The sequence below is a fragment of the Saccoglossus kowalevskii genome, chromosome 6 (genome assembly GCF_978046115.1).
Source record: "Saccoglossus kowalevskii chromosome 6, keSacKowa6.1, whole genome shotgun sequence".
Classification (NCBI taxonomy): Eukaryota; Metazoa; Hemichordata; class Enteropneusta; family Harrimaniidae; genus Saccoglossus; species Saccoglossus kowalevskii.
The window spans coordinates 31,188,080-31,249,027 of record NC_140646.1 but is presented as its reverse complement, the minus strand read 5'-3'; the positions used below and the strand labels follow the sequence as shown (position 1 = coordinate 31,249,027).

The window sequence follows — 60,948 nt, the reverse complement described above, 5'->3', positions numbered from 1 at the left end:
TTTACATATACTAAAATGCACGGCTGCTTACATTGTTTATATCTTCGTAATTCACCAGTTTATATCACTTACATATTACTTATTCTGATTATATAATTGATTGATCTATATATATAATTCAGTGATTTAACCATGTACTGTAAATGTATTTAAATACATTTGTAGTAGTATTCTGCTCATGAACTTATCACGATGCTAATTTTTGATTTAATAACTCTCACTTACAGTGGTCAACTAATATTTTGAACATTTGTATATTAAATGATAAGTAATATATTTGAAAAATATTTTAAAAAAATCATAGACTTCCCTGAAACTGTATTAAGCCACATTAATACCATGATCATTGACTAACTGTGAAAGCCTGACACAATACTTCGGATAATTTTAATTCAGTGCTACAACACTGCTAAAAATTAAAAGATGTTGCCATTCAAGGGTAAATAAATGTTGATGGAAGTTCAAATACAGTTCATAGTTAAAGCGGGAAGGTCATCACCTGCGCACGCGCAGGAATTGAGTCCCAAGCGACGATAACAACACACATTAAAAACGCAAAGGCTCATGGGTAGACGCTTGTTTGTGACACGGTATGACCATCTGACGCATGCGCAGGTGACGACTCCCCCGTTTTAAACAATATATGTCAAAATGTAGCAGAATCAGAAACGTATGATATGCACATATATTGTGAAATAGTTATATTTGTCAAAGGCTTGTAAAAAAATGACTCCTACAAAAATGCCTAATTAAAGCTTGGTAACGTTTCAGTTTGTACTCGTCATAGTCGCCATCTTTGTTTATATGAAAGAAACTCAAGTTATTAGTATTCTCCCTTTTTCAAATGATAATTCTGTATCACGGATTAGAAGGCTGTTCTGTAATATCGCGTTTTACTCTCATCAATTACAGGTGTGCCAAACCAAATATCCAATGTAGCCCAAGTTCGCCATTGATGGTGAATATTAGCAAAATTGCCGACTCAACTGCTGAAGGAGTTAAACAATTTATGACAGAAAGAAATATTAGATGTGTGTATGTTGCTTTCCCTCCATTCAGTTCAGTAAGTATCACATCACCATACAGTATCATATTTTTTTGTGTTTTTTTGTGAGCAGCTGTGATATCAGCGTGTTCAGCTCTCGAATGTGGTAGCAAACACATGAGGTAATTAGTTGACCTACTCTTCCATCTGTCACGCAATGTAGACTATAGAAAATTATGGCACACGACAGATAAAATCATCAGTGAGAGGCCTTCGGGGAGAGGCAATATATTTGACATTTCGCCAAGTGCACCTGGTAAGTTGTCATCTCATAACGTCACTCTTTAAGGTTCGCTTGACAAAATTAGATTTCATTAGATGTATGGCGCCCTCTGAAGTCATGACATGAAACTAAAATTAAAAATAACATGTTATTTTGTTAAATGTTATTTATGAAACACGCCTGCAATATAGTACAAACTGTTTAATTCAATCTTTGGCACAATGGAGCACACTGGTTAATCGGACTTCTTCAGGTTAACTGACATTTCGCCACACCACCAGTGTCACACGCAACGTAATATTACCGTAATTGGTATAGTACAGGTGTGATGGTTCAAATACCAAAATGGCAACAGTAACAGAAAGACTTCCCTGGTGGCGATGATAAAATACGAACAGATGAGGTTTCAACTGGTACTGGTATTATTATACTCTGCAAACATCAAGTACAATAACGCGGTAAAACTCCACTACTCCAATAACTAGATACTTAAACTCCAATACAATTCAACGAGATCTCCGATCTGAACTCGGTGCTGAAAAACTCCCCTATATATACCCACACTGTCTATAAATAGACCATTACATCAGCATACATAATGAGCCTGGAATTTACTATAAATTTCTAGAATGTTCCATTACCTTCTATTGCCTCCTACAGTGTTCTATTACCTATTCAACCAGTTTCTAAAAACAAAATCTAGAATATTCCACCCAGACGCAGTACGGTTCTAGAACATTCTCACTGACACGGAAGTGGTAAATAAGTCGTATGCGACAACCAGTGTGCCCTAACAAAGTTGCAAAGGTAAATAAATTAGTACTGATATATGACATTCACTCTCATAAGTATAAAGAACAATATAACAATGCAAACTTGTAACAATACGACTTGTAATATAAAAATGACTAAACTACATAGCTTTGGAAGTAATTTGAAATGCTGTCATGGTGATAGTATGTATGTACACTGTCTTTTCACCGTAACGTCAGTGTGGTGATAGTAGATAAAGAAAATACATGTCAAATGACGCCACTGATGGATAAAAGAACGATGGTGACTGGTTCACGTAAAATACATTGTATGAAATATACCTAACAAAACTGATACTGAGAACGCCTGAATAAATCATGAGTCAGTAAATGTAAAAATAAACTTGTGTGTCAATATTCAGTCCTGCAGTATGTGCTTAGCGTACATATATAATGCTATGCCATAATAACGATTACCTCTGACCTTCGTCGTTAAAGGGAATCGTATGTACTGGTTAACCTGTTACTGTCCACTATCAAAATAGTTATGTTCAGCTATGGAGACGCTCCGGGAGGGGTCCCAACTTAATACAACACAAAACCAAGGGCACTGTACATCCACCTGTAAAACTCCAATCGGCTCTGATCCACCAAGGTCAATCAGTATACTACTATTCAAAAAGAACTGAAAAACATAAACAAACTTAGATACATCACTGGTCAATCTACAATACATGAATCTATAAGCTAAGTTAGATTGGATACAAGCTGTAATCAACAATAAAAACATTATATACTACAAATTGAACAAAAATCAATATAAGCATGGTTATTGCATATAGAAAGAATTGGTGCATTAGTAGATGAAAAACGGCTCACTTGAAAAGAAATTAGAATATCTACCGAGTGTCCAGAAGAAGATGAATATGCAACAATTGTCAAAAGAATATTTTCAGCAATTAATTAGGAGACCATCATTAGCGTTCAAAACCACTTTCTCTTCTTCTTCTTCTTCTTCTTCTTCTTCTTCTTCTTCTTCTTCCTCCTTCAGTTTTGTCAAGATGATTCGTTTTTAGCATATATGTGTAAACAGCTTCAATCTGATGATTTGTCACATAGATTTACTTAATTACAGATATATCTATTCACACATGCACTGTTATTTTAAAGGTAGTTATTGAAATACAATTTAGAGCTTATATGGGATACTGCATAAAACAACAAACTAGATTTATATTAGGTTCATCCATCAAATGTGAATATTGCAGAACTTCAAACAATGTTTAGACAATTTGAAAGCAATCTTGCTCTTTCTGATATGTTACGGGCCAAAAAAAAACACAAGAAAGTGTTGAACTAAAGTTTATTCTATTATACTACATGTATACATGTATATGCATATTATAGTTTAAACTATAAAACAAATCTTCTGATCCGTGTTTTGGCTTTACAAGTGTAGCAAAAACATCAATAGTAAGAAATAAAATTTCTCTATTATGATAAAAATCAGAGAACAGTTGTAATATGTTGGCAAATATTAACTTTCATTCATAACTTTTCAAGCGTTTACACTATCTTGCATGTATTCATTCGTGTGAAATAACGTGTAAAACCAGTATATTACTAGTTGTACAGAGAGGAACTGAGTGAAATCAAGTCTGATTAGCTGATATATAGTTACTTGTTGTACAGAGACCGACTCGCAGCACTATTGCCATAGAGCTTTCTACTTGATGTAAAAAGGGAAACAGCCAGTTTCAAAAGCACAGAAAAAATGTAATGTAATTAAAGTAATGTACTACAGTAAAATAACAGTATTGGAGATACTGTTAATCATACAACGTCTATGAACAAACGTACTAGTATGTAATTATAAAAAAGCTCATAAGCTCAGCGAACAAATACAAATTAGTCAAGAAATACTCGCTAACGGTACTGCTCCACTAACAACACAAACTGGTCATGAGAGAGAAAGACTGCACTTTCACATCTAATTACAATACAAAGACACGTGCAAATGTGTTAAAGAGGTCAGGTGTTAACAAGCAGCTGTAGATGAGCTGTCACTGAACTCTGTAAAACAAAGGCCATTGCAAAGAATAATTACAATACAAAAAAAACATGCAAATGTGTTGAAGAGATCAGATGTCAACAAACTCCCAAGGATGTGTCATCGAGGAGACATTCACATCTTTAAAAAAAAAACAGGCCATTGCAAATTATATCCGAGTAGTCAAAATTAATAATTATTTTTATATGGGAGCCTCCTAACTTTGTACACTATTTTAAAGCATTTTATACTGTAACTGACATCCACATCTTATATGAAATAAAAACACACCATTGCATTGCATTACTTTTGTTGTCTCTTCACTTTAGTACTATGAATATAAAAAAAAACTATTCTGATGTTTCGAGCATTTTTTTTATTTATCATACTATGCACTCTTTGCAATATTATGAAAACATTGCCAATTGGGCTAAATCAGAATTAATAAAATACATTATAGAATATTATATATTAATGAGAGCGATATTTCTTAAATAGTAAACCGGAATCATAATACTCAAATACCTGCAAACCTATTTGATACTCACTTAACAATTTGCTTAGTTTATATATCGCAAATAGCTGTTCTTTCCACAATTCGGCTTGTTACTAATACCTTCATGCAATTCTCTACATCAACAAATACCTAACTGCAATATTTTCTGTTGTCAATGTTTTCTACCAAATATTTACCAGTTTGCAGTTTCTACAACGTTATAATGATGTTGTTGCATTTGAATTTCTCACCAAAACCATTTTCCCAACCATGGTTCATTGAACATCCCAATTATTGTGCAGGACAACCGCTATAATCATGTAACATGTCCGCATTTAACTACACTATCATTTGTTGACGACACAGGAAATTTTAAAGAAGTTAAAGAATGCGAATATCAAAAACGTTGTCTCGAGAGAAGATATAACCAGCAAATCTTATCCAGTGAAAATCAGAAATGAAATAAGATTAGATAACTACCATGTTGCACTTTTGGAGCAAGAAATCTGTAGTCGTAAGTAAAACAATTAATAATAATACTAATTAGTCCCCGATTCGCCCAAATTCAGGGTCCATCTGCTCGTCCGGACTCATATCTCAGACACTCATTGACCGATCTCATTCAAACTTTACACAAATACAATACATCATGGCCGAACAAAAATGGCCGACTAGTGTTCATTTTGGACACCAGTAGTTTATATTTTGTATTATTATTTTTTTTTATTTTCAAACATGTCAGCAGCTGTTTCTCAGACATGACCAGGATGATTTTGATCAAAGTTGGTGTGATGATCATACATATTGGATTTGTGCAAATTTCGCTCGCCGACTGGCGGCCATTTCGTCGTTTTACATATTTTCTACTATTATTAGAGATATGTGTTACAGATTTTGTTCGAAAGTTCGGTTCGAAAGGCAAGACATAATTGAAAACATATGCACATTCATTTGTTTCTCAATTTCATTACCTCTGAGGGTACATGGCATTTAGAGAGCAATTTTTCAAGTTGGAATTCTCAAGAATTGGATATTCAATATATTGGGTTGATGATGCACATCAGTTTGTTTCAAAATAAATGACACCTATTCCACCCATTCCACCTCAAATTAGTCCAGACTATCACCCATATATACAAATGATAGAATATATATATGAAATGAAAATACAAGTGTTAATAAAGTGTGTTGTTGTTATATTATTTCTTGTTTATTTTATGAATATTAAAAGCATATTTTAAAACATGTTTTTTCACTAAATAAATGAATAAATAAATGTTAATTGTATAATGACATCATCCTTTACCTCATACCTGGGCCGTTATCTGTTTCTGTGTCGTTTGTGAAGAAATATGTTTCAATGTGCATGCCGGGTCAAACACCAATACGGAATCGTCGGTAAATAGGAGCACTTGTACGCCATATTGATGTCTGAATTGATTGACCTCCACTTGCTACGCGATTGGGTTTATGGAAGCTTGAAGATTTCAACGATTTTCGGTAGGTTATATTATATATTTTTTGCTATATGTTTGTAAAGTTTTGTGATCGACGTTAATGTTGGTTCCGTATTTGAATAACTCAATTCTTTATCATATCGACTATACGGAGCTAGTACTCATGGAGTAATACGTTATTCCTGGATTGTTCATAATATAGCCCTTTGTTTACGAAATAATTACTGTTCGAGACATGATTATGGCCGTAATGTTTTATAAATTTGCTCCATTTACATGTGAATATTAATAAACGGGTCTGTGTTCGGTCTTGTGAAACAATGACGACCAACTGGCGCCTGGCAGGTATGTACGCATTCAGCTGGTGTAACCAATGTTTGAAGTTTTGGTCAGTAAATAATGTACAATACAGCTAAAATAAGGCATTTAGTAAGTTTCTGTGTAATATTTTGTTTGGATCCCGTGATGTGTTCATATTTGTAAAAAAATACACGTAATTAAAAGCGAACTGTGCGGTCGTGTTACAATCACGGTACTCAGAATCACAGGCACTTGAATCGATGAATTTGATTGTAAACGTAATATATGAAAATTATATACTCCGTTTAAAGACAAATGCATCCATTCAAATGCCTATGCTCGGTGTCCATTAATCGTTTCGGCCGACTATAGACGAACACATTTTCGAACACATGACACCTCTTCAGCATTTAGAAAATTATGCATACATATAGATTTGAAGTATATCATGGCTGCGATAAAAGTCTCCGTGTAGCGTCAAAATGTGCTCGATGAAGGGATCACTAATTTATAGGGTCTCCATTTTGTTTTGCTAACAGCGCCATCTTGTGCATTAGCTTGTATACTCGTTCGTTTTTATGGTGGCAAATCGAAATATTAGGTCTGTTGATGATACTTTCATCTAAAATACAGTACAAAATAGAATTAAATGGAGCATTATATTATTTCCAATAAATTCACCTTATTTTAGTGATTTAGCAATATTTTTGTTGATGTGTTGAAAACTCCCTGTGCCTGGCCATGGCGTGAATGCTTTGCATATCATACAGTTTGTTGTATGGTTTAGAATTTATATTTTTGCTATATTAATTGTTATGCATCACAAAGACTTATGTTAGGCCAAGAATAAAAAATATCTGTTTCTCATTTTGGGCTGCCAAAAATGTTTCTTTTTTCTTTTACTTTGGCTTTCAGATTTGTGTATATACACTAAATAATACCTTTGCGTACCTTTTTTTACCATATCATTTCCAAACTCTCATGGTATGAGAAAGAATGTGTTTTTTTCTCAGAATTAGAATAACTTTGTTTTTATAAATGCCTAAATTATTTTTTGATTTTTTTCTTTTCTTTCTAGGTTATTGGTGCTGGAATTTTTTTTTTTACTTTTTGTCCTTTTACAAGAGTATTTCTCCCAACAGTTTTTTTTTTCGGGACACTGGGCTGCATTTGGTTACACACACCAACTATTGTCCGGGCACACACGGCCAAACAATCTGGTATTCAATATCAGACATTTAATCACTAAAAATAAAACGTCCATAGTTAGCACATTTAACGTTACAGTTTTAGTATTTTTGTACTATACTACAACTGATCAAGCAGTAACAATTACAATCTAATACATTACATTACATTGCATTACATTACATTACATTACGTAAAACTCCTGCACAAATAGATCCGCACAGGTGGACAATTTTTTATGTAAATATGTAGATATTAGTTTCAGTTGTACTTAGCATTTGGCAGGGGGATCGTAACCTCTTGTGGTGAGAACCAGTGTGACTGGCCTGCCAACGGGGTGCTAAGGATTTCATTGGAAAAGTTATCAGTTACATCCGTTAATGTAATTTCGTTTTACATACCCGTAAATCAAAAATCACATTACATTACAGAAGAATATTTGTATTCACTAGAAGTGGTATATATAACCATAGCAACAACTATATCTTATACTTATCTGCATAATTGCATATTATTTAGATGACTCAGTATTAAATAATTACTGATTGAATAAAGAAATTGTACTTGTCAAGATAAATAAAATGAAAAAGTTTGCCCCCCCCCCCAATTCCAATGTAAGGTTCTGCAATAGTACATTTGTTTTTCATTTTGACCTTCGACAAACTGGTGGCCATGTTAGCTCCAAAAAAACATATGAGCATGTCAATAATTTCTCGCGTACTGTGGATTTTATTCATCTGTTTTATTGTATTACTGTACTCAGTAACACATTAACATGCTGAATACACCTGAAACATTTAAAGGGCGGTAGTCGTCGCGCCACGCATGCGGAGATATATGGGTCTCATAAAAACAAAGATGGCAACTTTGACTGGTGCGAAGATCAGCGAGTACAAACTGAGACGATTCCAAGCTTTAATTAGATACTTTTTACGTGCTTGGAAGATATCGAAGGAGTCACCGGCGATAATTAGTGACATTCGCGCCCAGATCAAACCTCATACTTGTGATTTCCATTAGAAGAGCACATTGGATTATGGGAAATCAATGTTTATCAACACAAATGTCGCACATGCGCAGCGCGACGACTACCGTGCTTTAATTATAATCTACATCTGTCAGTGTTTTCAATTTACACAGTAACTAACTGGACGGTGACTATGTCATTGGCAATGACTTGTTGTTAATTATATTGTACATATGATTACCGAATACCCCCTCCCCCGCCAACGGTATCAGATATGATGTCTTAACAATGATATCGGGTATGATGGCCTAACAATGATATCGGCTATGATGGTTTAACAAAACTATTAGCTTTTATGTCGAAAAACTCTGCATATTGCAATGTGATATTTATTGCAGACTTGGTCAACATCACTGTGATTAGTGCTTCAAAAATAAACATGGTCAATGGTATGAGGTTTGGCTTGTTCTTTTGCCTATTCAGTAACTTTCTAGGATTGAAAGCAAACGCATCTGAATGATGGCTGCATTACATTTACAGATATATTATGAACATTATACACAAATAACACAACAGATTCGACTGACGACCATGACGATGGGGTGTGTCATTGTAGCTGATGTTCATTTCACTACACTAGACTAACCGTGTAAGGTAGACGGACCCATATGAACATGCACAAGCAAAATCTCTGACGCCACATACAATTACATGAATATTAAACCGTATGACCTATGTTGTTAACATTGCCCTGGAGACAAATACATCGCCACCCAAAACAATTTGGCAAGTGTACCCTGAATGGGTTTCTGATCTCATGCACCTGATTTTAGTAAGATTTGTATAAGCTGCTTCGAAAAGTTGTAATAACAAACCCAACCTCAAACAAAAGCCGGATAGAAAAATTTACAAGTACAAGAACAGAAAACCTGACTCACAACAAGTGGCAAAACGATCCACAAGAACAAAACAAATCAACTGACAGGTAAACTACACTGCATAGTCAAGTCAGTAAAGATGTATGGATTCCATAGTATACATAAAGTAATGTGCAGTCATGATTTTGAAAAAGGAGAGCACATTCTGTTCCAGTCTGTATGAAACCCGAGGTCTACATCAGACAATAGACATTGATGCCATCAGTTTTATTGTATTCAACTTCAAGCTCATTATATCTTCCAAAATAACTTAATTAATTTGGGGGGCAATTGTTTTCTACAAAACACTTGGTTTAATAATTTTGATGGAAGATGACACATTCTGCTTCACATAATGGAGGAGTGATGTATGAATATGTATAAATAAATAGGTCAAATAAACAATTAATATGATTCTAACATATATCGATTTGTTTATATTATAGGCTCATCTGTATTCCTGTCCGCTAGTTCAACATTGTCATACATGGTGTTACAGCACTCGCGAGTTGAACACCCGCCATTGGAGACAGTACCGCTAAAGAGTATCGTCAAGTTGAAGGTACCCAGAATTTGGGTGAGAAAACGTTAGGGGATTCGGAAAATGAAGGCACTGGACATTGTACTAATTGGCCAATGTATAGCAATGCAAATATTAAATATGATTTGTATAATTAAAATGGCGCTGGTGTACTTATGACGGCCCATATTTGACTGTCACTTCAAAACTTGTAATGTCTGGATCGCCAATAATAAATACTTACATATCAGACCATAGCTACTAAACCCTGGACCACAACGTACGATGTATACCAGTCTAATATTTTGTTCTGCATGCGGTTGGAACTACAGGAAGCAGAATCTCACGTAATCATGCCAGCGAGAAGAGTGCGTTTAAACCAAAGAATGAAGACAGAATATTCATACTGTTTAACCATAACATATATATTCTTCGTACTTCTGTTTAATGAAAACCCCACCCCAAACTTTGAAACGAAGAACGAAAAACAAAGACCACACGTTGATATTTATATCCCTGATTTAAATTCCAAGGATTTTAGCACACGTAGCATTAACAAAGACGACAAAACAAATGCTATTTAAATTATAATTTATTTATTTGCCACTTTACAACGAACATTGTAATCTTTACTCACTCGTACGCGTTATTATACACATAAACAGGTTACGGGGCGATTGACAGACAATACTCTCATACAACATTTCTAATTCTGATTATATATAGTCATCCCGCGGTAATCCGCTACCCTTACAAAAATATGCTGTGTTTTACGTGCGCACACGGGACCGACAGTTTATCGTCCTCTCCGATATGACGCTATTCTTCCAACTAGATGTATACAAAGCGAAGATCGGAAATAGAAGATGGTGTACATTTCAAGAAAGGAATTCACAACTGTAAATCCATTTGAGTAGACATTACACACTTATAAATGCGCGATATTCAACTACGCCATGATAAACAATTAGCAAACACTGTAGTAATCGGAAATTCCGAGAACACGATCAGAAATGTTACCAATGAAAATGTTTAATATGAATTAAAGTTTGGGTGGGGTTTTCTTTAAACAGAAGAACGACGACTGCATATAAATGTATTTATTTGAATATTAATGTGTGGTGTTTTTTGTTTATAAATGTACTAATTGTATTTACTGATAGTTTCTGCAATATGACCTTTGAACTACTGCCTCAGTGTTGTGCCGTACTTTTTCTCAAAGAATTCACTAAATTCAAAAATGTTCTCGATTATTTTTCTTGCTTATGACACTCCTTTTCTCGACATATACTTTTGAAAGCTTTTTTCATCTTAACACATCAGTTTTTGAATGTTTGTACAAAAGTTTGTTTCATAAACAAAATAATACCACACTTTCATTGTTCAATTTATCGTTCTTGATTATAATAGATGACTGTAAATACGAGTTATTGGTAAATAAATATAAATGCTCGTACGAGTTAAAGCCACATGTGAATGCATAAAATTACGCTATATTAGTAAATATAATTGAAATCAGTAATTAAATCTGAATATATGTATAAAACTGCAAGAAGTCAGTCGATACGATATAAAACATGTGTGTGATCGAAACGATTTCCGGGGTGGCGAATAGTAGCCGACTACCGCCCGCCGTATAATACTTACATATTACAATCATCTTATTGAAATTATCTGTTGTTAGACGAGATTCTCTGAAATACTGATACCAAAGGTCATATTGCAGAAACTATCAGTAAATACAATTAGTACATTTATAAACAAAAAATACCAACCTAGCAATATAACATGGGGTTTTATGTGAACACAGTTTTTTTCTAAAATCGGCCGTTTGCATGATAGCTATTGTAGACAAAAGGTGCTGATGGCGTTCTGACAATCCATGACAATATGCTTTTTTACACCAGGTGATGATATTTTCCAACGAATTTTGCGTTAAATCCAAGACGACTGTACATAAACTATACCACGCAATTACACGGGTTTATCCTGTATTGAATATGATTATCTATGTGAAATAAACTGTCTGCGTTTAAATAAAGGATGTATGTAACATTGCCAATTCAGTGATTGGTATTTTTATATAGTGTACTTTGGCCACACTCGATTATACGGCGCCATCTACTGGCTAATTATAATATTGAAAAACGTGTATATTATGCTGAAAATTATGTGCCCCTCTCTGGGGAAAATTCCTATATCTACTCCTGTTTGCCGTAAGGTCATCGCTTGTTCAACCCTTGGCACAATTTTGCGGTAATTCTACACCGATTCTATTGCTATCTCACATTTCACGAGAGATCGGATTCTACCAGTGGTGTCTCATATTTCACGAAAGATCGCCAACGATGCAGTTAGAGGAACGAATTCTGTGCGTTAGTAAGATGAGGTTGGGAGAATCAGAAAATAGCGATGTCCAAAAATTCGACATTAAAACATTAGAATTTACCATATTTCACACATCTATTATCAAAATATAGTTTATAGTTTGCAAACGAGCCATGCTTTGGTCTCCTATGAGATTGTCAGCCAATGGCATCCTATTCTCAAATTGCATGCAAGGGTCAAACAAACTGTCATGTCTGCTGATACAGTTTTTCAAATCGTGTTCTGTATACCCACTCGCAAATCGAACAGATTGGGAATTGACCAAGGGGCGTGCTAGGATTTTCGCAGTTACGTGCCGAAACATTGTTTGGCAAGGATATGATATCAGATTACTGACAAAACCGAATATGCGACAATTTTTTTACAAACTGAGCAACGCATATATGCAACAGTAATTTCCCAAATTTACGACAGCATGATCATGATCATGTCATTGTTACGTCACATAAACCATTCGTTCGTCGTGTATGTGCCGCAATCATCACGTGGCTACAATTTAACTACTTAAGTACGGACATCATGGCACATCACGCGTCTATCGACGATTAATTTATGAAACAGGCGTTCTTTTAAAAAAGATAATCCAGGTTTTAATCCTAACCACATTCAGTGGACCACACAGCACACAGTCTATGCTTTATCGCTATTGGTAAGTACCGAGTCTAGTTTCACCTCAAATTCGTAAATAATGTTTTAGTGCGTGTAAAGTAGAACTATTTCATTTACACAAAAAGTCAAAATGCGCGAATTCCATTGGAAATAATATATAATTCACACTAACTCTACTCAGAGTTGCATAGCTACTATTCCGTTTCGTTGTACAGTTAACATGGATTGCGACGAGACAGTTATTCATGTTTTAGAAGGTACACATATGTCACTTGGAAACCCTTGTCTGACTGCTAATTGGTTTTATATTTGTTTCAGGTTATAAACCAGTGATAGTATTTGCCTAGTATATCACTGACTATTAATATATCGTACTTTAAAGTACCCAGAACAGTGATATATAATAGTAATATTAATGTGAATTTTAATTTATTTTGTGGAGGAATTCTTCCTCTAAAGAAAGACATTTGATTGAACTAAATTTGAAATAACTCAGTAGAAAATTCCCCATATGCGAGATCAAAATGTTTTATTGATTCCAAGTGATTCAAATTTCATTTTTCCAAAGGGTGCTCATACTTGTTTAGATACAAGTGTCACTCTTTTCTGTAAAATATTTATGGTCCCACCTTTCATATAATATGATATATTAGGTAAAAAGAGAGAACTGTAAATCCTCACTGAAATTGATAACAATGTGTCTAAATTTTGAATGTCCTTGATAATTCTAAATTCAAGTTTAAGTTATATAATCTACATGATCGAAGTACTGCAAGTTTTCAAATTATTTTAAAATAGTTAAAATTTCGGCATAACAATATCGAAAACAAATTGTCAACATAAATAGTGTGTTTGCCGTGTTTGTACCATTTTACATTTACTGTATATTGGGTTTTAGATATTTTTGTATTTTGAAAATTAGAAAAACAAAAGAAATATATATAATAATGCTGGCTATTCCAATTCTATATCCAAAATAAACAAGTCATTCGAAATGACACAGCTCTTGAAATTCTTTATTTTGATGAATTGTTAGCACTAAAATGGCCGCCATTCGGCCATCTTGAATTAGAGCATAAAACAAATGCACGTGCTTGTGTCTGATATAATTTGTGATCTGTAAAGTTTGAATGTGATTGGGCAAGGCATAGAACAGCAGCGGTCAGCGGTCGGTCGTGGAATAAACAAACGTTATAATAGAAAATATCAACTTTTAATGTAATGTAACACTAAAATGTAAAATGGCCGCAATTCGGCGATCGGTTAGGACAAGTCAGAGATATGGCTGTTCCATGCGTTAAAACAAAATGGCCTCCTTGTTTGTCTCACTACGTCCATTTGGAACATTTACTGTTTTAATAGTATTAAATAAATAATTAATCAATAAAGTGAAATATTGACTGGTTTAGGAACAAACGTAAAACAGAATTTATAGAAAATGCATTCACTTTAAGGGCTGTAGTCGTCGCGCCACGCATGCGTGAGATATTGTGGGTCTCATATAAACAAAGATGGCGACGTTGACTGTTGTGCAGATCAACGAGTGCTAACTGAGATGTTACTAAGCTTTAAGGTTTTTTAGGTGATTGGAAGGTATCGAAAGAGTCACTGCCGGTAATTAATGCGCTCAGGTCAAACCTCATATTCTGATTCCATTAGAAGAACGCATTGGATTGTGGGAAGATCAATGTTTATCAACACAAATTACGCACATGCGCAGCGCCACGACCACCGCCCTTTAATGATTCACTTACATCAGTGAAATTGAAATCACAATATCTTGCGTATATACACAAATTTCCATTATTGGTTCAGATAAACTTGACTGTTCAAAGAGTTGCTCGTTTGCTCGTTTTCGTGGGACAAACGCTTATTTGTTGGTGACTATGGCTTGCTGACGTAAATAAGTGCCTTGCATATACTCAAATTGACCCTAATTAACTCATGTGTACATTTCTGTAGGTGAAGCTGGCAAATATGCTGGGCCATGGTGCATTATTTTCGGAACAAGACTAAATAGGATCGAATTTTCAATATCATTTAGGTTGAAGTGATTTTTGGACTATTTGATGTGTATTTGTTGTATATATGACTTAAAAGATCTGTATTTTTCAGTTCAAATTCAGTAAGACATTGATTATTCTAATAGGGGAAGCTACTCCTACAAAACTGTATTTGTTTCCTATTTTATATCTAGTTTTGACATGTCCGACTTGAAAATAATCAAAACCTTTACCCAATTGTTAATAATACGACACATTCAAATGAACCAGATTTGTGTGATGTCAACGGCACTGTAAACCAATTTATAATAAATAGGCTATTTATCGGTATTTGTGTGGATTTACATGAAATATCTGTTCACATTCAAAGCTGTATGTGTACCCGTTTCATACCATAATCTACTAGTCGCTTCTTACTGGGTTGGTTGTTGGTTGGGAGAGGCGGTGTGCGCCATGGAAATGCCGGTAGCGGGTGTGATGGTACAGGAATGTCGGGAGAGGCGGTGTGCACCACAGACATGTCGGGGACGTGTGTAGGTGACAGGGTAACGTCGGGTGTAGGCAACAAACGATCGCAAATGCCAGGGATGTTGTAATGGGCCGTACAGGGTGGTTGAGAAAAGTGGTGCGCACCGTAGAAATGCCGGGAGCTGGTGTGGCGGAATAATTCGGAAATAATAACATTACAATTTATGCATTATTAAAATTTTAAACAAATATTTGTTTATTGGTGACATGTATCTTTATTTTTTTGAACCAGATGAAGAATTTTCACGGTCTTTTTTTTCGGAACATTTAATAATTGTTATACCGATCTCGCAAAATGAAAGCACTGAAGTATGTCTTTATCGTCGTGGTTTTCATCACTTTACTTTATGGTCTGTATATTCAATATACTAAACAACCACTAAAGTTTCTGATAAAAGAACACCTTGACACGCAAGAATCACAAGTATATGGCACACGAGGGGGAAAAGTTGTCAATAATGAAAAAGCATTGGAGAAGTTCGTGATTGGAGAAACAAAAAAGTCCGATGCCACAAGTGACAAGGTAGATATTTATTAAATTATCACCGATTTAATACGCCATGGTAAGAAGTATTATTAAAATGTTATTCCAAACCCAGAATATTGAATAAAAATTACAGAGATATTATGAACATATAAACACGCAAGACTCAATACCTAAACTCGCGCATTGCCAATATAAGTAGACGCACAATTCAGTAAGCCCCCCCCCCCCCTCTCCCGGAGCTGAATAATGTATAATGTACGCGCACTTACCGTTACGAGATGGATAAGCGCAAGCCGAATCTCTGACGTCACAGACATGCATAGAAGTGTTCATGATAAGTATAATTTATTCAGTTACGATTTAACGTAATTAATATTATAACTAGAATAAAGTATAGGATAGAGCTATGGGGACTATTTTACAATATGAAGTACGAATCGAGATAAATGTCGAGTAGGACGAATTATATCCCATAATAGTCCTAGTAGAAGGGCTTTGTCTGATGTTAAAGCCACTGTCCTGAATAATTTATATATTATTTATATAGATATATACTTTGCGCAAATTCTCATACTGGTGAAGATCTTCAGTGAGGTTTTCCGATTCATAATATCGTTGTAATATGATATGAATGCGCGAATACAGTACACGAATGGTTGACTTCTTATTTCAGTCTGTCAATAGTCACAATGAACTTGGCCAAACTGTAATTTCAACACGAGTGGGCAAAGTTAATGTCGAGTTTCTCGCTGACAATAGCTATAAGAGTTCGCTTGCAACAAAAGAGTCCGATGATAAAAATAATAAATGTAGGTGACCTGAAGCAGTGATTCTTAAAGCGTGATGGTCATCACCTGCACACGCGCGGGAATTGAGTGCAAACTATGATGACAACACACGCTAAAAAAGCAAAGGCTCATGGGTAGACGCATGTTTGTAAACAATAACACGCTATGGCCATCTGACGCATGCGTGGGTGACGACTCCCCCGCTTTAAAATTTATATTTCTGTAAACCACTACAATCATGCACATTAATCAATATTTATCTTATTTTTGTTTTTCAGCCAGTAAATGGCCAACATACCGACAACAGAGGTGGCTCATATATAATTCCGGTACACTATGGCGGTGGACCAAATTGCCAATACAAATTTTTCAAGGGAGCCATGAAATACGCTATAAGAGAAAATGCAACGTTGACTGAAATATTTTTTTTCAACCATTGGACAGCAGGTGAAGATTTCCAGGGTAGAAAATTTCTCAATGAAACATTTGATATAAATAAAATTAAAGAAGTATTGAATTTAATCACACTCAATCAATTTAAAGATATATGCAATGGAAAAGTTGATAAAGTTATATTTCCAGGGAGTTGTGCGACATCGAATACAATTTTTAGCTTCTACACAAGTAGGATAAGATTGTTTACACCAGTGTATGACGTCAATCTTCCGGCATTAGACCAAAATTCTCATTTGACCCGAATTGGAAAAGATTTGGTATTTAATGTAACTGACAAGAATCAGTGCTTGGCATTGTTCGACCCAGATCGACGGTGTTCAGTAGAAGTGCCTGATGAAATCGTTCAGCAGGTTGACCTCCATGTTACACGAACTGAAGAGATAAGATCATTGGCGATGAAAATTTCAACAAGAATATGTGATGGTAAACCGTACATTGCTATGCAATGGAGAAATAGATCAGGAGAAGGGTGAGTTATCATCATTTATTACATGATTTCAATTTCCCGAAAATATGGTACATCCGGGATATCTGTGGCTCAGTGAAGCTTTCTGTGACTGCTGTTATATGAGCTATTCACGGGCAGTCGCATAGATTCATGACCAAAAACAAGCTAAAGTTAAAGGGCGGTAGTAGTCGCGCCGCGCATGTGTTGTGTTGATAAACATTGATTTTCCTACAATCCAATGCGCTCTTCTAATGAAAACCACAAGTATTGACTTACATTAATTATCGTCGATGATTCCTTTGATACCTTCCAATCACCTAAAAAATACCCAATTAAAGCTTGGTAACGTCTCAGTTTGTACTCGTTGATCTGCGCAACAGCCAATGTCGCCATCTTTGTTTTTATGAGGCGCATATATCTCGCGCGTGCGTGGCACGACGAAATTGTAAATTGTATTGAAATTAATTTGTTATATCACCGTTTTGTGAAAATGAATATTTGTGACATGATTTCCTCCATCAACATGTTAATTTGACAGTTACATATGCATGTGGTTTTAAAGGGCGGTGGTTGTCGCGCTGCGCATGTGCGACATTTCTGTTGATAAACATTGATTTTCCCACAGTCAAATGCGCTCTTCTAATGGAAGTATGAGGTTAGACCTGGGCGCGCTTTGCACTAATTGCCGCAAGTGACTCCTTCAAATCACCTAAAAATACCTAATTAAAGCTTTGCAACGTCTCAGTTTGTACCATGATCTGAGCAACAGTCAAAGTCGCCATCTTTATTTATATGAGACCCATATATCTCGTGCATGTGTGGCGCGACGACTGCCGCCATTTATGACAAATATTAATATATACCGCGTGTTTCGTACATCTTCCTATTACTGATTTGAATAATTATGTAGTGCGATGTAATTGTAAGTTGTTTCGTGTTTGTTGATTGTTGAAGATTGTGCTTTTCAATTGTCAGAATGGATGTCAACACTTTACAATACAGACTGGTGACATTTCAACACACACACTTTTCAAGGTAGTTCGATCACAGCCTTTGACAAATAAACATCGACACTTTATGTATCTATAGTTTTCAAACAAATGAATGAATGCTATCAATGTCAAGAATATACTTCATAATAAAAACTTAAGATAACTTCGCAACACTTTCTTATTGTAGTAACGAGGCTGTTGTCATTCTGCTTACAAATATACACGTACAGTCGTCTCTAAAGTGTTGAAGCAAGCTTAGATAAACTTTAATGTGGACAGTTTCATACTTTGAGGTTTCCTCGTAATAACCTTACAGAGGCGACGGCACGGAATTTTGCATGAGGGGGCAAGATCTGCTCACCAACTTTGCGCTAAAGACGCGGCTTTACTAGGAGGTCCAGTGCATGCTCCCCCTTAAAAAAATCTTGAAATCTAGACCCTCTGAAACCCCATTTCCTGCATTTTGAAGTGCACATTATGCTGACACAAAAGGGTTCAGTTTGATTTCGTAGGGGCAACGCCCCCTCAACATTTTTTCCATCCCCTGTGCCGCCGCCGCCACTGCATTATTATTATACATATCTTCCTTTCAAGGATACATCTTGGGAATGCCAAAATCCAAAATGTTTCGAGTCCGGTCAAACCTTGGTGGCAGCCATGTTTGTTTTTATTATTAGAGGACGCTTACACGCGTAATCATTCCATATTTGGAATTCGTATTTCCTAATATGGTACGATGTAAATTCCCCGTAAAATACAACAACACGATGTAACTTATGACGTTACGGTGACAGATGTATAATAATAAAGGAAAACAAATTAACGTCCAGCGGCGAGGACTGAATCGATTCGTGCTTGTTGTACTTTTCATAAATTGTTCGTGCTATTAATACGCTTATTTGCAAATCATTGGCTGGTCTATGCATTATGGATCAGAATCGTATTTTGTAAAATCAAATTTTACTATTATCATCAATCGCAGTTGTGCCATACCGGAGAAACGATGTAGCCCAAGTTCGCCATTGATGGTGAATATTAGCAAAATTGCTGACTCAACTGCTGAAGGAGTTAAACAATTTATGACAGAAAGAAATATTAGATGTGTGTATGTTGCCTTTCCTCCTTACAGCTCAGTAAGTAAGCGTTTTTTAATGCAATATTCTCAGATGATTTGATTCACTGAGAAACTGGATATATATTCATTTTTGTTATTTAACTAATAGTAACATCAGATTACATTTATGCAGAATTTTCTAATAAATCTGAGAAATCTCAAATATACATTTGACATTCAATCTATTTCACATTAAATGTTAGTGTATTTAAAATTATTTATATATTGACGTACTGCTGTACACACAGGAAATCATAAAGAAATTAAAGCATGCAAATATCAACAAAATTGTCTCAAGGGAAGATATAACAAGCAAATCGTATCCAATCAAAATGAGAGATGAAATAAGATTAGATAACTACCATGTTGCACTTTTGGAGCAAGAAATCTGCAGTCGTAAGTATTAAATATAACAACATATTAAGGGATTACCAATGATAGAATATATGTTCTGCATATACTTACTGAGTATCCAGTTGTCTAGTGAAGATAAAACAATAATGACAAGTCAGTAGTTGCCGCTCCGCTAAATGATAATGATAGGATAGAATTCTGTTTCAAATTATTCCACATAACTATGGTGCAGGTGTGACCAGCCTATCAAATTGTGAACAGACACACAGACAATAGACTTCTATAGTGGTGTTTTAGAACCGCTATTTTAACCGATGAAGTCGAGTGTAAATGACGATTTACTTGCCTAAGTTTGACCAATATTCGCCCAGATATTACCATCTAATTAGAGTGAATGTGTGACCATCCTGCCAAGTTTGTAAGACGTTTATAGTAAAACATGAACATACTGTTAAAATATTATATTTACTTCCAAACCTGCTATAACGCATGAATGTGATTTATTAAGTTATAACATTTTAGGAATATTTGTTATCACACCCAAAATAAATCTAATTTACACTCTGTGTGTGTATTAGTTATTAGTCCGTGCAATACATACACGAAATGCACCCGGACTGTGGTTACATCACTGATACATATTTATGAATTTATAACATATGTGCTCGTTACATTGCTTTAATGAATGAGATAATTAATCAGTTAAGTCGGATTGCGTAACCTACCTCACTCGTACAATCCAGCATTGATATGCAGACTAGCTGTATTGATTTGATTATTTATTCTGTATTACAGGAGAGTGACGAGCGTAAGTGACATAACATAACAATAGTGGATTTCCGGCTTCTGCTATTTTTTCAGAATCAACTTTGTTTGAATAAAAATATATTTTCAACAAATATTAAGAATAATGTCGGATTTGAAGATTTTTGCTTTTGAAACTGTGGCAATATCCCTTTTTCTGTAACATAATGAATCATACCGTTTACATTATTGTTGTTAAAATAGATGATCACTCTGCGATACATGTACCATGGTAATTATTGGGATTGGTGTATCGTCCATGCAATAACTATGCGAGAGATACAGTTTTCACTGTCTGCCAGGTGCATGTCGTCATGAGGCATGTGACACGCTCATTTGCTGAATCACGCGAGATCTCGCCAGGCACTTAAAATAATCTATAATTGATAAAATTTATTGTTTTCTGTTAAAATTTAAATTCTAGGCATAAGAGAACAATCCGGAACAATTCCTTATATAATGTGTGTCTTACAACATTTCGCCCATTCGTGTTTACTAATGTAAATATAATTAAATACAATTAAGTTAAGAAAACTGCAGTGGTTTGAGTATATCTGCCAACACAATGGCACGCTGGTAAAGAATACGATAAGAGGCGTCGTAGGAACTTAAAAAAACAAGGACACCACGAAACGGTTAGATAACTAACATCGCACAATACACAGAAATGAATGGGACAGAAGCTTTCCCACATGGGAGAGGGAATAGCAGTTCAAGCTGAATTCGAATTTCGAACTCATGCACTAACCCCACAGATACATGCAATGCATTGTTCATGATAACTTTCCACTGTAAATCTTTATGTCACTCTCATGTAAATTCAGCGCTTTTCCACTGATATCTCAAGTACTAATAATCACATTTTAATGAAACTTGGTACATAGATGCTCTAAGACAGTGCACAGTCCTGATTAGTTTTACGTTAAAATCTGCCCATATTAATTAATCTGCATAATACTGTGTCTGTTTTCAGCTTTCCATTGATATAACAAGTATTAATCTTCTTGTTTCAATGAATTCTGATACATAAAAGTTCTTAGATAATGCGACGGCCACATTAGTTTTATATATCCATAATAACTAACCTATTTTGCATAATAATAATATAATTTTCGTTTTTTTCTACCGATTTCTGAAAGAATTAATCATCATATTCTAAATAAACTTGGCCCGGGACATGCACAAATCAGATTATTTTAGTTGAAATCAGTGCATATTAATTACCTAATTTCTGTAATATGCACGATTAACTATTTTAATGAAATTTGGTAGATAGATGCCCAAACGTGATTAGTTTAATGTTGAAAATATTTCACTAGTCAATTGCTGATATAAAAAAAATTGAATTTGTGGACTGCAAATTACAGATGTACAATCAAAAGGAAATTCACCTATTTTGGTAAAGGTGACATATGTATAAATAGTTGAGATAATTAAATAGATCAAATAAGCGACTCCCGTGAATCTAACATGCATTTATTTATATTTTAGGTTCATCTGTATTCCTGACCGCTAAATCAACATTTTCAGACATTGTGAAACAGCACTCGCGATTTGAAAATCCTCCATTAACGACAATACCACTACGCGATATTGTCAAGTGGAAATTACATAACATTCCAGTGAAAAAGCGCAAACGATAATATATTCTGGAGGGAAATGGACGGTAGACTGATGCATGTTTGGATGGAAATGTGTATAATAATGGTTAATACTATGTATGGTTGATACAGCACTTAAGTAGAAAATATCGAAACAAAATTGTATGACCATGAATGTCTAGAAAATTAATTGTCTATAGCTTTAGTTCGAGTTGAATAAAACAAATGTATACCAGTTTAATATTTTGTTTTCCGTGTGATCAGAAATAATTCACTAACATTAAAAGTCAATTGCACATATCGAGGTTGAGGAAAGTGCCATAAACACGATCGCAAGACGCTTATTGTACAACACAATTTTAAATTGTATCCAGACAGCATGTATTTTTTTATTCAAGTTAGTCAGGTTGTCCAACTGCAAATCTTACAAAGATATGTGGTCTCAAGCAGAAAGGATCGGCTTACAGGCTATATACTGTTAAACCACGTGGATATGAACGTTTCTATGGTTGCTCGTGGCATAATCAATAATGTATCTTTTATCCACGTTACAGTGGTAATTATGTTGAAAAATGTATTCGGATTAGTTGTATGGGCTTTGGCTTGGTTGCTAGTGACATGTCCATCCAACTCTTGATGAATGTTGACCATAAATGCTAGCCATGTAAAACAGTATACATGTAGTATATATTCTGGCTCACATATGCTTATATATGACAAGTTATTCTTAGCTTCAGATCAATAAAAACGTACGTTTAATCAGGGTCGTAAAAGACGTGGTTGATAGAGTATAATATCATGAAAAAGAAAATTTTAAAAACATATAAACCCAAATTATGGAGCTAATTGGTCTTTCAGGTCAAAAGATATGAAAACTCCTCAACGTTGATGTTGAAAAACTTGTGGCTACAACAGATCCATTGACGGACGAAGGCCCCAAAAAATTACTTGTGTGCAGTAATTCAATAATCCTGTGGCTTATTTTGTATCCATTAAAAGCCTTACTTGAGCATTTGAAATATTCAATGTTGTCTAAAACATTGTCAGATTCTTTTCTCCTAGTTGTTCAGTTCCGCATGTCCCTTGCAGAGCACCGCCAGTTTTGATGACGTGCTTGACAATATTGTGAGCACTGGAAACAAAGCTATGTTTACCAATTCCAGAAAATCACTTCCTGCATAGATACAGTTTAATTGGACACTTAGTGGTCGGTGGTTGACATTAATGAGCATAACATTACACCAACAATGTTAATGAAACAGATTTGTGATAGTTTCAAAACAGTAAAATGTCAATGAATATTAACCATTAAACATTTTTCCTCACGAAATATGGTCAATATATTGATTGATTGCAAGCCGTATCATTGAAATTACCATCTCCCATGTCGTTTTCATTTTGCACTTTCACAATGTTTAAGCACATTAGGATATATTCAATAAAGAAATTAAATCATTAGAACATTTTATTAAAGATTTTTATTAAGATTAGAACAATAACACACAAGTACTAAAAGTTACAATTGTTAACATCTACTAAATAACATAGGAATATACTTTGTGTGTCTTCTTTTACAACTCTGTAGAAGATTTATTACGCGTTATAAACTATACATAGAATATGATAATATAATGTGGTGCACATTTTGTTTCACATTACCAGAATTCATTAAATCAATACAATTAACAAAAATAATTTATTCAAAATATCTTTGATAGTATCAAAGATTTATTAAAATAATGAATCCCCCACAGCGTCTTGGATGTGGGGGGCTAGATAATACTTGAAGTGAAGCCGAACACATTATCGCGTCTCCAAATTCAATATGACATTGTAGGACATCCATTATTGTTATAAATCACCACCATCAGAATTAAACAAACCAAACTAAATTTCTGTTAAAATAAATGTTGCCAATAGAGGTTTACATTGTCGTGTGATAATGTAAAACTATATGTCATAAAAACGTCTAATTCTGATAGTGTTGATTTATAATATAAGAGTATGCAGTTATATTTGCCCGTATTATGCAAAAAAGGTACAATGTATCATGAAAAAAGAAATAATCATGATTTTGCTTTGGCTCATCTCACAATTTGCGTGACTGCTCTTGAATTTCACATTACAGTAGTGATGCACATTTTCCCTGTCGTGAACTTTAAGATATTGCTTGTTGAGTGTCTATGTTCACAATGTGCCAGTAATTAATATTCTAACATAAATTACTCCTATATTCATTCTATAACTGTCAAACCCATTGTATATATAGTCTACTAACATTTTAACATAATTACCACTGATACATGGTTCAACAAAATATTGCATGGAATGTCACTGTCAATGTAAATAACCATGTTAAAAACTGAATGTTAAATATTCAACACTCAGAAAAGCAAACAAAGAATTTAATTGAAAGTGTTAGTACATATATTTTCTAATTATCAGCTTATAAATATTTTCCACTAAAAATGTAATTATATTTGAATAATATAATACATATTTAAATATTGATCATAAATGAATTAAGAAGAATTATTGCTTTTATACTATATTGGAATCACATTTAATCGATTGACTTTTGAGAATTACAAATAATCATCCAACATCACCGTTAGATTATTGACTCTAAATAATAATTGAGTATATAATTCCCTAGTACGAATGATCTGTGGTAATTACAGGCTACAGTTAATTCAATTATATATTGTTAGTCAATTAGATTAGTGATGAACTCAACGAAAACTGCAATTATACTTTCCTCGTAGCGTGAAGTCCTTTTCTTCATCTTTTTTAAGGTAGGTGAAAGGTACTTTACAATACTACAAAAACAAAATGCATATATTTAATTCATGTAATACATTGATTTGAACAGTTTTTATTATCACATACTTTAATGTCTCTAATTATACCAGCAATTACCATATTACATATGAATACATGTACTGTGAAATATAGAACATCACAATTTGTAATAAAGTGTATATAATATACACGTATCCAAGCATCTGTATTTTGTAACAATACATATGGCACTGTATGTTTTGCAGTAATTTGAAAACCAATGGATACAAATTGTACAATATATGGGTATGTGACTCTAGCTGTTGAGGATTCAATCAAATTAAACGTGCAGGATGTGTGCAATTAATCATTTAGATACCTTATGCTCCAGATTCATATGCATATATATGAGTCTGGTGTCCAGTAACAGTTCTGTGGTGGAGTGCAAGGGTTACTCGAACAGGGGTTGCCTGCAACTACTATACATGCAGACAGGCAAAAACAAAAACAAAAAAAAACAATAATGTGGTTATTCCAGGTTGAATCATAGAAGCTACAAAGATGATCTTGGTGTTACCAGATTAATATTGATGTGATTAGTTCACATATAGTGTAATAAAGTATATCAACATTGCATCTGGCAATACTAAGAAGTTTCCATGTCCATGCCATGAATTACCATCTATCAACTACAAATAAAATAAAATTGACAGCAAGGTGAGCAGAAAAGAAGAAAGGAACACTACCTGGTGTGCATATCTGGTAGAAATACTTTACCTGGTAAACATTTATTGTGGATGTTTCCCAATGATGTATTTATTACAAAACAGTGTTAATTCTAATCTGTACTAATTAATATGTACTAGCTGTACTATGTTCATTGCATTCCAATGGTCCATAAGGTCTGTTGTTTAAGTGTGTGGTATAAATATATTTCTTTGCTTGTGTAGATGCTGCACATTAGAATCGACTACTATATCATAGGGTATAAATCTTTGCTGACTAAACTTAAGTAAATATCACAGATTTGCACAGAAGTGACATTGAGAATTCACAGAGAGATTGATGCTATCTATATTGAGTGTCATGAATTGATATCTCTAGCTGCATCACGTATGGTGATACTCTCAACCTACACTATTCATATCAACAATGCTGTCAATATTAGTGATATGTTAAACATACTAGTAATGGTCCAAGTCCAAAATATGAGGTAATGATTTCAAGGATTATACTGAACATATTATAATACAAAGTCATAGCATGATAACTTGGTTTTGTGTGTAGGGTTGCCCATGCAAATAAACAAGTGAGAAACAAGTACGGTATTACTAGCCACATATAATTATTCACTGTATACTTATTCTGTCAATCCATATGACCTTATATTAGGTCACTACTAGTATGTTATGTACTGCAAGAATATAGCAACTTCACATTACATATTCAGTACCTGACAATCTGTTGTTATTATCAGTGTAATCTCAAAATAACCACATCATGTAAAATATGTAAGTGTAAAGATTACATACCAGTTTGACAATAGTCTCCAATGAAGCCCTCCGGACAAGCACACATGGAGTTGATTTCCTGTGTTTGATCGTGCCAGAAATTAATACACATGCCACCGTTGAGACATGCCACATTGTTGCATAGATCTAATGATGGGTTGAATGCTGAAACATTAAGGATATAACAGTGTAGAAATATATGAAAATGTGTGCATTATTATCCTTGATATATCATTACATTCTTGGCTATTTACAAATACCGGTACATTTACAGTGAATTCTTATTGTCTGAAATAAAATGGTTTCTTAAATACACCAAATATTTTCTACAGATAATACATTTTGTAGCTTAAAATTCATCAGAAACTTTTTGCTTTGTTTGCTCGGGCTATTGCTAGCAATATAGTACTCAGTATAACAGTTATGATTGTCATATTACAAAAAAAAATATATGGCATATCAAATACTATGAACACTTAAGGTAACATAATAAAGCAATATATTAAATGTTCATACCAAGATTTGTTGCACAGTTTTCACCAGCAAATGCCTGGGACGTGAAGTCAGGATAACAAGCACATGAATACGCTCCATCAGAGGGCGTTTGTAAATTACTGTGGTAAGTATTGAAGCAAATAGCATCATTCTGACAATAGTCTATAACACACTTGTTTCGTTCTGGATTATTATCTGTTGACATATGAGAGCATTACCGAATGTTAGTATAAAATGCCAATGCATGGATTTGTAGAGTCATTGGGGTTGGGTATTCTAGAGTCATTAGTATAGATTCGTGTTTCTATAATGACTTTATCAGCAACAGTTCAACAGCTCTAATAAGCAGACACATATTTTTAAATTCTCACTCAAAGCATTCAACATTTGATTTAAACATTTAATATTTAATTGAGATTAAAAAATTAATTTGAAATCAGGAAAATTTATGATGATTTAAATTTCTTGGGTAAAAATACGATACAATGGAAGTAACAGTTAACACAAGAAAGGAATCAAATGAGTAGGAATCAGATGAGTAGTAACAGTTGTGCTGTAATTCTTATGTAGAACCACTGACAGGTTATGTTTTAAAACTTACCCACTAAGTCTGCGCAGTTCGCTCCTAAATAGTCTGGAGTACATAAACAAATATAATAGGTTTCTTCATTTATACATGTACCTCCATTAAGACAAGGTTCATTTGCACATGCATCAACTGATATTCCTGTAAACAAACATGCAAACAAACTGTGTCATTGAAAGCATATAATTGACAAAAAAATATTGCAATTTGAAAAAGACTTTATTGAAATAATAGGCATTTTCAATTTATTGACAATAACCCTGAAAATAGTTCCCAGATACATGGTGTTTTGGCTGGTTAATACAAAAAAGATACAGAGATTCTGAACTATTTTTCGGACCTTTATCATACTTATGGTAGGTTTGACATATTAATTCTTACCAAACAGGAAGGCTTGTGGCTGTTTAAAAGCTATTCCAGAGCATGTTGATTGTTAAGGCTGCTTATCTACTACCAAAGATAGCTTAAAAATTGGTATGTGATTGTTACCATCTGAGTACACAAGACAGTCAATCAAACAACTCATTCACTACCAAAGGAATCAGGCGGTAATATATTAACTGTACCTAACACTTACCTTGATTGCAAGTAGTTCCAGACCAGCCAACATAACAGGAACATGAAAAGTATGTAGTGAATGATATGCATACACCATTGGCACACGGATTATTAGCACATGCGTCAGCAGCTAAGAAGAGAACAGACACATGAAAGTCAGTATCACGAGTACTGATCTATGTTGTTCAATCAGTTACTTTGTTATCGATTTGTATGATGTATCAATATATTATTCATAAATGGGTTTTTGCTACATCCTGTGGAAACTGAGCTAGATAATGATAATAAATAAAATTAACAAAAACTGTAAATGTGATATTTTTCTAATATCGAATTACCTAGAAGGTCGCAATTAGTACCAGTCCAACCAGCATCACATGTACATGAATATCCAGTAGAGCCAGTAGTAAAACATACACCATTCACACATGGATTGTTTGTACAGCCTGTTGCAGCTACATGAACAAACAGTAAGAATATTTAATTAAACCTTGCAAAAAATTATAGTGACACAATTGGTCATTGCTTACTGACTTCATAGTAAAATATACCTCACATTTGGGAGCAATCTCTATAATGTACATATATCCAGTCATTACTGGAGTTGTAATTACAAAGGTATTTTTGGTCACATGTCATCACCATAAATATCATAACATTTGGAAATGTGATTATGTTTGCTCCATGTGCAATAATTGGCTGAAGCATGTCTGAGAAACAGGTGCGAACATATGCATGAACACATAAACAGACAAGCAAAGATGAAACTATATGAATGAACAGGGTCTTAAAAGCATTTCACCGACTAAATATAGCTTATCATGATCGAAATGAGTTGTACAGTTAAGAGAAATAACAGTGTTAAAAAAATAATATTTACTTGTAAACACTAAAACACAGTTTTCCGTTGCCAACAACATACAAAATATTTGCATGACAAACTTCTCTAGAGCAAATTCACATTCATCATATAAATATGACCAGTATTAAGTCAACTACTGTATTAGGTATACAATGGTAAATGTTAATAAATGTGAGTTGCTTCTCTAGCTCTATCAACAAGGCACTTCTATGACATCAAAATAAGGTTAGATGGTGTAATGTCATTATATATAGCAACTCTAAAAAAATATTATTTTTAGTAGTTTGAGATGAACACAGATCAAAAATATTGATGATGTATTAAAATAACGACCCTTACACCCAATTAATGCACAGCTTTGAGGGCGCTATTAAAGAAATGTAATTTAATAAAACATTTGATCTGATCTGATCTACTTTGCATCAAACCAAGTCAACATTCCAGATTTAAATAGCCTCCTTATACTCAATGTTTAAAAAGAAATATATTCTTTTATTTTCGATTAATGGATATATCAAATTACCTAGGATGTCGCAATTAGTACCAGTCCAACCATTGTTACATGTACATGAATATCCAGTAGAGCCAGTAGTAAAACATACACCATTCACACATGGATTGTTTGTACAGCCTGTTGCAGCTACATGAACAAACAGTAATAGCAATTAATTAAAACTCACCAACAATTATAGTGACACAATTGGCCATTGCTTACTGACTTCATAGTAAAATATACCTCACATTTGGGAGCAATCTCTATAATGTACATATATCCAGTCATTTCTGGAGTTGTAATTACAAAGGTATTTTTGGTCACATGTCATCACCATAAATATCATAACAATTGGAAATGTGATTATGTTTGCTCCATGTGCAATAGTTGGCTGAAGCATGTCTGAGAAACAGGTGCGAACATATGCATGAACACATAAACAGACAAGCAAAGATGAAACTATATGAATGAACAGGGTCTTAAAAGCATTTCACTGACTAACTATAGCTTATCATGATCGAAATGAGTTGTACAGTTAAGAGAAATAACAGTGTTAAAAAAATAATATTTACATGTAAACACTAAAACACAGTTTTCCGTTGCCAACAACATACAAAATATTTGCATGACAAACTTCTCGAGCAAATTCACATTCATCATATAAAAATGATCAGTATTAAGTCCACTACTGTATTAGGTATACAATGGTAAATTTTAAATGTGAGTTGCTTCTCTAGCTCTATCAACAAGGCACTTCTATGACATCAAGATAAGGTTAGATGGTGTAATGTCATTATATATTGCAACTCTCGAAAAAATATTATTTTTAGTAGTTTGAGATGAACACAGATAAAAAAAATATTGATGATGTATTAAAATAACGACCCTTACACCCAATTAATGCACAGCTTTGGGGGCGCTATTATAGAAATGTAATTTAATAAAACATTTGATCTGATCTGATTACCTAGGGTGTCGCAATTAGTACCAGTCCAACCAGCATCACATGTACATGAATATCCAGTGGAGCCCACAGTAAAACATACACCATTCACACATGGGTTGTTTGTACAGCCTGTTGCAACTACATGAGAAAACAATAATAGTAATTAATCAAACTTTGCAAAAAAATATATCGTGACACAATTGGCCATTTCTTACTGACTTCATAGTAAAATACATGTATGCCTTACATTTGAGGAGAAATCTCTACCATGTACATATATCCAATCATTACTGGAGTTGTAATTACAAAGGTATTTTTGGTAACGAGTCATCACCATAAATATCATAACATTTGAAAATGTGATTATGTTTGCTCCATGTGCAATAGTTGGCTGAGGCATGTCTGAGAAACAGGTGCGAACAGACGCATGAACACATAAACAGACAAGCAAAGATGAAACTATATGAATGAACAGAAACTATATGAATGAACAGGGACTAAAAAGCATTTCACAGACTAAACATAGTATAGTGTACATCATGGTCAAAATGAGTTGAACAGTTAAGAGAAATATCATTGTTACCAAATTCACATTAACTTGTAAACACTTAAACACAGTTTTCTGTTGCCAACAACAGACAAACTATTTGCATGACAAACTTCTCTAGAGCAAATTCACATTATATTAACATGTAAATATCAAGTCTACTGTATTAGCTATACAATGGTAGATTTTAATAAATGTGAGTTGCTTCTCTAGCTCTATCAACAAGGAACTTCTATGACATCAAAATATGGTTATATGCTGTAAAGTCATTATATATTGCAGCTCTCGAAAAAATATTATTTTTAGTAATTTGAGATGAACACAGATCAAAACAATATTGATGCTGTATTAAATTAACGATCCTTACACCCATTTAATGCACAGCTTTAAGGGTGTTATTATAAAAATGGTATATTATGGAAAATTTGATCTGATCTGATCTACTGGGCATGAGTCAACATTTCAAATTCCTAATGCATCTTTATACTCAATGTAAGAAAAGATGCATACTTTCATTTTTGATTAATGTATATCAAATTACCTAGAATGTCGCAATTAGTACCAGTCCAACCATTGTTACATGTACATGAATATCCAGTAGAGCCAACAGTAAAACACACACCATTCACACATGGATTGTTTGTACAGCCTGTTGCAACTACATGAACAAACAGTAATAGTAATTAATGAAACAGATGCATGAACACATAGACAGATGCACATATATGAAACTCTCGGCTGCATTAGGTACATGTATACAATGGTGGATTTTAATAAATGTGAGTTGCTTCTCTAGCTCTATCAACAAGTGTTTGAAAAGATACAAACTTTCATTTTTGATTAATGTATATCAAATTACCTAGGATGTCACAATTAGTACCAGTCCAACCATTGTTACATGTACATGAATATCCAGTAGAGCCAGTAGTAAAACATACACCATTCACACATGGATTGTTTGTACAGCCTGTTGCAACTACATGAACAAACAGTAATAGTAATTAATTACAAAAAATTATAGTGACACAATTGGCCATTGTTACTATACAAATGAACATGGACTAAAAAACATTTCACTAGACTAAACACAGCTAATCATGGTCGAAATGAGTCAAACAGTGAGGAGAAATAACAGTATTAACCAATTCATATTTACTTGTAAACACTTAAACAGTTTTCTGTTGCCAACAACAGACAATCTATTTGCATGACAAACTTCTCTAGAGCAAATTCACATTATATTAACATGTAAATATCAAGTCGACTACTGTATTAGCTATACAATGGTAGATTTTAATAAATGTGAGTTGCTTCTCTAGCTCTATCAACAAGGCACGTCTATGACATCAAAATAAGGTTAGATGGTGTAATGTCATTATATATTGCAACTCTCCTAAAAATATTATTTTCAGTAATACGAGATGAACACAGATCAAAACAATATTGATGCTGCATTAAAATAACGACCCATACACCCATTTAATGCACAGCTTTGAGGGCGTTATTATAGAAATGAGATTTAATAAAACATTCGATCTGATCTACTTGGCATCAGACTAAGTCAACATTCAAGATTTCAATAGCCTCCTTATACTCAGTGTTTGAAAAGATACAAACTTTCATTTTTGATTAATGTATATCAAATTACCTAGAATGTCACAATTAGTACCAGTCCAACCATTGTTACATGTACATGAATATCCAGTAGAGCCAGTAGTAAAACATACACCATTCACACATGGATTGTTTGTACAGCCTGTTGCAGCTACATGAACAAACAGTAATAGCAATTAATGAAACAGATGCATGAACACATAGACAGATGCACATATATGAAACTCTCGGCTGCATTAGGTACATGTATACAATGGTGGATTTTAATAATTGTGAGTAGCTTCTCTAGCTCTATCAACAAGGCACTTCTATGACATCAAAATAAGGTTAGATGGTGTAATGTCATTATAAAACTGTGCTTGATTGTTTAATCTTTTGTCATTCAAAATATTGCAACTCTCTGAAATATTTTTTTTTTTTTTAATTTACCACAGACCAAAACAATATTGATGTATAAAAAACGTCCTTTACACCAATTTAATGCACTGCTGTGGGTGTGCATGATTATCGAAATAGTATATTATGAAAGTGTTTAATCTGATCTACTTTCTATTAAACAAAGTCAATATTTCTATATTTATACTCAGTGTTTAAAAAGAAACATATTCTTTTATTTTCAATTAATGTATATATCAAATTACCTAGAATGTCACAATTAGTACCAGTCCAACCATTGTTACATGTACATGAATATCCAGTAGAGCCAGCAGTAAAACATACACCATTCACACATGGATTGTTTGTGCAGCCTGTTGCAACTACATGAAATAACAGTAATAGTAATGAATTAAGCTTTACAAGAATTATAGTGACACAAGAATTACTCACATACTCAATAGCGTCATATGCATGAAATGTTGGAGACTGTCTTGCATATCATTACAGAATTTGTATTTACAAATGTATATTTTGTCATCAGTCGTCAACATAAAATATACATATGAATGCATACATAAATACCAAACAAGAGGACACAAGACAAATTCACCCAAAGTACTGCCACATTTTGATAATAGCGGGTGTATGCATAGTATTATAATCATATTGATTTAATTACACCATAAAACTTGTAAACAATGTATTTATTGTAATTATGATACATGTTTATACATACCAAATACTTCACAATTTGTTCCTGTATATCCAGTATCACATGTGCAGTAATATGCTACAGTTCCAAGATCAGTACAGAAGCCATTCTGGCAAGGATTACTACTGCATGGAACTGAAACTACAAAAATAACCAGAAATAATTGACTAAAACAACCATGTATGAAAACAACTACTCTGTGTCCTAGGGGTGGTAATGATAAGCACTCTCTTTGTTCAACACAATCGTTTTCATGATGAGTGCTACTTCATCGTCAATTTTAAAAGCACTATTTTTGTTTAGTGGCAAGCCCCAGCAATTAAATCATGGTCCTTTAGATCAAGTGCTTGAGTGCATGGTCACTGTATTGACTGAGCTGCTGATTTGTAATCATTTGAGTGTAATTGTCAACTTTTGCCACCATCTACAAAATGATTTTGTCTAAAACCAAAACATGTCTGTTTGCAATATATTTTGGCAATGAGATGCAATTAATAGTGACTGTGTCGTTTAAGTCAGATAACCGCCTAGGTACTCTCAAGGTTTCTGACATAGAATCACTTTGTCATCAGTGATTTTAAGCCAGAAAAGTTTTGACAAATTTATTATAAAATAGTATGGGAACCCTGGTATAAAGATTATGATAGTGCAAATTATCAAATATCTCGATTTAATTAAAAAAGCTTCTTCACTGTTTATCTGTTGTTTCTATTAAGAATGCTGAAAATCAAGGAAGGCTTGAGAAGAACTCCTGTGTGCTAAGGGTATTGGAGAAATGAAGTACAAATAAGGAATTTTGTATTTACTATATTAGAAGCACATCTCCAATTCACATAAAGCAGAAATTCTGTTCATTACATGCAAAATCATTGAAGTATGTCTTATTTTGACCACAGACTTCCCTTTGTGAGAGATATTACATTTTAATGCATATTAGTGAGGTCACATGATCATACATGGCAGTGTTCTCCACAAGGGGTTTTAGGCGGGCGGCCCGCCCATCAAGTTTTACGGCCGCCCAGTAACTCTCAACACCCGCCCACCAACGTACATCCAGCTGAAATTATTTGTAAAAAGCTTGCATTGTTCTTCCCAAGCCTAAACAAAAGAGTAGTTGCCCAACCCTTTATTTTGCTATTGTTTCAAGAGTCCAAACATAAACAATGACCACTGGAAGTCTGCAAGCAGTTATCAAGTGTATTCATAGCAATGTGTCAATCGCCTGAATTCATCGTCGCCCGACATTGTTGCCACTTATTGCTCACGATACGCAACTACAGTAGTTTCAATTTACAGCTGTATTTTTAATAATCATCTTCTGATCACGAAAGAAAGAAGTAAATACGAACGAAATGTATATGCACAGAAAATAAACAAATATATTAGCAGATTGCATGTAAACTCAAACACAAATTTAAATTTTAGCCGTATTTACAACGTTCGCTCGATTTTCATTGTGAAAACAGCATGGAGAAGGCAAACTGATGACCTTTTGGCCTACCCCATTCAACGACCGTCTGCTACCCACCGCTGTTGGCGCTGTAACGATTTAGTATCTAAGTTGCACAGGGGAACAGCGCATTCTGGGTGTTCGTGTACTGAATTCGGAAAGCGGTAATAAACATCAAACATGGCTGCTGTATTAGTTTACCGCGAGTATTTGTAATTGAACAATATTTTAGTTATCTTTTCTACGTACTTTTTTCAATTTATCTATTTTTTATGTCTAATCTTTCGAGAACATATCAGATCCTTTTATTTTGCCGATTGCTAGCATTTTTTTCTTGAATTCCAAAACAATGTGTGAAAACGCAACGTATCGTGGCCGTACATGCGTAAATGCATCTTACCGTCCGTCGGCACGGGTGAGTACTGATGCCACAAATAAAAATGTTATGGATTTTGTTTTGACAAATTGTTAATTTTGGCTTCGTGGGCAAATCATCTCGTATATTTTCTACATTATAACTCAATTATGTTTTGTACTTGCTCCTGGTTACTCGAATTGCATTTCATGAACGCAGAATAATTTGCGAACGCATAAATCACCGATTTCAAACTTTTTGCATTTCGTAAATATTGATAGTGACCAATCTGTTTGTATTTCAAAAAAATGTAACATGTTCCAATTAAATTAAATTAAAAAGAGAATAGTAAATAACTTAGTGTGTATTGCAGTTCATGTCATAAATGCGAGAATGCTGTATGTAAATGATATGCAAATTAATATGCAAATATGCAAATTAATTAGGCCGCCCACCAGCTAATTTGGATTGTGGAGAACACTGCATGGACATGTGGTATGTTAGTCATATCTTTTGTCAAATGCCTTTATTATATCACTGGTTGCATGTAATTAGCTGCAACAGTGCTTAATATATTACAGTTATGCATATTAATGAGGTCACATGACCATATATGGTCATTTGATATGTTAATCACATCTCTTGTCAAATGCACCATCATAGTACTAGTTGAATGTCCTTAACTGAAACCAAGTTTCATTGACATTTGAGGAGTGGTACTCAAGATATCAGTAGAACACCTATATATTAGTCAATTTATGCAAATTAGGTAATTCGTAAGCGCATATTTTAACTCTGAACTATACATGTATATAGCTTAAAACACCTATGTACCTAGTGTCATTGAAATCTGATGTTGACATATAGATGAAAAGCTAAAACTTGGCTAATAATATGGATCAATCAGATAAAAACTTTGACCAAAAAGGGTAAAATTTAAACAGTTTTAATGATAATTCAGTTTTCTGAATATAAATTTAATCATATGACACATCTTGAAAATCAACTGCGTCCAAATCTTTAAAAAAAATGCAACTCATCACTCACAAAATGTTAGTGAACAAACAAACAAAATGTCCAGCAGTTGAAAAGGTATAACATTTCAACTCAATTTTCTGTTGTCAATAACAGTCCAGATATCTGGGCTGATCAAACAAGAACTGGTTAAATGTTTATATCTCCAATAGTTATTAAATATGTTGATCCGATTTAGTGACCAATGTCTTCAATAAAGCAATTGTTATATGTCTCTACCTGCAAGTGTTTCAGATATAATATTTATGCATATTAATGAAGTCACATGACCACATATGAACATTATAAATATGTTGATCAGGTCTATTGTGCAATTACTTAATGAAGCATGTGTTGAATGACTATCTGCAATAGCGCACATGGCCATATACATGTATGGTCATTAAAAACGTTGATGAGATATATTGTGGAATGTCTTCAATATAATACCTTCAATATAATACTGTGTACATGTCTTTATCAGCAATAGTGCTCCTTACATGCCATACGGATGGACGCTGGTATATCCACCACTCACACTTCATGCCAGGGCATAATAACTATTCTTAGACACACTTGTATCTTATAAGTTTGTAGACCAAAGCTATGACAATTAATACAGGACCATTACAATGCATCTATGTACTGTTTGTACTTACGCAAAATTTCACAGTTTGTTCCTGTATATCCAGTATCACATGTGCAGTAATATGCTACAGTTCCAACATCAGTACAGAAGCCATTCTGGCAAGGATTGCTACTACATGGCATCGAAACTATAAAAATAACAGAGACAAAATTCCTATATTTAGGTTAAATTGTTTCTTATAATTTCTTACATAAACACATTAAACAACACAACAATACAGTACGTTCAGCCACTAGGAGATCGATGTTAATGACATGAAATCACTCATGGTAAATAATAGACCATTTTCCCATTCACTTCGAGATCCCGTGTTATGCGTGAAATCAAACGTAAAAAGAGGATAAACAAAGGTCATAGCGTCGTAGTGAGGACAAATATTGCATGGGATTCGACAGATGGGAATTAAGTATTTTGGGGGTATTTCCACGCTTAATAATGTGCTGTACACATTTGATGATGGTCAATTTCGATGAAGTAAGGGTATCTAAATGCAATATTCCCCTGTCAAAGATTGGCCTTTCGACTTTGAGCTATGAAAAAGAGAAATTCAAGTTCAAATCAAATCGTTTGATTTTTGTGACAGATGTTTGGCGTGCATCTTTCACGCAACTCGCATGATCTCACAGTTGAACGGGAAATCGCCTATTAGAAACAGTAGATGAAGGTCAAAATGAATCGAGTGTAACATTGCCATATATGTAGTTTCTAAAAAGTTACAATCATTTATTATTAGAATTGCAAAAATATTGCCTAACTGTGGCGCATATCATTAGTTATTAATGCTAAGTTATTATGAAAATACTGCAGAATATGCAAAAAGGCTGTATGGTGGGTTTTTTTGATGATGTGTAGTGGGGTGTTGATGCGACCTCATACTGCCCGAGTGCATACTTTGCGGTATTCTCATGATAATTTCATTATTATACATCTTTTCTCTGCTAATCTCATAATTTAGTGAAATACATCAGCCCAAAATATTAGCGGATGATTGTTTGCATCAGTGACATGATTTTGTTTTTGTCACATTCTACAAGGTTGCTGCATTCAATGTAAACAATAAACAGTGTTAATGTGATGTAAATATGGTGCACATTTTCCAAATAAGAAAAAACACTCGAACATGTTGTAATACTTTTTGAGCTCGTCCATATAGATGGATATACATTCTATTGTTCTTGTAGCCATATGTATACGTCTAATACTTACCAAATACTTCACAATTTGTTCCTGTATATCCAGTATCACATGTGCAGAAATATGCTACAGTTCCAAGATCAGTACAAAAGCCATTCTGACAAGGATTGCTAGTACATGGCATTGAAACTACAAAAATAAAAACATATAAAATAATTATTATACAACAATTGCACTGACATCGTTCTTCCTGCTTAATTAAATGCCTAGCAACGGCATAAAAGCAGATATAGATTATAACACTTACCAAGTATTTCACAGTTTGTTCCAGTATACCCATCATCACATGTGCAGAAATAAGCTACAGTTCCAGCATCATTACAGAAGCCATTCTGACAAGGATTGCTAGTACATGGAGTTGAAACTGTAACAAACACAGAAAAACAGGTTAGGATTCATTAATATTAAAAACAATGGTAATAATTAACTTCAATTGATACAACAACCAAGAAAATTTACAAGGGTTAATGACTGAGTGGGTGACAATCTTTTTGTGTCTAACAAAATGGAAAATATATAATTTAAGCCACTCTGGTCTAAACTTGTGGAAAAGTGCAGCTGTTCACCACCCACATAAAACACACCTTGACTCAAGTATTTACCTTTCTGTTTTTCGTAAATTTTAACAAATTCATAATTTGTACACCTAATGTTAAAATAATAAGTATTATCTTTAGCAAAAGATTATTTTAATTATGCAAAATAACAATCTTAGTAATCTTGTTTAGAATTTGTTTAGAGTTTTTGTTTGTTTGTATTTTACAGTTGTTAACTAGAATTGAACCATGGTCGTGACGTCACACTATTGTATTATCTAGGAAAATATCCACCAACTAAGGTAAGAAAACATAGTGTTCTCGAACTACCCAAAATTCCTTTATTGTGGAATCGTCCATTTCGGTAAAACTGGTACAATTTTAAAAATAAGCAGGAATAAGCAGGAATAAATCTTAAATATATTAAAACTTGTATCTTAATGTGTATTACAATGTTCTGAGTTGCAACTGAAACTGTGACAATATTTCTAGTAATATCCTGGTTTAAAACAAAGAAGCACCTTTCTGTGAAGTTTCTGTCTTCAGAATAACAATTTTAAGCCAGAAACTCCTTGGTGTTAATGGTTCTCCATTACATAGTCTGGGAGACATTGAAATATTTCAATATTAACTGTCAGCTATGCCTTCAAGAAATCGAGGATAAGTACAGTACAGCTCAATTTAATTCCCAAACCTGTTTTATCTTTTCATACAAACTTACATGTCTATATCATAGTTATAAATTATCCCAATATTCAGTATGTTACTGATATAACGGTAATAAATACTCTGGCACATTATTCTGCATAATTTAAATATAAGGTGGTTTTGAAAACTAGGTTTAAGCCTCTTTTACTTTTGATCTGCACTCAGTGATAGGATATTTTTTTTATCTCGCGCTGTCAGGCTTCTTTGGTCAATGTAAACAAAGAAAAAGTGTTTGAGTGTGACGGCCGTCCATAATCTTGAACACGTCAGTGACTGCGATGTAAATTACCCCAAATAAAAACAAAATGTTAAATTCAAACAAGCTTAAGTGCAGAGATGTTTTCTGTGCTGGATGTATAATAATAACACTTACTAAATACTTCACAATTTGTTCCTGTATATCCAGTATCACATGTGCAGAAATATGCTACAGTTCCAACATCATTACAGAAGCCATTCTGACAAGGATTGCTACTGCATGGCATTGAAACTACAAAAATAAAAACATAAATAATTATTATACAACAATTGCACTGACATCGTTCTTCCTGCTTAATTAAATGCCTAGCAACGGCATAAAAGCAGATATAGATTATAACACTTACCAAGTATTTCACAGTTTGTTCCAGTATACCCATCATCACATGTGCAGAAATATGCTACAGTTCCAGCATCATTACAGAAGCCATTCTGACAAGGATTGCTACTGCATGGAGTTGAAACTGTAACAAACACAGAAAAACAGGTTAAGATTCAGTAATATTAAAAACCATGGTAATAATTAACTTCAATTGTTACAAGAATTTACAAGGGTTAACAAATGTAAAATACAAACAAACAAAAACTCTAAACAAATTCTAAATTCTAAACAAGATGAATGGACAAATTTGTTATTTTGCATAATAAAAATAATCTTTTGCTAAAGAAAATATTTATTATTTTAACATTAGGTGTACAAATTATGAATTTGTTAAAATTTGCTAAACATAGAAAGGTGGATACTTGAGTCAAGGTTTGTTTTTATGTGGGTGGTGAACAGCTGCACTTTTCCACAAGTTTAGACCAGAGTGGCTTAAATTATATATTTTCCATTTTGTTAGACACAAAAAGATTGTCACCCACTCAGTAATTAACTAGAATTGAACCATGGTCGTGACGTCACACTATTGTATTATCTAGGAAAATATCCACCAACTAAGGTAAGAAAACATAGTGTTCTCGAACTACCCAAAATTCCTTTATTGTGGAATCGTCCATTTCGGTAAAACCGGTACAATTTTAAAAATAAGCAGGAATAAATCTTAAATATATTAAAACTTGTATCTTAAAATGCATTACAATGCTCTACAATGCTCAATGCACATTAGTTCAGTTATTAGAAACTGTAACAATATTTCTAGTAATATCCTGGTTTAAAACAAAGAACAACCTAACGTTGAAGTTTCTGTCTTCAGAGTAGCGATTTTAAGCCAGAAACTCCTTGGTTTTGATGGTTTTCTTTTACATAGTCTGGGAGACATTGAAATATTCCAAAAGCTATTAACATTCAGCTATGCCTTCAAGAAATCGAGGATAAGTGCAGTACAGCTCAATTTAATTCCCAAACTGGTTTTATCTTTTCATACAAACTTACATGTCTATATCATAGTTATAAATTATCCCAATATTCAGTATGTTATAGATATAACGGTAATAAATACTCTGGCACATTATTCTGCACAATTTAAATATAAGGTGGTTTTGAAAGCTAGGTTTAAGCCACTTTTACTTTTGATCTGCACTCAGTGATAGGATATTTTTTTTATCTCGCGCTGTCAGGCTTCTGTAGTCAATGTAAAAAGTCTTTGAGTGTGACGGCCGTCCGTAATCTTGAACACGTCAGTGACTGCGATGTTAAATTACCCCAAATAAAAGCAAAATGTTAAATTCAAACAAGCTTAAGTGCAGATATGTTTTCCGTGCTGGATGTATAATAATAACACTTACTAAATACTTCACAATTTGTTCCTGTATATCCAGTATCACATGTGCAGAAATATGCTACAGTTCCAACATCAGTACAGAAGCCATTCTGGCAAGGATTGCTACTACATGGGGTTGCAACTACATATACAACAACATTCACAATGTTAGTCTAACAGTATTTATGTTCATAAAATTTTAAAACACATTGCAGCTTTAAGAGCACATATTGGATGTCAAGTTAAAATGAAATTGTAGTTAAATGTTGTGCAAATGTGTTATCTACTGATCAAGTATTTTTTTTCTGTTCTGTGATTATAGTTAATTTAAAACTCACACATTATGCTATACACCAATGCAGTTCAAATCGTAACTCTAGTATATGTTATCGCCACAAACTATCTTTAGGTATGACAAGCACATTAAAGGGCAGTAGTCGTTGTGCCACGTCCTGTTCGATATGGGACTCATAGCGACGTATACAACACGTGTAAAATACATTGTTTATTTACATGAAATTCGAACACGCGCTGCGCGATGACCACTGCGCTTTAACTTTCCCAACAGATTTTCCATTTACTGCAAAAAGCATTAAATATGTGTAGAATTCCCACCGCAAAAATCAAAATGATTGAACTTAAACTTTTAGAATTTTTCATCAAAAGTGTATAGCACATTAATTAATAAGCATGAAGACACTCCCGAAATAGTTTCGCATTTGTCAAATCAAAGTTTTATGCCACTACTGTAACAATGCTATGACGTTTGTTTGTCTTATTTTTATGTTTGATTTCACACAACTGGTTGCTATTAATCTGAAAACATTCTGAGTGTAAGTCCCTTGATGCACATGTGCAAATGTTTGAGTGATGTGAGAATGTGAATTATTAAATTACAAATAAAATCTATCATTTGTTGTATGTTGTCAATTTGACAAAATGCACGCAACCTACGAGTCTCTTGCGCTCATCATTTTCCACTGTAGTAAAATAAACAGTGACGGCGACTATATATAATTGTTTTATGCCAAGCAGACTTACCAATTACATCACAATTCGTTCCTGTCCAGCCTGATTGACACTGACAAAAATATGCACCATTAGAAAGATCTGTGCAGACACCATTCACGCATGGATTTATTTCACATGCAAAAACTGTAAGAAAAGTATTGTATATACTCATAAGCATATCTTATTATTCTCTCATTATACTTTTAAAATCACAATTATAGCTAATATCAATACCTCAACAAGTTTATTTGCTCTATTACCGGTATTAGCGCATACACTTAAATTATTGAGATGATTCTACTTTCATAATAAGTACCGGTAATACCGGTATTTATAATTTAGTATACATAATTTCAGGTTTATATTACTTCTATTTTAATACAGTAAATATGGTAATATCAAATAATGCAATAAGGAACTTTTAAATTAATTTTAGATAAATTTAAAACCAGTTTATTAAACATCAGCTATTAAAGATTCCAGTTTATATACATAACACAATCTAACCGTATATTTCAGCAATAATAATTAAAACTGAAAGAAGGAAAAATAGTTAATATTGTATATTATGTATTGAAAAGTACAATTTTGTGTACATTATTTGCATTTGGTCTACTTTACGTGCTAAATCAACTTCAGTAGGTTTTAAACCAAATATTAGCATACCTTGTACATTACAGGTACTCCCAGACCATCCAGTATAGCATGTACAACTGTATGCACCATTGCCAAAATCAGTACAGTCACCGTTAACACATGGATTTGTCGCACATCCAATGATAGTAGCTATAGCAACAAAAAGAATACTTTATTAATCATTTCAGATTTTTTCAATTTGCAAGAAAGCACGACTACGCACACTTTCGGGTTTCCACTGTCAATAAAGTGTTTGAATGTGATGCATCAATCAAATCAAATGTGTTTGTTTGTCAGTGTGTGTGTTTTTTTAACACTTGCTTTTTTTACTTATATTAATATTAAAGGAAGGAAGGTGACAGTAATATAACAATAAACAATAAAAAAAATGATGCTATATTACTTGATTGAACTATCAGCTCAGTGTGAGTGTGCTACGTCAAATGTTATTGTTAATTACGACAAATGTTATTGTTTCGTCTCAGAGAGGCTCAGCTGAAGTGCACGAAGCCAAGATTTTTCGATACATGCATATTTAATTTTTTTTTTTTAAACAAGGTCGTGTGAATATTAGTCATCATTTAAAAAAAAAATTTAAATAATAAAACAAAATCATTGCAAAACTCTATATACATCTTTATTTTTCAAGACATAAATATACCTGCATGAATTTCATGATCCAGGGAAAACCACAACATTTTGAAGAAGTGAACATTTTATTTTATTTTTAAGTGATGTAGATTTATATACTTACTACTTTCACAGTTAGTACCACTCCAACCAGACTGACATGAGCATCGGTACCCAACACATGGGCTTTCAACAGTCGTACAGATACCATTATTTTGACAAGGGTTAGGTTGACATGGGCTTGGAATTGCTGAAACATTGAACATATGTTTATCATTATTGTGCTCATCTAGTGCTTATTTATGCAGTACATCAATGTGTTCTTCTCAATTTAGAGCTGTGTTAACAGTAAACAATTTAACTTGTAGGTAAACAGTGGCTTAATTAGAAAACTTCACTTCACAAAACAATTGCTTTTTTGCTTTTTTTTTGTAATTCAAAAAATATTCAAAAATTTGAATACACTATGATAGTTCATTATCTCCAATCGCTAATATAAATTTGAGGTAATGCTATATTTTACAGATTTGAATAAAAACAAATTGTTAAATAGACATTTATCAAAAATGTAAATTTTAATATTTAAAATTTTTGTTCAGTAACAAAATTGACTGGGTATACTGAATGAAAAAATGTAACATAAGCATATTTATATTATTGTATCTGTACAAAAATAAACACTTCTGATGGTTTGTTTTAGGCAGTGTCTCTTATTTTGCCAATATAGTCAAGATATAATATACATGTACATGCTGAATTTAAAAGGCATGCACGAGATATTGGGTCCCAAAGATGGTAACTGTTATTGTTGTTCAGATCAACGCATACAAAAACAAAGACATACACCAACAAGATTTGACTAGGTAATTCCTGTGATGATTGGAATGCATTATGCACATTATGACTGGATTAAAACTTGTATTCCTGCTTGCCACTGCAAGAGCACTTATTACCTGTGGGGATCATTGTTTATCAACAAAAATCTCACAAATGGATGGCACGATGACCACAATTCTTTAATGCCAGTATCAGACCCCGGTATCAGACATGGTATAAACACAAATTCAGGCTAATATTCATAACAGCAAAAAACTTTATACAGAATGAAACACCAACCTGTTTCACAATTTATTCCAATAAAACAGCCAACGCACTGACAAGTGTACTGGTCACACGTACCAGCTACCGTGTTGCATACACCACCATTCAAACAAGGGTTAATATTACATGCATCAATTGCTGCAAACAAAGAAAATGAAATGAAAGAACATGAAATACTTTCCAGTACCTTCTCCAGGCAACATTTGTCGGGGCGAGATGCAAATCATAGGTGTGTTTGCTAAATAAGTTGAATTGTCTGGTTAGACATCAAAGTGTTTTCTAAGATTATCATTCCATTTGCTGAATTATTTTTGTGCAGCAATAGCTTTGATGTATATATTATTCATATTCATTTTATATATTATTTGACCTATGACGTTATTACCACGATCAGTGATTGGTTTAGAACCGACCTATCACAACTCAAATTGTGTGTCATGTGATACTTGAGAATCTTGTGGTTCCGCCATAATTATTATTATTATTATTATTTTGTTGTTTCAAGCCGATGTCGATGTTTCCCGTTTCATAGTTCAATAAATGTCAATTCTGACATGAAACTTTCCGACTTCGTTAATTGTTCCGACTCATAGTATACAGTGGCTATACTCCAAGCCAAATCACATCCACAACATTAACATTGAAAGGAAAGTTGCTTGACCTGTAGTAAGTGTTAACTTTCAAACACCAGTGAATTGTACTGGGAGTCTTAGTATATGGATATATTTACCAGTTTGACATATCTGTCCTGTGTAACAGCCAACACATGTACAGAAATACTCTGTACAAGATCCAGGTTGCAATGTACATATTCCTCCATTCATACACGGTGTACTTGTTACACACGGGCTGCTAATAGCTGTTTACAAGAAACAATATACAACATAGGATTTTGTTAAAGGAGGAATGCGAGAGACAAACAGGTTGACTAGAACATGTTTTTCAATTCTTTATTTTTTTGACAACAATTAATTCATTCTAATGTCTGACAAGAAAATACTTTGATTTCACACAAAATCAGCTTCAAAGTTGGAATTTGTACACAGTTTATCACAGACCGGGTGCCAGTTTAGAGCATAACGCTAAAAAAAAATGTCAAAAAGCAAGAGTTAGATTCAGAGTCATTTTTTCCTTAGATTATGGTTGTGTGAAATTAATTCACAAATTATTTCACCTTTTATTATTTTAAATGTGTTATTATGCAATATTACCATAATATAAAAATAATAATGAATTTATTGCATCCTTAGAAATAATTTCCATTGGTTGACAGCAATAAAATGTTAGTAATAAAATACAATACACTTAAATGTCAGTTATTAATTTCAAATATTTTGTATATAAAGTAGTAAAATGCATATAATTATAGAAGTGCATTTCAAATAGAAACAATTCAACATCAATCACATTTTTACTTGATTATTGAAATATTACTTCTTTTATCCATAGACATGATGCTATCATTTACATAAGTGCTTGCATTGCTAATAGAGCAAACACGCTGCATATATTGTGTGCTATTTATAAATATCACATTAAATCGAGGGGAATCATAACTTATATAGCAAAAACCCTTCCCTATAGACATGTACCGTTCCATCAAAATATTGAATTATGCAAGTCTTACCTTGTTCACAGTTAAAACCAGTATAACATCCCATACAAGTACAAGAATACTCAGAACATGATCCGGTGACTGGTGTGCATACTCCATTATTCTGGCAGGGGTTGTTGTTGCATGGGTTTTGTACTGTAATAAAGGAATGATCACTTTTCAGTCATCTATTAAATGTAAATGAACGTTGTATTTCACACATCATATGTGTTATAAAAATCACAATTTCAATATTTGATGGGAGTTTTTTTAATCATATTTCCTAAATGAGTGAAATATAATCATTACTTACATGTCTGACAGTAAGTGCCAGTGTAACAACCAGCACATTGACATACCAACTCAGAACACTGTGAACGTATACAGACAGCACCATTCTGACAAGGACTGTTTGCGCATGGATCAGGGATAGCTGATATCAGAACAAATTTCAAGTTAGTTTACAGCAATTCCAGGCACTGATTTGACGCTGAAGTAGTGCTAGATATATATAACAATAGGTTACACACTTTGTTTTCACATTTACATAAGTTGTAACTAGAAATATAGTTGCGGCTGCAAATCAGAGAAATGATTGACAGATATTGCCCACAATGTTTTCTATTTTTGCTACAAAGTCAGGTACACCTAGACTTTGAGGCGCATCTGTCTTTTAGTCACTTTTGGTCAGTCATCGTGTTGATTGCATTTCCACAAATCGGCATTTGTCCAAGTTAATTGTTTGAACACCACAAGGGAGAAGCAAGGAGTCGAAAAACCAGTTGAAGTGAGATCAAGAGTTGTCGATTTGTATTTTCGTGGACTGTCATTTGTTGAGATTGGAGATCGAAGTGGTGTTTCAAAGCAGACAACTTATAATATCGTCAAACGGTTTGTTACCACCGAGAGTATCCTGCCAGGAAAGCGTAAGAGTGACCAATCCACGACTAAAAAACTTACAACTTTATAGACTGTGTCAAATATTATAAAATGCTGAAACCTGAGCATTTACGTACGAGAAATTACGATTATAGAACTACTAAGACTGGCTTATACGACCAGATTTATGGGAGGAAACTGTGAAACAGTACTTCCTGGATAGCTGCTGTGTCTGTCTATGGAGACAGTGGTGTTTCTATATGTACTGGCCTCTCTTTCAGTTCTTCTGGAACAAGTAGTGCTTGAGGGTACTCAACTTATGAAAGGGGTCTATTAATCTGATAGCAAAAGAGGTGTTCACATGGTCAGATTTATTTGATCAGATTAATCTGGTAGAATTGAACATTTCCGATATTCAAAAAATCTTATCAGACATCAGATTTTGCGATTTACAGGATGCGATAATCTGTTCAGAAACATCTGACTGTGTAGACCAGCCTACAACAACTTCTGTGTATTGTAAATGACAAGAATAGAAAATGGATGGGAAAGATACAACAGATGTTGACACTAATGCACAGTATCTACCTGAGAACAACATCATCAAACTAATCAAAAATTGACAAATCCAGTTAACTGAAAAACATTATACTTAAAAATATATCAATTGATTATTGCATATATTATATATACATTATATATTAATTTATTATTTAAGTGCATGAACATTGCTACTATATCTATATTATTCAAGGTCATACTGGTTCACAAAAACAAGTGCACCTTAGAAAAAAAGGTCTATGGACATTGTTGATGCCAAAAAATTAAACATTTGCAGTTAATATTTGTAGTAGTATTCTTACCAGTTTGGCAATTGGTTCCAGTAAAGCACCCATTACACTGACATTGAAAGGACGTACATGATCCGGGACTTGCGATGCAGACCGCATTATTTAGACAGGGGTTTGGTTGGCACTGGTTGATTGCTGAAACATAGTATGGAAAATTAGATTATAATCCAGGAGTGAGCAACAAAAATCATATACGATTTATTTGCCAAATGCAAGATTTACATTAAGTTTTCACATAATGCATGTGGGCTTGATCACAAGTTACATGTACATGAAAGTTATATTTTGTAGTACGTATAAATTCAATCTGAAAGTTTTAGCTAAATTTAGCTACCCTGTATCTGTAGCTAATTCAACAGAGAGAATATTCTGACATGCTGGCACACAAATGTCTGGGAGCCAAGTTTGGTCCTAATGAATTTGAGATATAAGCCAAAATGTGCGAAAAACATTTTCAGAAAATAAATAAATAAATAAATACTCTTATTCTAAGTTTGAACAGAATCACCAGTTTTAGGCTATTTTTGGATTGAAACTGGCCACCAGTCGGCCATATTGTAACTGAACAAAAACAAATCCGGGGCATGAGCATATCATCATGTATCAATCATGTACTAAATTTGGGGAAAATCCGCTTATGAACATCTAAATAATGTGATGAACAGACAGAACTCAATCAATAGGCCTGGCTGGACCATGTCCAGTCGAGGGCCAACAAGTTGCAGGAACAGTATAAAAAATCAGGTTTATACTGTAAACACAATTGATTTCTATTGCCTTATTTTGTGTTAAGGTGCTGTCCAATACTTAAATGAACAAGAATCACCAGAACCAATCAACTTTAAATCACCATACCAGGAACGGTTCATTTACAGTAATGTGGAATGCAAAAAGGTCACAATATTATAATAGTGCATGTGAAAAAAATGCTTACCTGTTTGGCAGAACGCTCCTGTGAAACATGATGTGCACTGACATGTTGATTCAGTGCAGGAACCAGGTACAGCCAAACATTGTCCACCATTTTGACAGACATTATTGCTGCATGGATCCAAGACTAAAACAAATTAAGTCAATTAAAATCCATGCTACAAATGTAGGCTTACATACTCTCAGAAAGAGAACGTAAGTTTGAATTGTACGATCAGTTGCTGCACAGCAATTCGAAACAAAAAACTTTATAACAGAACTGCATTAGATTGCTGCATGAATATTTTTCTTCCAAGTATGTGTTATTAAACTTCATATTGGATTTTGCAAAGGATTATGGGATAGGAAATTGAACTGTAGAGGGCGTTTGGGGGGAAAACTCACATCATTTCCGTAGAGCTCCATGTTAAATCAGCTGTTTATCTCTACTGCTTTCAAGCAACACGTTATGGTTATATATTGTTGGAGTTTCCATTAATTTTTCTGGGAAGATTGTTTTAAAGATTTTTTTTAGATTTTTTACTGTTTATGGCCACAAGTTGTCTTACTGTAGAAACCGTAGAAGAAGGTAAGTGTATCTAATTTCTACTCCTCCATTTATTCTAATTTATGTTTCATTATTTTCCATATCACAGTGGGAAAAAAACATGCATCAATCTCGTCTACTAAAATGTTTTGGTGGATTTTAAATCGGGTTTAGAATATATTTCTTTCCTATTAACACAATATATACAAAATAAACTGAGTTGAGAGACTGTAGTACAAATGGCTTCAAGTGAAATGTTAGATGAATTGCTTACTAGTATATAAAGTGTATAGCATATTGGTATTAAACTCACATTGATCACAGGTAAATCCTGTGTAACATCCGAGGCAACTACACTGAAAACTGGTGCATGATGTTCCAATGGGAGAGCACACACCACCATTGTTACAAGGATTTGGAGAACATGCTGATATTGCTGTGAAAATAAATTATATATATGTTCATGAATTAAGAAATATTGTTTCATGTACAAGTTGTAGTATAATAGCTTGCTACTTTATTCTGGTAAAACAAACCAGAAAAATAGTATTTACCTGAACTGCAATCAGATCCAGTATAGCAGGGCTGGCAATAACATTGGTAATCAGTACAACTTCCTTGTTGCGGTACACAGAAACCACCATTGAAACATGGATTTGGTTGGCATTGGTCTATCACTAAGTATAAAAGAAACCACATTTGAACTGAGAATAAGAGAAGTTTAGGAGGGTAGCTAGGCTGCTCGTGTATTTATTGATTAGGCATGTTTTCATACAAATCACAGTGATGTTATTTCAGTGCATGATATTTATTTTAGTATTACTGTAAAATACTTTATTTTAGCTGGAATTAATTTACGCTGAATAGACTTTTGGGGTGTTTTAAATTTATTTTCACTGGTTTTTGTATTGTTGAATGTAAAATATAGGAAAAAAATATATTCGCTGCATTTTATTTTCATTGAATCACTCCTTCAGCGAAAATAGCGAAAATTAATTCCAGGTGAAAATAAAGTATTTTACAGTAAGCCCATACCAAAGGTGTGTTTGCTTGTTTGTTTTCACTAATAAAATAATATGCAAAAAATTGACAATTTTTCAATAAATCTTAAAATTACTTTTAAAATAATATAATTATATTTGACCATGCATTTGTTCAAACAGTTGTATATTTTCATTTCATTTTATTTATTCCTTTGTAATCAATTTTGGAAAGATGAGTATAGTGTACTTTAACAACAATCATCAAGATTATTTCATCAAGAAATAATTATATATAATCACACAACATTTTCTTTTCAGCAGAATAAGTTATTAAGAGTTTTTTATCAAGTGATGATTTATGCTACTCCGGGGGTAATTATGAGTGTGCTGATGCCAACCAAAGAGAAAATATCATGTGATTTCATATTTATCACATGCATATTTATGCAGAATAAAATAACAAACAGAGTGTTGACAGTGAAAATATTGCTAAAGTAACACTGAATACAAATATATAATTGTGCGAACCTTGTATGAATAGATGGAAAATTACATTATAATACAGGAGTGGTCGAAAAACTATATATGATTTAATTACCAAATGCAAGATTTAGTTTTCACATTATGTATGGGGGGGTCGAACACATGTACCGGTAAATTATATTTTAAAAGTAAATTCAATCTGAAAGTTTTACCTAAATTTAGGTATCATATATCTTTTCTAATTTAAGATGTAGTTAATTCAGAGAGTACTTTCAAACATGCTAGCTTGCATACAACCTGTCAAGGAATCAAGTTTGGACCTAATTGGACATGTGAATTTGAGATATAAGCCAAAGTTGGCGAAAAAAAGGAAAATTGCTGATTTTCATCAAACAAAATGGCTACCAGGTGACCATTTTAAATTTGATTGTGACATAATCAACTTTGTATGCTAATTTTGAAAACAATGAAAAAATGAAAAAAAAATTCAGCAGTACGCGACGTCACTCTGTGGTGGTTTTTAATCTACTCTGTGTTATGTAACAGTGTGATGATATGCAACTATTGGAATATTTATGACACAACCTCTGGATCAGCATAGAACAAAATATTTGTGCAAAATTGTTTTCAATCAATTTTGTTTAGCACAATTGACATACACATACATAGGTATATGTAGCCCAGACATTGAAAACAATGAATGTAATTATTTCATATTCAACTTACATATACTACAAGATATACCAGTATAACATCCAATACAATTACAATTGTATTCTGAACAAGAACCAGCAACAGCAGTACAGATGCCTTGGTTACCACACGGGTTATTGTCACAGGGGCTGATAACTGTAATAATTAAGAACGTTACAATTTAATAACATACTGAAATTCTATTATTCATTGGGTCATGAATAAACAATTATTTTTGCTCTTGGCTTGATTGTAGAAAAAAAAAGTTTATATATTTGTTGAGTGGCTGGATTATCATAGAGTAGATTTTAGTTAATGGTAACTTGAATTTGAAACAAGTCATTGTCAATGACACGTCCCCGTTCCGTTCATATTTGAGTGACATATACATTCAAAGCAGATCATGACCGAAATGCACCTGCATATGCACAACACATTGTTCTAAATCTGAACAAAATCCATCCATGCATGACTGAGATCAGGTTCCGGAATTGTGAAAATACGTGATTTTGATGCATTTTCGGCCTTAAAATGGCCATCATTCAGCTATTGTTAAGCGGATCATGAAACAAATGCACATATCTATTTGTGACATGATGTACCATGTGTGTGTGAAGTTTGAACTTGATCAATCCAGACATGTCTTGGATACGGATCCAGAACTGAATTTATTAAAACAAAATGGCCACCAGTCGGCCATTTCGAACTTGATCCGAAAAAAAAATGCCGTGCATCAAGGTCCTATTATGTTTAATGTATGTACCAAATTTGAACAAAATCTGTCCATGCATAACTGAGATCCGGGTTCGGAATGGCGAAAATGTGCGATTTCAATGCATTTTCAACCTTAAAGAGGCCGCCATTTGGCTATCGTTGATGAAATCATGAAACAAATGCACATACATATTTGTGACATGATGTACCTTGTGTGTGTGAAGTTTGAACTTGATCAATCCAGACATGTCTCGGATACGGATCCAGAACTGAATTCTTTAAAACAAAATGGCCGCCAGTCGGCCATTTCGAACTTGATCCGGGAAAAAAAAATAACGTGCATCAAGGTCCTATTATGTTTAATGTATGTACCAAATTTAACTGAAATCCGTCCATGCATAACTGAAATCCGGGTCTGGAATGGTGAAAATGTGCGATTTCAATGCATTTTCGGCCTTAAAGCGGCCGCCATTTGGCTATCGTTAATGAGTTCATGAAACAAATGCACATACATATTTGTGACATGATGTACCTCGTGTGTGTGAAGTTTGAACTCGATCAATCCAAGCATGTCTCAGATACGGATCCAGAACTGAATTCTTTAAAACAAAATGGCCGCCAGTCGGCCATTTCAAACCCGATCCCAAAAAAAAAAATGACGTGCATCAAGGTCCTATTATGTTTAATGTATGTACCAAATTTGAATGAAATCCGTCCATGCATAACTGAGATCCGGGTCCGGAATGGTGAAAATGTGTGATTTTGATGCATTTTCGGCCTTAAAATGGCCGCTATTCGGCTATCGTTAATCGGATCATGAAAAAAATGCATGTGCATATGTCCCATATAATGTGTGATGTATGAATGAAGTTTGAACTTAATCGGTCCATGCATGTTCGAGATACAGGTGATCACGGACGCACGCATGGACGCACACAGGGCAAAACATAAGTCCCCGTTTTCGGACTACGTCCAAACGGGGACTAATTAAGGTAATTTTAAAAATGAAGCGAGTAATATGGAAAAAAACACAGAAAACTCATAAGTTTTACTTCTTTGTCAAGAAGAAAAAAACATCAAACATCCAGGTTGCCATTTCCTGCCAGAAGAAATATAACACATCCTATCGGTAGTACTTTCTGGGAGTGAAAAATCAATATTAATGACAATTTTCACAATTGTTTCCTCATTACAACAATAAATGCAATAATTCACAAACATGGCAAATAAGAGATATTATGGTGGAAATTGTTGTTAAGGGTAACACGACATAAATGTCACAGTCCCTGTGATTGAAAAAAAAATACATGGCCTTAGATACAATTAATAATATTATGAATAACTGAATAAAGTAGATATGTTTGATTGTACATTGTATCACTGGAAAAAATAAGATTTATTCCATTGCGTTTTCTCAATCCACATATGATATGTAGAACTGGTTGTGAATGCAAAGCATTAGAGGGGATGCATCAAGTATTAGAGGGGATTACAAGAAATATTTCACATCAACATGTCTTACCCATGAAAAACCAAATATTCACCACCACTATTTAAATTAAGTCAAACAAACAAATGAAGTGCATCAGTAATCCATCCTATGTGATGTCAAATACAATCAACAAATACATTCCTAAGAAATAGCTGTTGACATATTCAAGTATTGTTTTTTTGCGACTAAAATGGCCACCAGTTGCCACCAGAGGTCATCAAAATAATAGAAACAAATCAACATGTATATGTCTAGCATTATGTCTTATCTTTGTATCTTTGAACTAAATTCATCAAAGCATGTAAGAGGAATGGTTAAGACACATGAAAATCAAAATGACCATCATGAAACAAAATTACTTACATCAATAATCCAACATATGATTGAAGTCAATACCAAGTTTAAATGAAATCGGCCAATGAATGCCTGATCACATATTTTAGATGTTAATTTTGGTGTGTTTTGGGATAAAACAGATCACCAGCCGAGCAAAGGTCAATAGGTCAAACAATAAACAAATCGACATGCCTATGTATTTTATTATGACTTGTCTTTGTACAAATCAGAAAAAAAAATGGCTCGAACAAGTTCAAGAATGATCCTGGACAGGCAAATGTAACCCAAAAAATAAATTCATACATTTGACAGACACAAATATGACCCCCACCCCAGAAAGTACCAGAATGTGTGACCTATTTGTAACTAAATGTTCGAAAAAGGTGTATAATGCCATGAACCATATATGGTTAAATCATCACAAAGTCAAAAAATTACTGTAAAATACTTTATTTCAGCTGTAATTAATTTTCACTGAAAAGACTTTTTTAGGTGTTTTGTATGGAATTTATTTTCACTGATTTTTGGCAAGTTGAATGTAAAATATAGTTAAAAAGGTATATTCGCTGGATTTTATTTTCACTGAATCATTCCTCCAGCGAAAATTAATTCCAAACGAAAATAAAGTATTTTACAGTAAATAAAACTGAATCCTGTGATGAATGAACACAGACTAAAAATCCGCTAATTAAACAAATTATTGATTGACTTTTACTTCGGTCTTTTGTTTGGTAGTCAAGGAAGCCACGGGAGAAAAACGAGTTGTAAGTGATGTTACAAGCAAATCAATAACGATTCTACAATGGTCATGTGACCTGTAGCACAACTTACGTGTACTGCAGGATTGGCCAGTATAGCATCCTGTACATTGGCACTGATACTGTTGGCAAGATGTAGCAATACATATGCCTCCATTAGAACATGGGTTACCAGCACATGGGTTTTGTTCTATAAAAATAAAAAAGTATTATTAATCATCTGGAAATGAACACAAAAGCATTAATTTATCCATGGGTAAAATGCTGTACAGATGTGTTACGAACTCGTTTGAATGTTTTCTTATTTATTCTTTGGATGAAAAACAATGTAGCAACGGAAAGTGAATTACTTCATTGATTGAAAATACAAGAAATATACGAATACGAGAAAGCAGTTTAATGTATTTAAGTTAATGTTCAATGTTTGTTAGAAAACCTGTCAACTGTAATAGTCAAAAGATCCAAAGTGAGTTCCAGGGATTTCCATGTACTTTGATCAGTCTCAAACCATGAATACACGGTGGCATAAATCACAGTATTGCCATTATACAAGGTATTCTCATAATAATCTCATTAGACTCACATAATAATGCACAAAGACACTATAATATACTACATTCATTTCAGCCACAAAATTAAAAAATTAACTGGATGCATTATATCCACTGTATGGCAAATGAACTCACCTTGCTGACAGTTGGTACCAATAAAACAGCCCTGGCATTGACACTGATATGATTGACATGAACCACCAATTTGTTGACATAGTCCTCCATTCAAGCATGGATTTGGACTACACGGATTGAGCACTGGAAACATACACAGTAACACAATTAAAAACATTCTACCCCATGAACGACTGAACAAACATGTATGAGAAAGAATATACACTTTATAGTCATACTACTGGCAGTATATCGTTACTCACATTCAAGACACAGTGTTCCAGTATAACAGCCCTGACATTGACAAGTATAATCGGTACAACTCCCTGCAGTTTGTAAGCATATTCCTTGGTTTTGACATGGGTTCGGCGAACATTGGTTCAATGCTGAAAGAAACATCAAGTATACATGTAAGTAAGTGTTATTCTATTCACATGTGATATACCACATTAACTTACCGGGGGTACCGGTACTATACAAAAGATTGCTTGATAACAGATAATATATGAAAACTTCAATAATGTATAGCGTAATGTAGAAATGTTATATGCTGTAATGTAATAATGAACTGCTATGTAATCTAATCTAATCTAATCTAATCTAATCTAATCTAATCTAATCTAATCTAATCTAATCTAATCTAATCTAATCTAATCTAGTCTAATCTAATCTACACTGTGATGTAATAAGTCTTGTGATGTACTGTAAAACAATATGACTTTATAGCTAACATGTTATTTTAGCTGATTCAGCTAATTGGTAATTATCTAATTCAAGATGACACTGAGATTGTTGGCAAGCTGAATTAGGATGCTGTTAATTTGTGCATTGAGTCACATTTTCTAAAACAACATTATAGTAATTTCAACATGTTATACTGTTATGTATGATCTAGATGGATATGACGTATGATGAAACGAATTTAATGTAAACAAATGTGTTATGATGTGCTGCGGCTGTAACACACTGTAATGTACATAACACGTATTGTAATATGAGAGGGGGGCAAGAGGGGGATAGCTGGTAAAGTTTACAGGAAATAAAAAAAGCATTTTTAATTATGTTTTTACAGGAAATAAAAAGAGAGTATCACGTACAGTAAAAAATAGTTTTTTACACTTTACAGATAAAGCAAATTCATTTTACATTTTTATAATATATTTGATAATTTGTGTTGAAGAATCAAAATTGGAAATTGCGTAAGAATTTAATGTGGAAAATGCTTTATACGCTTACAAAAAATAAGATCTTTGTACAAATTACGAACGAATAAAACAGCTGATTACATTTAACACCTTGCCCATTTTTACGAATCTATGTTTTTTGTTTATTTAAATTACATTATTACGAGAATAAAAACAATTGATTACGGCTTACGAAAATACCCCTTGCCGACCCTCTAATGTAACTAACACTTACCTGTTTGGCAGAATGTTCCTGAGTAACAAAATGGACATTCACATTGATAGTCTGTACACGATATTGATACGCAAGTACCACCATTAGCACATGCATTAGTTGAACATGGATTTTGAACTGTGGAAAACATTTATTAAGTACAGCATTATATCAAGGATTGATAGTACTTGTGTCACAATTACATCATGAGGATGCCCTTTATAGAAATGGTGTGTTACCCCGGTAATGTTTACAACCTCCATACATTCCTAAAATGAAATCCATGCTACAATGATAAATTCTGAAGACATTCACAATCATGCAATACCTATGGTTAGAACAGAAATGAGAAGAAACAACTTACATATATCACAGTATTGACCAGTATAACAAGTTGGACATTGACATGTAGCCACCATACAGAGACCAGGGTAGGGCTGACACGTACCACCATTTGAACATGGGTTGTTGGCACATACATTAATGGCTAGAATAAAAACAGAGTTATTTATTAACACTCATACAGGTGAGATTTCTTACCCAGACAGTCTTGGCTAGATTCCGGGAGTTGTGTTAAAATTTCGGAGCTCTGTCAATGGTGGAACATATTCAAAAACACGATTTTTAAATATGGGAACCCGAGGTATGCGTATGTGAGTAAAAGTCACAAAAGTTTGTTTACATTGCTCTTTGATTGACATGTCACTTTTGATGATATATGCAAATAAGTTGCTGGCCTCGGAACGGTGTGGCGGTGTGACTTCCTGCCCTGTTTACTAGCCTCAAATCTGATCAACTAGCATCGCAAACTACAATAACAGACAAAACGTAGACGCTTTCAGCATGTCAAGGAGAATGACAAAAGACATTGGTAACATACCTACTTCGCAGGTTGGTCCTTCAAAGCATTGTTGGCAATAACAATTAAAATCATTACAATCTGTTGTCTCATAATTAGGGACGCAAAATCCATCGTTAGCACATGGATTATTTGCGCATGGATCGATAACTGGAGAAAAGAAATTTATACAAATCATGTTAAATCTTCTTTCAATATATACAAGTTAGTGAAACTTTAATTTCCCCAACTGTAACTATAACAACATAACTGCTGTTAGAACTATTTGCAATTTTTTTTGTAATTAAATTTCAATTTTATATCAAATAGAAACAACAAGATTTTTCTCGGATAATCCTAGTTTTTATTAAATCCAGGGAACTATACTCACGTGTAGTACAAGTGACACCAGTGTAGCATCTTCCACATGTGCAAGAGTAAGATGAACATGTACCAGCAACTGTTGTGCACACTCCACCATTTTGGCATGGATTGTTAGCACATGGATTGGCAGCTACAGAGAGAGAACAAAATGATTGCCTACTAGAAAAATAATTTTAAAATATTACAATATCTTTTAGAACATCTTTACTGCAAAAGTCTAATGTTCAGTACACTAAATGTACAAAACAGGATAGATGTTCTCATAAAACCATATTCACGTTACAAAATAACATTTTATAACTGTGAACTTTAGTAAAAGATCTCTTGGCTGATTTCTTCTCACTGGTGTATTACCATATTTGACATGAGATATGTAATTTACTGCTTTGGCACAATAAACAAAGAAAACAACAATTCAACACACTACTGCAGTTCATGCATAATTACTATTATCTGAGGCCAAATAGTTTAATCACACAAAATTTCGATATCGATTCCTGGTAACCGCTCCCTGATTTGCAAAATTAAAATCAATCATACCTATCTCACAATTTTGTCCAGAGTAACACCCAGTACATTGACAAGAGAATTCTTGACAGGAAGCAGCTTGACAGATCCCACCATTCAGACATGGATTCCCAGAACATGGGTTTGTTTCTGTGTTCAAAGTAAAAAAAACTATGAACTATTTTGAATTATCAAAATCAAACATTATACGAAGAAGTCATTGCCAATAACAAGTTTCCGTCCAGTTTTATGTGACATGTTGCGAAGTGGAGCCAGTTTAATTATTTGAGTGATTCCTTCTTTTAATCTATCCATGACATTCATAATGCATTTCTAGCACAAAAATGATGATCAGCCATCTTGAATTAGTGAATCAGATTCTGAAACTGATGTATGTGCAAATGTATCAGTCCAACCATGTTATCAGCAATATGGCTCAAAAATTAGCATTCGTTAAAAAAATCAGCCATCAGGGAACCATTTTGAATAAAATTCATGTGCATCAAGGAACATTATGTTTTATGAACGGATCAAGTTTAAATGAAATACATCCATGAAATGCATTAAAGAGGTCAACGTTCAGCCATCTTTAATTACACCCAGGCAAGTCTGAAATACAGGTGCAAAAAAATGAACACACGGACAGACACACAGAGGTAAAATTATAGACCACGTTCGAATGGAGACTAAAAATAAAATATGTATGGCAAATACATGAAAGATGCACAATGTAAAATTAATGAAAAAAAATTAAACCCAGTGACAATCATCTGGACTCTCAGTTAGCCAACTAATATTTTACCTTGTTGGCAGTTGGAACCAATAAAACATCCCTGGCATTGACAAAGATATTGTGAACATGATCTCGCTAGCGGTTGGCAAATGCCACCATTTGCACAGGGATTTGGGCTGCACTGATCCAAGACTGAAATACAATTATACAAATCATTTATTTTTCAAAATTAGCACATATACTGGTAGTATAGTACATTCAACTAGACAAGAACAGCACATCTCAATACAGTAATTGTTAAATTTCACCGCTAGAATTTTTTTGTAATTTCAGCATTTTATGGCATTGCTATCAAAATTTCATGATGGTTCAACGAGTCACGAAAATTTGTCTCTCTGTAAACAGTCACAGTATACACAGATGTTCGTAATAATGGTTGGTTTGATCAGAGGTACATTACTTGGGGTTTGCAATGCGCATAGTACTGTATGGTGACATCATGCCAAGATCCCATTCAAGTCTCATCTCGTAGATAGGGAGACTGATGCTACGACCTTCTGACATGACATAGCCGGTTTGTAATAAAACAATATAACATGTATTACCACATTCATAGTGACAAAATGTAATACATTGAAAATGTACAGAAAATATAGTTATCGTAATCCGTCATATCGTGAGCAGCTATTTTGATCCACCTGAACAGCCCAGTATCCTAGTTACCTCGGGCATGCGCATTCACATTTTTCTGAGTTGGAACGCTTATGCGAGAGCGAGATTGAAACAGGATCTTGGTATCATGTCACCGTAGTTGCAGACCCCAAGTAATGTACCTCTGGTTTGATACAGATTATGAAGAAACGTCTCCAAGGAAATTTCAAGATATAACGATATATAACATATACCAGGTATATACACATGTGTATATTTTTACTTTGCAATGCATTATGACTACAAAGAATCATTTTA

General features: G+C 33.7%; 3 protein-coding genes and 2 long non-coding RNA genes across 5 annotated transcripts; 1 reads left to right on the top strand and 4 right to left on the bottom strand.

The window, feature by feature from the left end:
• Positions 1-3,013: 3,013 nt before the first annotated feature.
• Positions 3,014-20,261, bottom strand: LOC144346738 (uncharacterized). Its single transcript, XR_014929838.1, has 2 exons — positions 20,194-20,261; positions 3,014-3,120 (listed from the first exon to the last, which is right to left on the bottom strand). It is a non-coding gene; the product is annotated as an uncharacterized LOC144346738 (long non-coding RNA).
• Positions 15,686-22,728, top strand: LOC144346737 (uncharacterized). Its single transcript, XM_078007279.2, has 5 exons — positions 15,686-15,966; positions 16,997-17,643; positions 19,597-19,747; positions 19,977-20,124; positions 22,378-22,728. Exons 1-5 carry the CDS (start codon positions 15,739-15,741, stop codon positions 22,527-22,529), a joined length of 1,326 nt encoding a protein of 441 aa, XP_077863405.2. The 5' UTR covers positions 15,686-15,738; the 3' UTR covers positions 22,530-22,728.
• Positions 22,729-23,934: 1,206 nt separating this feature from the next.
• On the bottom strand, positions 23,935-42,179 carry LOC144346736 (uncharacterized). The gene is made up of 21 exons (XM_085500665.1): positions 42,176-42,179; positions 41,863-41,979; positions 40,482-40,598; positions 40,250-40,366; positions 38,880-38,996; positions 38,645-38,761; positions 37,449-37,565; positions 33,995-34,111; positions 33,522-33,638; positions 32,915-33,031; positions 32,126-32,242; positions 31,808-31,924; positions 30,741-30,857; positions 29,804-29,920; positions 28,757-28,873; positions 28,438-28,548; positions 27,876-28,001; positions 27,296-27,469; positions 26,801-26,944; positions 25,648-25,747; positions 23,935-25,306 (listed from the first exon to the last, which is right to left on the bottom strand). Exons 1-20 carry the CDS (start codon positions 42,177-42,179, stop codon positions 25,662-25,664), a joined length of 2,283 nt encoding a protein of 760 aa, XP_085356791.1. The 3' UTR covers positions 23,935-25,306; positions 25,648-25,661.
• LOC146742225 (uncharacterized) lies at positions 41,883-44,341 on the bottom strand. The gene is made up of 4 exons (XR_014929837.1): positions 44,239-44,341; positions 43,515-43,634; positions 42,879-42,992; positions 41,883-41,979 (listed from the first exon to the last, which is right to left on the bottom strand). It is a non-coding gene; the product is annotated as an uncharacterized LOC146742225 (long non-coding RNA).
• Positions 44,342-44,696: 355 nt separating this feature from the next.
• Positions 44,697-58,218, bottom strand: LOC102803600 (uncharacterized). The gene is made up of 16 exons (XM_085500664.1): positions 58,200-58,218; positions 57,882-58,004; positions 57,539-57,655; positions 56,383-56,505; positions 56,141-56,263; positions 55,528-55,644; positions 52,188-52,310; positions 50,550-50,672; positions 50,309-50,431; positions 49,474-49,596; positions 48,552-48,674; positions 47,123-47,242; positions 46,843-46,965; positions 45,946-46,074; positions 45,231-45,353; positions 44,697-44,734 (listed from the first exon to the last, which is right to left on the bottom strand). Exons 1-16 carry the CDS (start codon positions 58,216-58,218, stop codon positions 44,697-44,699), a joined length of 1,770 nt encoding a protein of 589 aa, XP_085356790.1.
• Positions 58,219-60,948: the final 2,730 nt, after the last annotated feature.

Coding starts and splice junctions, on each gene's coding strand:
- LOC144346736 (XM_085500665.1), bottom strand. Junction 30,858..31,807: donor TACTAATTGCGACATTCTAG/GTAATTTGATAT, acceptor TTTCTCATGTAG/TTGCAACAGGCTGTACAAAC. Junction 28,549..28,756: donor TACTAATTGCGACCTTCTAG/GTAATTCGATAT, acceptor TTCTCTTCTTAG/CTGCTGACGCATGTGCTAAT.
- LOC102803600 (XM_085500664.1), bottom strand. Junction 50,673..52,187: donor TGGTATATCTTGTAGTATAT/GTAAGTTGAATA, acceptor TTTTATACTTAG/TGATAGACCAATGCCAACCA. Junction 46,966..47,122: donor TGGCACTTACTGTCAGACAT/GTAAGTAATGAT, acceptor CCTTTATTACAG/TACAAAACCCATGCAACAAC.
- LOC144346737 (XM_078007279.2), top strand. CDS start 15,739: ATGAAAGCACTGAAGTATGTCTTTATCGTCGTGGTTTTCATCACTTTA. Junction 15,967..16,996: donor CCGATGCCACAAGTGACAAG/GTAGATATTTAT, acceptor TTTGTTTTTCAG/CCAGTAAATGGCCAACATAC. Junction 20,125..22,377: donor GGAGCAAGAAATCTGCAGTC/GTAAGTATTAAA, acceptor TTTATATTTTAG/GTTCATCTGTATTCCTGACC.